General features: G+C 39.3%; 1 long non-coding RNA gene across 1 annotated transcript; it reads right to left on the bottom strand.

Moving 5' to 3' along the window:
• Window positions 1-40,146: 40,146 nt before the first annotated feature.
• On the bottom strand, window positions 40,147-60,136 carry LOC126484427 (uncharacterized). Its single transcript, XR_007587854.1, has 3 exons — window positions 59,540-60,136; window positions 48,256-48,475; window positions 40,147-40,336 (listed from the first exon to the last, which is right to left on the bottom strand). It is a non-coding gene; the product is annotated as an uncharacterized LOC126484427 (long non-coding RNA).
• Window positions 60,137-72,089: the final 11,953 nt, after the last annotated feature.

Raw genomic sequence — 72,089 nt, 5'->3', positions numbered from 1 at the left:
CTATTTTCAAAAATTCGTATGTATTCAAGGAAATCCAAAATGAAAAAACTTTATACCAATGAAAAGAGGAAGTTTCGAAGTTTTTGGTGGGCGGCGGCGGGCAGGCGGTGATGGTTTCAGAAGCGGCCGGTAGAGATCGCGCGGCAATAGGGCCGTCATTCCGTTTCACTGCCAGTTGTCACTTGTCGGTGAGATGGCGAGTGTGGAGCACAAGGATTTCTGCGTTCTTGAGTTCGAGAAAAGTGAGTCGCAAATTGCAGTGCAGCGGGCATTTCGTACCAAATCCGGTATTCAACCACCAACTCACAAAAGCATTAGCCGTTGGTTTAAGCAATTTAAACAGACTGGGAGTATGTGCAAAGGAAAAAAGCACAGGCCGACCGCGTGTGTCAGAGGATGATGTCCGATGGATTCAAGAAAGTTTGGAGCACAGTCCCAGTAAGTCTACCATCAGAGCCAGTCGAGAACTTGGAATACCCCAACCAACTGTATGGAAAGTTCTGAGACAGCGTTTGCTGCACAAGCCCTACCGATTACAACTTGTGCAGGCTTTCAACCACCAATGACAAAGAAAAGTGTCTTGCATTTTATGATTATATGCTTGCAAAGATAGAGGATGACGCATTTCTACAGCGTTTATTTTTTAGCGATGAAGTGACGTTCCACCTTAGTGGAAAAGTCAACAGACACAATGTTCGCATATGGGGTTTGGAAAATCCACATTCACCATTGCAACATGAAAGAGACTCACCAAAGATCAACGTCTTCTGTGCCGTATCCTGTACGAAGGGCTATGGAACATTTCTCTTTGTGGAAAGAACTGTAATGGGAATCGCGTACCTGGACATGTTGGAACAATGGCTGTTCTCTCAAGTTGTGGAAAATTCCCAGGACTTCATTTTCCAACAGGATGGAGCTCTGTCCCGTTGGCACTGTAATGTATGAGGCTTTTTGAATGACTCCCTTCCTCAGCACTGGATCAGTTGCAGGGAACTTGAGGACCTGGATCTGCACTTCTGGTCACCGAGATCTCCTGATCTCACACCCTGTGACTATTTCACATGGGTTTATGAGAAGGAAGCTGTTTATGTCCAGCCTCTACCAACCACTCTGAAAGACCTGCGGAACGGGATCACTGCTGCTGTGCACTCCGTAACAGCAGATACGCTGTCGCGTGTGTGGGATGAGTTTGGCTACTGTGTCGGTGTTTGTTGTGTAGCCAACGGTGGCCACATTGAACATTTATGATATTTATCACACTTCAAATTATTAAATACTAATTTATTACAAATTATTATATTTATTGAACTGACATCAAATATTATGAGAAAAACTTTGAAACTTTTTCTTTTCATAGGTATAAAGTTTCACTTTGGATTTTTACATGAATAGATACCATGTTTTGAAAATTAATCCACCATTTAGAACCTTGTATCTTGAAACGAGTTAAGAAACTAACGCTGGTCCATCACGGGATTCAAATACGAATCTCTCTACATTAGAAGGGATCAGCGATCCATAATACCACTATGTCGCTTCTGCTTTCGCAAGAGAACAAAATACGGGTGCAGGCTGCCAGCCCTGCGGGAGATAGGCGGGTGTTTCCCCTCACTCTCTCCTCGCGGAATCAAAGTTTTCATTTGTGCACATCGACTTCCAGGATATAGTTTCCGCCTAGTACCAACCAAGCCATTACCACGTATGAATGTGATGTAACTTGCAAGATATCACTTCGAAGTTATTTCGTGCGAAAAATCAAACTCCAATCCTACACCAACACTTTTAGCGCAGTAATGTGATGAAGTGCGCCCCTCCGCTATCACGTGGTTGGACGACGACTGGTGTTAATGCGTCCGGTGACAGATGGCTGGTGACCGACGGATGGTGGCCACTGCAGGGTAAGGAAATCCCAAGCATGAACTGTTGAGATCTTGATCCAGCAACGAGTCCTTTTGTAACCGTTTTGCTGTTGCTGATGTCTTAGAAACTGAAATAAATTACACTAACAACCATTTTGCATCTGGGAAGTGATATATCAATTAGCATGTATTTTGGTGCGTAGAATCCGAATCTACATTTCCAAAAGTTCTATAATGTAAGATTTTCGAGCCTTTAAGTGGTTTCAGTGTTTATTGTCCACATTTCGATGTTTACCATTCTTTTGTTTAGGTGTCCTTTTTTTACAGGAGTGATAAAAGATCCACATGTTGTAACTATTTTGCAGGTGTGATGAAGAAACGGCAAACAACAGAAGAGCGTCATTGCCACCTTTCTCGAATACCACAGATGATTAACATTGAAAATATATTGTGAGCCAATGCAGATCTTCTCTTCGTGTCATGTCCATATAGACATTTTAAATAGTATTGCGTTCCAAAGTTGTGAATATGCATTTCTTTTCTGTTTCAATTCTACCAGTGTCTGTAGTGTTTTTTTTCATACTATTGTGTATCTAGAAAACGTGACGTGGTAGAGAAAAACTGATTTTACCAGCGAATTCAGCACCCCAAAATTAGGTAACTCCACGCACTTACAAATCATACGCAGAAAAAAGTTAAAATTTGTTGACTACTGTTATCTTTGAGGATCCATCAGACTTGCACCTTTAGCAGGTAGCCGAAATCTAGTTAAAAAAATAAAAGAATGAGAGGACATGAACTCACTACTTTGTGTCTACACTGCACGACATCTACCACTAGCAGATACAGCACTGTACAGCTCGACAAGAAGACAACAGTTTCTCCAGACACATCCGCATCCTATAGTGTTGTCAGATCATGCAGACAGACAGACTTGGGATTCTGACAGGCAGCCAAGTTTGTTAGCCCCGTAAGTGGATGACTCGGGACTTAATCTCTGCAGCAAGCAGCTGGCGGCCAGTTTAAATGTCTAAGACTGCACATGGGTGGTTCAAACTCTTTTGCTAGTAAAGGCATAACAGAGCAGTTAGCAGCTCTGGGGAAGTTGAGAGTAAATCATTTCAAATTCCTTCTCATTTTTATGGAAGAGTATATAGGATGTGTCTTATTGAAAATACGCTAAAGCATTTCCAGAAATTTGACAAATGTTTTCAGAACTCATATTACAATGGCTTACTGACTACTTTATTTTCATTTAGATCATCAGAAAATAGCTTCGTTTTTTCGTTGCCGAATGGTATTTTCAGGTAATTAGAGATATGAGGCTGTACGATCTGAAACCATCAAAGTAAAGCAGAACTTTGTGCCCTAAAATGTGTAATTGTTTCAGAATATTGTGTATGCAAGTTGCTATTTTCTCTACTGAAACCGGCGAAGTTTTACTTGAAATGGTATTCGACTTTTACATTTACGTTAATATCAACAGTTGTAATAATATCATACTTTTCTAGTCTGCATAACAGATTTCAAAATTTGAATGGAAATAGTTTAGTTAGTTCAATAACTGGAGTTGTGTGTATTGAAACAATTAGAATATTTCGTTCCTCTAACTCTATACAGCAACTTCCGAACATGCTGTCTTCATACGTCAATGCAGTTTTTCTCAATTAAATTTGTGTTTTAGAATTACGAAGCTTCTTTCTACACTCTCTTAAAGTCTCAATGCTTCAATCTTCACAAATCAGCGATGCCCACCACTCTCCGCTTGTGCTTTTTAGTTGCTATTATTCCTCACTATATTTATCAAAATCAGATACAAAATGTAAGTGCACTTCTGGCTTGGGTCCACACTCTACAACTGCTTCCAAAAGGAGATGAAAGCCAACTAACTTTTCTCCTTCCATCTGCGACATACGAAAATGAGGCAGCAGCAGAGGTATAATTGTCCAATCGAGTAGCTAACTGATATGGAAAGAAGCATAAAAAAAAAGAAGCAAACGCTACGTCGCAACTGTGAAACTAAATAGGCTGTGTTGCATTGTAGGTAGTGGCGGTGTAAGATATTACAGTTGTCTCTTACCTTGTATCTCACAGAATTTTTAATAAATATGTATGAATCTCTGTTCATTTATTTATTCCTCCAAAATATACTGGCTACAATATAGTTTGTTCAAAATACTGTTGCTATCTTCTGTAAGGCAGTCTTCATTCAGGAAAAGCGCTGTAATATTCCTCCATTCTGATAGAAAAAATCAGTTTTTGCCTATATGCCTCTTGAATATTTTGGACTTCCTTTGCTTTCAGGTGTATCAAGAATGTTTTCGTGGTTGGGGGCCTTGTTCACAACGCTGAAGAGGCTACTCTGATACTCATTAAGGGAACAGGATACAAACAACTGCAGACAGCTGCATAAGTTCGGACAAACAACGCCCATTATGTGTGCCCCGAGATCGTACCTGGATCATTCCAGCAACTGACAGAGAAGGTTGACAATACCGGCCTTGCTCATGGAGTTTCAACGTAGCGAACAGTCTGCGGGAATGTGCTCAAAACTGTTCGTGGCTCCTAGGTTCTGAGTAGAGTGGAGGGAGGAAGCAAAGACTACGAAGGTTTTGTGACAAACTAGGCTGCCACTTACTAGAGTTGAATCACAGGGGCTCATTGTGTGAGGGGTGCGGGGTGCCTAAAATGGTTTTTTAGGATAGACGACTCTTCACCCAGATAACAACAGCTGTAGGAGACCCGAAAGTAACAGTGTAAAATTCGAAGAAATGCCCTCCCCCCTCCTCGCCCCACCCCCCCCCCCCCCCCCCCACCACCCTGAGTGAGAGTATTAAAATCCTAATGGTAACCGCCGAATGTTTCACAACAAAGTGCCAGAGTTTGAAGCATTTCTAGAAAGCGGTAATGCCCACACAATACTAGGCAAAGAAAGCTGGTTTAACCCTAAAAATTATAACACAGAGATTGTTACGTCAAAATAAAGAATAAGCTAATCAGAATTTGTCGTGATGTATTTGCAGATAAAGAAACGGAGAGGAGGTACCGCGGAACTGAAGCTGTGACGACTGGTCGTGAGTTGGTTTTGGATAGCTCAGCAGGCAGAGCACTTGCCTTTGAAAGACAAAGGCCCCGAGTTCGAGTATCGGTCCGGCACCCAGTTTTAATCTGCCAGCAAGTTTCATTAGATACTCAAATCCATCAAGAGAAAACTGAAGCTCCGTGCAAAATTGTTTGCGCAAGACTCAGTATCAAGGGTGTGAAAAAAAAATAAATGAATCATTCTATTGACCACCAAACTCAACCTCTGATGTAACCGAAAACTGCAGAGGAAATGTCATTTCGCTAGTACATAAGTTCCCCAATCGTACTGCAAACATTAGAGAAGACTTTAATCATCCTTCAATCGATCTGGGTAATTACAGTTTTGTTAGTGGTGGAGTGACGAGACACCCTCAATACATTACAAAATGCATTCTCTGAAATTTGTCTAGAACAGATAGTTCGGAACCCCACTGATGATGGGCCCATGTAAGGGGGGAGGGGAGGGGGAGGCGGGGCGAGGTTTATGGGGTACGAACACCCCGCTAACTTACACAAACAAAATATTAGTCGAATACCCACTTTTGAAACCATATGCCACAAAATAGTAGACACGCACAGCACTTGGTTGACATAGCAGCAAACAAGTGGAGGTATGATGCAACAAATGGTAGCTGTGCCCTGCACCCTCCTTAAGGGGATACGGAATCGGATTTTGGGTTAAAAAATCGAATTTTTTTTTATTGGCGTATTATATTCTGCCATGTTTCCTCTTTAAAATGACGTATCATACATAGCTCTACTACAATTATAACTATTTTATTTTTATATATTTGTGAGATCGGGTATTGCGCTTTAGTTATACACGTCTCTCGTGGCTGACCATGAACTTTTTGGCAGTACCTTTAAAGTGACATGAATTCAAATATCCCGGTTTCCAGCGACTATTTATACACTAGTTGCCCGAAAATGTTTCTCTCTGGTTTCCTCAAGTTACTCTTTGACTTTGTGGCGGGACTGTTTTGTAAACAGTGTGATATAAGAAAGTAGTTGTTGTTGAGTTATTTCGTATTTAGTGCTTCATTTTTTGCAGTGAAAATGCCTAGAGCTAAAGCAAAAGTATTTAAAAAGCGTGTGAACTGGCAAAAGAAAAGAAATAATGATTCATTAGCAAAGCAAAGCAGTTCATCATCATCACTGTTGGAAAATGTGAATCCACTTATTACTGATTTGCCGAACGAACTTACACCAAATGAAAACAGTGCTTCTCATAAAAAACTAAGAGATTTGGAAGAGAAATATAATTTACTTGATAGAGGGAATGAAGTTTTTGAACTCATTGATACGAATATATTGTGTGAAGCTCTTGAAAACAGTTTGTGCTGCAAAAAATGTCATGGAAACGTTTCTCTGAAAGTAGAATCCCATGTTGGCCTGGCTGCCCAGTTTAATTTAATATGCAGTGTTTGTAAATACAGCTGTAAGTTTCCAAGTTCGGTTTCAGTAACTGTAAATAATGGATACAAGAAAACTGAACTTTATAGTGTAAATATTAGGTTAGTTTATGGATTGCGAGCAATTGGTAAGGGCAAAGCAGCTGGTGATATGCTATGTGGTGTTCTAAATCTTCCAAGTGCACCTTCAAAGTTTGAAGCTTACAATTATGTACTAGGATCTGCAGTTGAAGATGTAGCACAGAAGTCAATGCAGGTTGCTGTGGAAGAAGCAGTGGAAGAAAATGACGGCAGTCGTGACCTCACAGTGGCGTTTGATGGCACGTGGCAGAAAAGGGGCCACACCTCCAACAATGGTGTTGTAACAGCAACTAGTGTTGATACTGGCAAGGTTATTGATGTTGCAATAATGTCTAAATACTGTAGGTGCACAGGCAGGCTGAAAAATGAACACAGTGATGACTGTATTGCTAATTATTATGGTAGTAGTGGTGGCATGGAGGTTGCTGGGGTGAAGAAAATTTTTCATCGCTCTTCACAGTGGTATAATGTTCGCTATGTCAAATATCTGGGAGATGGTGACTCTAAAGCATTCAAAGAAGTTTTGGAAAGCAAACCATATGGGAACAGTGTAAATATAAGCAAACTTGAATGTATAGGACATGTGCAGAAGAGAATGGGTGCCAGGCTGAGAAGGTTAAAATCAGTTATGAAAGGGAAAAAACTAGATGATGGGAAAACCTTGGATGGCAGAGGAAGATTGACTGATTCCATAATAGACCACATTCAGAACTGCTATGGCCTTGCAATCAGGCAAAATACAGGCAATCTTGAAGAAATGAGGAGAGCTATATGGGCTTTATATTTCCACACCGCATCCACGGGTGAGCATCCACAACATGGTTTGTGCCCCAAAGGTGAAAACAGCTGGTGTAAATACAATAGGGGACTAACAACAGGAGAGAAATACATTCACCACCACAGTCTACCATCAGCCATCATGGCAGAAATAAAGCCCATTTTCAGAGATCTGGCTGACAGAAGTCTTCTGATGAAATGTCTTCACGGAAAAACGCAGAACCCCAACGAGTGCTTGAATAGTGTGATATGGCATCGTCTCCCAAAAACAGTGTTTGTCGGAATTAATACACTACATTTTGGTGTGTATGATGCTGTGGCAACCTTCAATCTTGAAAATATAACTAAATGCCAGGTCCTTCAAAAGTTGGGTATGTGTGTTGGTTCCCGTACGGTACGTGCTATGTTCTTTTTAGATCAGCACAGACTAAGGCATGCTGATAATATAATCAAGACATTAGTGAAAAAAGCAAGACAGGTGCAGAGGGGTGCCAAAAGAAGACTTGAAGATGATTATGAAGACTGTGAAGGGGGTATTAGCTACGGATCAGGAATGTTTTAATCTTCTTTCTCCGTTTCCCGTAAGTTTACTTTTTACTTCATCTAGGAACATTATCTCAGGTACTGGTCAACCTAGAAGTCTGAAATTTTTATGACGTAGTGACATAGGTCCCTATTACATACTGAAACAACGATTTTTTAATTACTTGATTTACAAAAGACTTAGGGGTGATAGTCTAGTAAAAAGCGATGGAAAAAATTTACTTAAAAATAAATGTACAATATCTCTGTAAGAAAATACTTTGACAATAAACTGTTGTTTCAGTGTTGTTGTAACATATGAATGCACATACAGTAAAATTTTTACCTCTCTGTCTCCAGTAGTTTGTGAGAAAATGTTCCCTATAGTAGGCATATATTAACATTGCGGGGATAGGTGATTCCGTATCCCCTTAAGCGCCCAATGAAGCCAGTTGTCGGTTCACTTTGAGCAGTCAACAATTAACAACGAAAGATTCGGGCGTCGCGTCAAGCAAGCTTAAACTGCAAGTGTGTGTGGTTAACAGTTAATCAATAGCGTTTGAAAAAGCTATAATACGAACAAGTCAGGAATATATATTGTTTTTATACCCTAAAAAAAGAGAGACCGAATCATTTTAAACTTGTTTCGAAAGAGAATGGCATGACTCTGCGTGATCCAGAATCCTGGATGCGGGCTCTTTCAGTAAATTTGATGTAACAGTTTCGTTTGTTTTGTCTTTGTAGGTTGGTTGTGAAAAAAAGGCGATTTGCCTCTTACTGTCGGATTTTTGTATTAAAAATATGGACACTCGAGCTTGGGATTTAAATACTCACGAAGTAGCGGACCAACAGACCTATCGCAAAATGAGTTACACCAGTATTTCACTTATTTAATTCTGCGTTTAGCTATATGATGCAATTATATTTTAATGTTCAGTAACTATTTTTTATTTATGATTACAGCAAGAATTGTCCAGGTTTGTAGTGTCTATGCTAGAAACTGCTCAATGTAAAACTCCTGAAACATATTAGTCCGATATTAACGAAATTTTAATAGGTTACAGGCACATGTATTGGTACTGTAAACTTAAAGAACTTTTCAATCACTCCAAAAATAAGTTTTTATGACTTTTCTAAAGTAATGTCTTCTCAGCGCAGTACAAATGTATAACAGTGTAGGTTTGTTTCGAAGCTCTCTTTCATGGTAATCTGAGACTACAGACACTTAGACAGAGCAGGGTGATACGGATTTTGTATTAGTTGTTGTATGAAAGTTGGATCGTCCTGAAGTAGCTTCGTGTTTTCTGCACCAGAAGTGCTGCATCAATATGCTGACTGTCTATTGCCTGAAAAGTATCTTTGACAAAGTTACAGGCAAGTTTAGTTATTCCCTCAAACTCTTCTTGAGACACGAGTGATCATGGAAGGGGTAGCGTACACGAAGAATACCGAATACCGTGGCTGGTAGATGCGCAGATGGCAGGGCACACGTGGGGAGAACGGCAGCGGTGGGGGCCGTGGGCAGGCGCTGGATGGGAAATACCGAGTGCTGGAGGGGCAGTGCCATTCTAAACTGAAGCCTACACTCACATTTTTTGTAAATATTAAGTGAAGTCCCTCCACGCCCACACTTGCATGGTGACCATTCAATAAGATCTGTCATCTCTGCTTTGGTTAGTATCTAAAAAGAATTCAACCGAAAATGCAGCGATTTATTTTCGTCTAGCCTGTTAACCATTTGTAACTTTCAGAAAAGTGTCATGAGTGGCAAATTTTGAGCAAAACCTAGACATTTCTCTTTTTTTTACATGTTACAATTTGCTTCCTTTTCCAAAACACAGCGGAATTTACACAGTCACACCTCACCAACATCTTGTGCAGACACAATTATAAGAGAATTTTGAAACAGTGGTTTATTAAGCGAGGAACTGAGGAAAAATGAGGACAGTATCTTATGAAAATGCACATTCTCGGTACAAGATGTATGTCTAATATCTTCGTTTATGTTATTCCAAAACCCACAGCATTTTTCGTTTCACCAGCTATGGTTGGCCCTTAAAAATTACTTTCTTCTATCAAAAAGTCTGAAGTTAGTGGGATAACATGGTAGGTAATGAAGTCTTGCATAATAACCATATGGAAAAGTACTCTCCTCTTTGTGTGTTATCATTTGCCAAAATCTCATTTCTATAGCCAAACCTTTTATGAAATATGATGAATGTTGTGGATATTTCACCCTGGCTTTACTGTTGGCGCGGCGCGATCGCAAATGTGTTTGCTATGTCAGACCAATTTTCTCGAGACTGGCGACAGACAGAGACTTCCACCCAAGTTTAAAGAAAAATTCAATATGTTAGCTAAATTCCGTAAGCAGCGACATGTTACGTAATACGCACCAAATGCAAAATCGTAGCAACTCTTATTTTCGACTGCAAACTTTTTTGAATTTCGCGCAATGTCTTACTTCCACATAAGTATCACAATAACTATGATCATTAACGAAATGACTGGCACATCATAATGAACCTTCCATATAAAGCTACAGGTAAAGAAAAATGATTTTTTTTATCGAATAATTTCTGTAAAATCGTTTGACAAAGATTGCAGGATGTGCTCCTCGATCTGTCATCACCGACCGGCTGAAAGCTTGCAGACAGAACAAATTAACGAACTCGCCCAGCGGTCTGGACGAAAATTAAATTGGTCACTGCATATTAGCCACCGTACCCCACGCGGGCTGTAATAACTGGTTAGACTCATGGGCTCTAAAATTTTGTGGGGGGAGGAGGGGTAAAGATCTCGCTCAGTTCTAACATTTGCAGTTGGTGATATGTTCTGCCGTCTTGTGTGACAGAAATGACGCACGGAAATAACAAGGTTTGGTGACTGTGCATTACATCGGCATTGAGGTTCACACGTCGTACTTATTTCAATGACTATGAAATAAATTAAATTAAGGCCATAGTGCAAGGTCAAATAATAAGCAGTTCACTGCATAACATCTATTGCAGTGCCATTAAGAAGTATATACTGGCAGCAGTAGCACTTGTCACGAAAACTTCCACATTCCTCGACGAATTTCGGGGAATACTATTGGGCTAAAATGTCAAGAGAAGTTGGACTGATTATACGTTGGGCATATTGCCTGTAGATGACACTGCCGAATTTAACACTGCTTAGTCTTAATAGTCTTAAGCAATGTAGAAGAAATTCTGTGGATTTCCTATCGGTTCTCCAACCACGTTCTCTCTAAAACACATGTTTGGATGTATAGCAAACTTACCGCCTTGGTAGGACAAAGTTGCAAAAAATGAAGCATATTTTATGTAAGCAGTATAAAAGTTGAAGTTTCAATTGAATTCACGCTGTATGAAGGTCAGACATTAAAAAATTTTAAAGCCAATGTTACCACAATTTTAACCTTGCCCTTTCACAAAAATTGTGCCCAAGAAAGAAGGCAGACTTTGTGTTGAACAGGGCATTGTGGTGTGAGGTGGCAGATTTCAGCTCCTTACGTGAGATTGATTCAGAAAGTAAATGACAAATACCATGCGAACAGGTATCGCCGTTAGGCAGAATAATAATACTAAACACCAAAACCAAGGTTCATACTGGTACGTAATATTTTGATAACCTTGCATGTTATCATTGGGAGGTGGTTTGGACGGACACAGGAAAGAGCTGTTTCGAGCTGTAGAACAAACGAGGTGGCAGGCGGCTGGTCGGAGCTTCACAAGGCGGCTGCTTTGTTGGCAGTGTCACTCGCCAATGACCGCAGGGGGCACCGCGAGAGCCTGAGACCACACAGGTGGAAGGGAGAGAGGGGGGGAGGGAGAGAGAGAGAGAGAGAGAGAGAGAGAGAGAGAGAGAGAGAGAGAGAGAGAGAGAGAGGGGGGGAGGGAGGGAGAGAGAGAGAGAGAGAGAGAGAGAGAGAGAGAGAGAGAGAGAGAGCTTCTCGCCGCTGCGGCAGTACAATGGGAATGGTGAGAGGACCGCGCGAAATTTCAGAGTCCTGATCGGCCGAGAACCCGTAGTGATACCTGCGAGAGGAACTGGTTGGCGGCAACAAGAGGTAGGAGGACTCTGGTGGTGCTTGGCAGACACGGAGTGTCTCGTCTGTCAGTGGAGGCCTAGACATAGTTAGGTTTGGAGATAGTGCTGGCATTGCAACCAATGATCCCTCTCCAATTTTTCAGAGTTAGTGCATACATCTCCACAAAAGCAGAATCATCTATTGCTCTGAGAAAACAGATTTGTGCTCACTTGTGGCGTTCGAATGCAACATTATGTGTTCATTTGCTGCAGCGCACCCGAGTGTACCAACTACTACTGGCATTTGTGCAAGTAGACTGTGTATCGACTGGTGGCGGGCTCCGCAATTGAGCACTTTACGGTCAGGAGTTTTCGGATGGAAATCACGTCCACGCTTTTTGATAAAGACGAGATTTCGCAGGGGAAAGACTTCATCACGCCGGTGCCTGGGACAACCGTCGTGATCTTCCCACTGTATTACTGTGATATTAGCGCAAACAGCTGGCAAAATAGGGCACTGCAATTGTAAATGAGTACGTGTTCCACTAGCTCATTGCTTGAGCTCTCTGATTCTGTCTGTTTAGGTCAGGGCTTCACAACATACATGCTCGCAGAGCAAACTGTGAGCAGCAAGGCGCGAGCACAGAGCAGCGCGAGAACGCTACCCCCACTATCGGACCAGAGCGGAGAGTGGGGAGAGTCAAGTGGGGCACACAACAGCTGCCGCCAGTCAATGTAAATCCGCGGCCACCTGCAGGGATATCACTCACGAATTATTGCTGTGACAAATGAAACAAATAAAGGAGAATGTACACGTGCCACATAATTTTATTAGCTTAGTGTATGCCTCTACATTCGTATTAATTTGTGAACTGTTACACAATAAAAGGTGTCACTGAAGTGTGGGATTCTCTGTTGTCTTGTACTTTTTGCCCTTTACAATTGCGTCTATGTTCGGGGTAATTGTTCTTGTGCATCGTAGGCGCAGCGTGCAGTTCAAATTTCGATCAGACAATGCGTTTCTCAGGCGCGTCTTGTTACATTTCATTGCAGAGAACAGTTATTCACAAACATACATGGAACCGAACATTGATATTATTGTAGCCGCCAGTTTGTGCAAATGAGGAAATTGTGCAAATGAGGAAATCTATCCTGAGGGAAGTGTCTGTAAAATTCCTAAATGTTTTTCTTGTTCTGAAATTTGTCTCTGTATTCTCTGTCACACTGCAGGTCAATAATTTCTAGTTGCAGCTCAGGACGAATCTCTTCAATATTCGCTGAATATGGAGAGCAGAACAGATCAGAATCACTGTCTAGTGGCGTCAGATCTTGAAAGCGTTGATCAAATTCTTCCTTAAGGGCAACTAAACTATGTGAATAACGTTCACAGTCTTTGTGAACATCTTTCATGGATGATAATTTAGGAAAATGAGCTAGATTTCCTGTTTCCAGCTGACTCACCCAAAGTGTCAATTTCATTTTAAAAGCTCGTATTCGATCTATGAAATGAGTAATTAGCAGATCTTTACCTTGTAGTGAAATGTTCAAAGCATTCAGATGGCTGGTTAAATCTGCTAAGAACGCGAGATCACATTTTCATGAAGGCCCTTTCAATTCAGGAACACACATGTTACTTATTTCCATGAACATATTTATCTCATCCAATAGCAAAAATTCGATTTATTAATTCGCCACGACTAAGCCAGCGGACCTCGCTGTAATAAGGCAGGCTACCATACTGGCTTTCTACATCCTCAAGAAAGCTTTTAAATTGTCTGTGTTGTAGCCCATGCTTCCTTATATAATTGGTTGTACGAACAACACTCATCACATTTTTTAGAGTGATACTCTTTGCACATAAGTTTTCCTGGTGGAGCACACAGTGAGCGTCCCTTATTTCATTCGGCACGGCCAGTTTTTGCATTTTCTCCTTCAACAGCGCAACGAAACCTAATTTTTTTCCTGTCATCGCTGGTGCACCGTCTGTAGACACTGAAACTAAAGAATTCCACGACAGTCCTATATTTTCAACACTTTCTTCAACACTACTTAAAATATCACCTCCAGTTGTAGTGTTCTTCATGGCTACTAGATCGAGGAGCTCGTTCCTCACCTGAAGATCTCTATTAACACCTCTAATAAATATGGAAAGCTGCGCTGTTCCAGTGATATCAACACTTTCGTCCAGAGCTAGAGAATACAACATAAAATCTTTATAGATATTTGCAAGCTGGCTCTGGACGTCGTCTGCCATGTCCTGTATGCGACGCATAACGGTCATGTCAGATAATGGCACAATCCGAAACTGTTCAACTTGAGATGGACACAAATGTTCCGCTGCAACTACCAAACATCTTTTATTAAATCGCCATCAGTGAAGTGGCGCAGAGATTTTGCTAAAAACAAAGCAATTTTGTAGCTCACTCTGAGGGCTGCCTCAGTTGATTTTTCTTCGTCATCCAGATCTTCTTCGGATAGCTTCCTTTTAAGTTTAATAACTTCCTGTGCAAGATCTGGCCCATCACATTTTCCACTTCCGTAGTCTTTCGCGTGGTACGACATATAATGTCGCTGCAAATTAAATTTCCTAAAAGAATTCAGCGTTTTGTGACATACCAAACATTTTGCAACACTATCTTTTTCTGTAAACAGATACAATTCCACCCAATGGGGGTTGAACTGTGAAAGCATGGTTGGGGTTACACAACGGCGACTTGACATGATTCTTAACCAGCGAAGTGACTGTTAGAGCTGATCGTAGTACTTTTAACGTTACACAATCGGCGCGAATTCAATAGGGATGCTGCGGTCCTATTCATACGTGCGCGCACATTTCCCCTCCCTCCCTCCCTACTCCGCGACCTTGCGAGCACGTGCCTGAGCAGACGTGAGTACTCGCGCTCAAAACCGGCCAGTTGTTAAGCACTGGTCTAGGTGGAGCTTCAGTAGAACGACTTGCGTGACCAGTATCAAACAAACTAAGTTACGGAAAGGGGCGCGATAAGGAATAGAGTTTCCATTGTGCCAATGGTGGGGTAGTTAGCTTACGGAGTTAATTTGATTGTTGTTGTAATGTCTTAGGTTAGTAACAACGCTCATCCTGTTTTCAGTTAATAAATTTGTGATTTGATTACATACCATAATTAAATTTATTATAATTTCCGTGGGTAGCAAACCACTTATTGAGAATAAGAGTTTTTATTAACAGAAATTATTATTCAAAATTGATGCAAACGGTATTGGGGGTATTCTTCGCGCAGTTAGCAGTGCCAAAGTCGGATAGCACTAAGGAACTAAGGATGTTTTATAAACATTGTTCCCCCATAACAACTCGTAATATTCATGTAAACAAATTACTTTGATTCTTGTATAGAAAAATTAAAGTATATAAAGACGTCATATAATACATTTATTATAGTACCGCCCTCACTATTTCTTTCAAAAGAGCTATTTGTGTTATCAGTATGACTGTCACATTTACAGTTTGCCACAGGCAATATTTTTGACACGGCCCATCCTGTAACAGGTATTCACTACCCTTTGAAAGAGTCACATGTATTTGAGGAAGTGCTCACGGACATACCTGTGACAGAAAAATATCTGTGATAAAGTAGCAGGCTGTTATTCATCGGCCATCGCTATAGCTGACTGTACACCAACAAACATGGATGAATGCCGGCTGGCCGCTGTGGCCGAGTGGTTCTAGGCGCTTCAGTCCGGAACCGCGCGACTGCTACGGTCGCAGGTTCGAATCCTGTCTCGGGAATGGATGTGTATGATGTCCTTAGGTTAGTTAGGTTCCAGTAGTTCTAAGTTCTAGGGGATTGATGACCTCAGATGTTAAGTCCCATAGTGTTCAGAGCCATTTCAACCATTTTTGAGTGTTGTAGTGTTTAATTTTAATTCTTTTCTTTCTTTTATAGCCAGCGTGGATTTGTCTCTGAATACATTCATGGATTATGATGTTGGAAGATATGTCAGTCATCTTCCAATTAATGATGAAGAAGAGATGAGAGCTTCAAAAGAGTTTTGGAACCCAACACATACTTTCAAGTATCCAGTCACTGACAAGAAGAGGCTTTCTTTTCAACGTCATTGGGCTTCCAGACACAGCATGGCTTGTGTACCGAAATGTCAGGCAGGGAGCATTTTGCAAAGTACGCGTTTTACTTGGAAAACGCATCAAAAACTTGGAGCCTATGTTAGCAAAACATTTAAAAATGGAAGAAAGCTTTAAAGAGTTTTGATCATCACAGATACGAAATGTGATAAATTCCCTATCAAGCAGGGAACAAATTTTGTACAGGTCATGGAAGGTAAGGTACTTGTGGTGGTGAAGAGAACAGAAAAAGGTTTAAAGCTACCGTGGAAACAATTCTTCTGTGTGGAAGACAGGGAAATGTTCAAAGAAGAATCTAAACAAGGTGGAATAAGCGAACCCAGACACGATGATTGTAATTTTAGAGCACTACTTCGTTTTCGTGCTCAACCTGACGATGAAGCACTTACGAACCACTTACTTACACGAAACATCCAAAGCGGAGCCATGAATGCCTCTTTCAGTGATTCAAGCACAAGTACTTAAAAGGGCCAAAGAGGCAAGACCCCCCCACCTTTACTTTGAATAGCTTCTAATTTACAAGTGTCATTGTTTAATGAGTAGGAACATTAAGATTGTCAGTGAAAACTACTCGCTTCACGAGTAATATAAGAGGCACATAATATTTATCAGATGAAAAGTTTTTAATTTACAATGAAATATTTCAATAGTAAAGTGCCAAATGGTTAGTACTAATGAATTAAAATGTGATTGGTTAAGATCACTTGCTTCACAAGTGATGAAAGGGACAGAAAAATTTGAAACCTTTTGAATATTTGCTTTAATTTGAACTTACCAATCCAGACAAAAATATTGCTAGTGTATATTGTTTTCAAGCTTTAAGGGCTAAATGATCTTAAGTGGGGTTGTAGTTTAGTATTTATTATATTGCGAGTATTTTCTGTAAAGTGTGCTTATTTGCGGATAAAAGAGGGGTCAGTCTGCAGGATTCCACTATAATATTTAATAACAGAAAAAGTGAAACTGAAAGTAGGTTTCTGTTAATGAACTTGAAACATTAACAAAGTGGAATGCATATGAAATGTGAGTATTGTGAATTTCATTGCATTTGTGATATGGTTAAGTGTGTTAACCTAAATTGAACTGTGGTCGGATGCTATTTACTCTCATGTTAGTCTTTGAGAACATTCTTTGCGTTGAATTATTTAAAGACTGAAGTAGTGATTGTAGCCAGGAGGGATAAAGTCTCTGTTTCTGTGAATGCAAATCTATGCAATTGAGTGCTACTGTATTTACTGTGTAGTTTCATCTGGTTATTGTAGCTGTTCAATGCACTTTTCTGAGAAAGAATCTATGAAAGTTACTTTTGCAAGAGTACAAGCAGATCTATTCAGAATAAAGTTTTCACATTATTGTACCTAATTAGGCTGACGACTGTATTTTGTTTCATTTACAAGAATTGTTACTGTTATTTCTTACAAAATTTTAGGCTTTCTGGTATCTATCAACTACTACCATTAAAAAATTCATGTTCGATTCCCTCTGTCTATTAGGTAACACATGGTCAAATTCAAAATTCCTTCCAGAGGATAACACTATACAGTGCATTTTAAACCATAATTGTTATTTATTAGCCTGCAGTTGTGTTATACTCGGCTTCTTTGTGACAGGTCTGAAGTTCTGTTATTGGGAAACAGTGTAGCACAGGCGCTAGTTAGCCAGCATTAGTGTTATACGTTGACACACAATCAGCATAGATTTAGAAAAATGATGTGCTTGTGAAATACAATTAGCTCTTTACACACACAAAGTGTTGAGTGCTGTTGACAAGGGATTTCAAATTGATTCCGTATTTCTAGATTTCCAGAAGGCTTTTAACACTGCCACACAAGCGAATTGGAATGAAATTGCATGCTTATGGAATATCGTCTAAGTTACTTGACTGGATTCATGATTTTCTGCCAGAAAGGTCACAGTTCATAGTATCTGGGGCAAAGACATCAATTAAAACTGAAGTGATAGCTAGTTTTACCCAACAAAGTGCAAAAGGTCCTCTGCTATTTCTACTGTACGTGATCGGAGCAGCACTTGTTTGCAGATGATGCTGTCATTTACTGTCTAGTAAAGTCTTCATAAGATCACAACCAATTGCAAAATGATTTATACAAGATATCTGTATGATGCAAAAAATGGCAATTGACCCTAATTTAATTAAAAGTATGGGGTGATTCATATCACCAATAGAAGGAATCAATTAACTTTCAGTTGCATGATAAATCACACAAATCTAAAGGCCACCAATTCAACTAAATTCCTAGGACTTACAATTAAAAGCAGCTTAAATTGCAACAATCACATAGATAATGTTATGCGGAGGGCAAACTGAGGACTGTGTTTTACTGGCAGAAAACTCAGAAGATACAACAGCTTCACTAAACAGACTGCCTACCTTACATTTGTCTATCTTCAACTAGAGTATTGCTGTGTGGTATGGGATACTTACCAGGTAGGATTGCTGGGGACATCAAAAGGTTTGAAGAAAGGTGACTAATTTTGTATTATCACAAAAGTGGGAAAGAATGTCATGGATATCATAACCGAGTTGTTGCAGCAGTCATTAAAACAAAGGTATTTCTAGTTTCGGCGAGATCTTTTCATGAAAATTTGCAACTTTCTCCTCCAAATGCTAAATTATTTTTTTCATACCCATCTACATAGGGAGAAATAATCATTGCAATAAAATAAGAGAAATCAAAGCTTGCACAAAAAGATTTAAGTGTTCATTTTTCGCACTTGTTGTTCGGGAGTGGAGCGGTAGAGAAATGGAGTGAAAATGGGCCGATAAATCCTTTCCCAGGCACTTAAGTATGAATTACAGAGTAGTAGTAGTAGTTGTTGTTGTTGTGGTCTTCAGTCCTGAGACTGGTTTGATGCAGCTCTCCATGCTATTCTATTCTGTGCAAGCTTCTTCATCTCCCAGTACCTACTGCAACCTACATCCTTCTGAATCTGCTTAGTGTATTCATCTCTTGGTCTCCCCCTACGATTTTTACCCTCCACGCTGCCCTCCAATACTAAATTGGTGATCCCTTGATGCCTCAGAACATGTCCTACCAACCGATCCCTTCTTCTGGTCAAGTTGGGCCACAAACTCCTCTTCTCCCCAATCCTATTCAGTACCTCCTCATTAGTTATGTGATCTACCCATCTAATCTTCAGCATTCTTCTGTAGCACCACATTTCGAAAGCTTCTATTCTCTTCTTGTCCAAACTATTTACCGTCCATGTTTCACTTCCATACATGGCTACACTCCATACAAATACTTTCAGAAATGACTTCTTCACACTTAAATCTATACTCGATGTTAACAAATTTCTCTTCTTCAGAAACACTTTCCTTGCCATTGCCAGTCTACATTTTATATCCTCTCTACTTCGACCATCATCAGTTATTTTGCTCCCCAAATAGCAAAACTCCTTTACTACTTTAAGTGTCTGATTTCCTAATCTAATACCCTCAACATCACCCGACTTAATTCGACTACATTCCATTATCCTCGTTTTGCCTTTGTTGATGTTCATCTTATATCCTCCCTTCAAGACACCATCCATTCCGTTCAACTGCTCTTCCAAGTCCTTTGCTGTCTCTGACAGAATTACAATGTCATCGGCGAACCTCAAAGTTTTTATTTCTTCTCCATTGATTTTAATACCTACTCCGAATTTTTCTTTTGTTTCCTTCACTGCTTGCTCAATATACAGATTGAATAACATCGGGGAGAGGCTACAACCCTGTCTTACTCCCTTCCCAACCACTGCTTCCCTTTCATGTCCCTCGACTCTTATAACTGCCATCTGGTTTCTGTACAAATTGTAAATAGCCTTTCGCTCCCTGTATTTTACCCCTGCCACCTTTAGAATTTGAAAGAGAGTATTCCAGTCAACATTGTCAAAAGCTTTCTCTAAGTCTACAAATGCTAGAAATGTAGGTTTGCCTTTCCTTAATCTTTCTTCTAAGATAAGTCGTAAGGTCAGTATCGCCTCATGTGTTCCAGTATTTCTACGGAATCCAAACTGATCTTCCCCGAGGTCGGCTTCTACTAGTTTTTCCATTAATTACAGAGTAGTCGTTTGAATGTAGATGGAATAATAATTTCTTGATGGGGAGGACAAAACATGTTATCTTGAATGGAGAGAGCTTAATAGATACAGATGTAAGTTGTGGTGTACTCCAGGAAGGTGTGTCAAGAGCCCTTGTTATTCATGTTGTGTATTAATAACCTTGCAGAAAATATTAATACTAACCTAAGACTTTTGTGGCTGTTTCAGTTATCTATAATTAAGCAATGTGTGAAGCCAGCTGCACAAATATTCAGTCAGATCTTGATAAGATTTCAAAATGGTGCCAAGATGGCAACTTACTTTAAATGTTAGTGCAGTTTAATTTGGTATTTTGATAACTATTCCTGTGCATTTTTTCTTCCTATTACATTACATGAGACTTTTTTTTTTTTTTACTGAATACAAAAGTCACACACTGAACAATTTACAAAAGTTTGGGAGAACTATTTTGGCTGAGTGAATGGTTTTTGGACTGTACTGAGTCAATCTTCAGGATTATTAAATACTGACAATACAATAAATTAAAAGTAGTAAGCCTTCTGAAAATACTGACATATTCTTTATGATGGCAGCTTTTACATCTTTACAGGTTAACATTTAAGCAAGATATCAAAAATATCTGCAGCTGGTTTGGCATATTAAACGAAGATCACAGCCATATAGCTCACCTTCCAACAAACAGTTGATTAGGCAGTACTCCAGAAGTACGAGATCTAATGCTTCTTAAGAAGGTAAATGAAATCTACATGTTCATGTTATTAAACTATTATGGAACTCTGCAACATGTATAAACTTCTCATAAACAGAATTGGTCACCTGCACTATTCGGCAGGCATATTGAAAACAAAAACAATCAAAAACACATATTTTATTATATGCTTGAAAAATTAAGTTGCGAATATTAGAACATAGTTTTGCTTCATCTCCAAGTCAGTGGTACAATACTACCTGAGAAAAAGTACATCTTTATCTTCTTAATTACCTAATAGTACTAATTCTTCAAGCAGCTTCCTCTTTTGGTGCCTGGAGAAAGGTCTGGATCGAAAATCTAGTGTTTAATTTAGAAAGTAATTTTTTTAATTAATATTTTGTCAAATACGCCCAGTCCAGTAAATCAAAAAATATAACAAAAAAGGGGATATAGTATATACATATAAAAATGTCTTTCACCAACTATATGAAGGCTGCAAGATACCTTGAATACAAAACACTAGCATTTTATGGTTCTATCAGCTTTAGCTTGTGTGTCTTAATCTACTTGTGGGTGATGAATAGCACTTTTTCTACCTTAATGTTTACAAACTAGGCTGTAAGTGCTGTAAGCAGTTACAGAATTCCTGAAATGCTAAATTCATTAATTCTTTCTAAATGCTTGCTAGGACACAAGACCACGAACTTACTTAAGTATAATAGGAAGTTCTCCAAATTCTTTATAAATGTTTGCTAGAACACAAGATCACGAACTTACCTAAGTATAATAGGAAGTTCTCCAGAATACAGATGATTTATGTGACATTTCAGTCTCAAATATTTTGTATTATCATCATGAGATGCCAACCAATCTACCTTGTTGCATAAGATCGAGGTCTGCAAAGCAGATGGTTTTGCTCATTCCCATTTGCTCAAGCACACTTCACTCAAATATGGCACGCTCAATGCAAATACTTGGAGAGTGCAGACTGTGTTCGAATGAGGCACTGTCGGAGGGGATATTTTGTTTGTTGTTGCTTTAGGGTACAAAACAGCTGAGGGTCATAAGTGCATATGTCATAACTTAAAATGGTCAATTACCGAATGAATTTGAAGTTGATAATACTCAGAGCCTAATTGACTTGTGTAGAAGGAGAGCTAAAAACGATCAGTTCCCCTTTGAGGTGGTTTCTTCAAACAGCTGAAAATTACATTTCCTTCGCCATATTACTACAACGAATAAAAAGTAAAACACGATCTGCAGCTCGTGCTGTATCAACTAAAATATCTAATAATTCAGATGGCAAACATACACTAAAACATAAACAGTTATAAAATCATCATTGGGTCAGAAAATGGCCACTGTCAATAGGTGGCTGCAGTAAGTGCGGCGTGGTGCGGGGTCTCCACTTAACACATGACATTGACAAACGACAGTGCCCAAAACGCAGCCTACCTAAAAGTACCTCCTTGAGATGAGAGGAATTCGTTCAAGTCACTGGGTTGTGTTTAACTTCCTGGACTTTGTTCCCTTATGGAGGAGACCAGTGTTCATGCCAGAGTGACACAACATTCCTATGCGTGGCAACACAGATATCACCGGATGGGACAGAGCAGCTAAAAGGCCTGGGTAGTCAGACTGCAGCATCAGCAACTTCATTCCCCAACCTCTGATGTGACCTGGGCTCCTCCATCAGCAGGCGAGTGGAGGCATTCTCGGATTCTTGTATAGCACACAGAGTGTCTGGAGGGCACTAAGTGAATTGAAACGTAACACACCACTGAGAATCCTGTGTCGTTGAATGTAATGGATAGCCTGATAGAGAGTGGAAAGTTCTACAGTAAAAATCAAGCTGGTAAAATGCCTGTCACCAATGATAAAGATGCTTCCAATACTACAGTCATAGCCATCAATGTAGGTGAAAATTCTGCCTCCAAGTTAGGTGCAAAGTTCAAGAAACTTACAGCAATGTATCGAATCTAGAGTAGTGTCCTTGAGAAATTAACTATGTCCAAGACGAATGCGGACCTCTGCAAGAAGCCATGTCAGTGAAATGCTCTCACCCATTGGCAACGTGGCAGATAACATAAGCTTCCGAAGCAGTACACAAAAGCCAGCTCCAGGAGGCAACAAAGAAGTTGTGCTTACCCCCTACTGGTTGTCAAGGGAGTCATAAGATGGGTGGTTTGGCATAGAGGGCAGACGGCATGCGTATCTGCTGAGGAGAACATCATGCCGGTATGACAGCGGTAGTATGGCATTTCCGCATAGACTCATAACTGGACTAGTGTAGGACGCTGTCACGGCCAAACGTATGCCCTGATGGTGGATTGTGTTGGCATAAAATAGACGGCCATGCAGATAAATAAACAAGACACCTGTAGCCCAGTTTTGATCAGACAAGGGATTGGTATAAGTGGGGGAGGACTTTTCAATCCACTCCCCATGAAGTTCCATTTAAAATACGAAGGATATTTAGAGATCAGGTACTGGTGCTGATAGACAAGATATGTGGGACGACCAACAGAGTTTCCTATTGAGCATGAGCCCCAAGAATTTCGTGGTTTTGACAGAGCAACAGGACTGAGATGCGAGGGCAGTGGAAGAAACTCCTTATGCCACCGGCAGTTCAGGCAGTTTTTCAGCCATTTTCTATGCTCCACGAGTAAAGATGGTCTAGACATCACTGCAATCATCACTCAGGTAAACAGGTGCATTGAGAGCTGGAGTAGATGGGAAAGTCATCAACAAACAGAGAGCCTGACATGCCTGGCAAGAAACAGTCCATGATGGGATTAATGCCTATGGCAAATAGGGCTACACTCAGCCCTGAGGCACCCTGTTCTCCTGAATAAAATTGTTCAACAAAGCTGAACCCACATGTATGTTGAAAACCCACTATTTTAAAAACTAATAAAATGGGGCAGGTAGCCTCAGCAGCCCCACTTGTGCATTGTACAGAGGATAACCGTCCTCCAGCAGGTATCATAAGCCTTCTCTAAGTTAAAAAAAAAAAGACAGCCAGTCTGGCATTTCTGCAGAAAATTGTTCAGAATATGAGTTGACAGGGTGACAACTGCAGAGTGATGCTTATGAAATCCACATTCTGCATTTGCTAGCAAATTTCGAGACTCAAGCCATCATACCAGCTGACCATTAATCATGTGTTCCATAACCTTGCAGACACTGCTAGTGAGGGAAACTGGGCAGCAGCTGGATGGAAGATGTTTGTACTTACCAGTCATTGGTATGGAGATTACAGTGGCTTCACACCAACATATGGGAAATGCGCTTTCCATCCAGATGCAATTATATGTACAAAGGAAAAAGTGCTTGCCATCAAGAGAGAGGTGCTGCAACATCTGTATGTGAATATCATGTGGTCATGGAGCGAAGGATCATAATGACGTGAAATCATGTTCAAGCTCTTTCATAGTAAGCACAGCATCGTAGCATTCGCAATTGTGACAGGGAAAGAGATTTCCTGAGCCTTATCCACTCATTACTGAGGTAGGAAGGTGGGATGGTAATTGGTGGAGCTTGAGATCTCTGCAAAGTCTTGACCCAAGGTGTTGGAAATATCGATGGGGTCCACAATGACATCATTCACTACAGTCAGGCCTGGAATTGGGAGATGTACCTTGTTACCAGAAATCCAACATAGGTTAACACAGGAATCAGAAAAGGGAGTAAAATGGTTAAAAGAATTAGTAAAAGAGATCCAACTAGCTTTTTTTCTGTCTCTGATAATACGATGACACTTTGCATACAAGTGTTTACAATGAATAGTTTTCCTTTTTGGGATGGTGTTCAGTGACACAGAGAGCACATCTCCATGCATGAACTGCATTGCGGCATTCCTCATACAACTGCTGATATTTTTAAAAATATCTGGAATCCGATATATTAATATTTAAAAACTTATCATTATCAGCCCTCGGTATATAGACAAAAAGTATCGATATATTGATGGAAAAAATAACTGGCCTATAAAAACATTGCCTGCACATTGTAAATACACTATATATTTAAATATCGATTTATTATTAGATATTCTATACAACAACAAGGAAGCAGTGTGCTAACCCCCTTAGAGCAAGAATTGAAAGAAAAATGATGCATGTTCAAACTTGGCAATAACCACTTTACTATTATTGATAACTGCATGTAAGTGGCACAATAAAAGATGTCCAGTGGATCTGTCATTCGATTTCATCTCGTATTCAATTTTTCCGGAACACTTCACGTTAACTTCCCTATTTTTTCATTTCTGCAAACACCAATAACCTAGCAGTTGCAGTGTCAAAATTACGCGAAGTTAAACGCTGCAGTTTCTGTTTGTAACATCAATTACATCAGCATTTACCCTCACAAGGCTCCGTCCACCCCAAAACCCAATCTAGAACACCTTTAACCCACGCTGACATAGATTCAGATTCATTTATTATACGATGATTCCTGGTCCTGAGAACGAAAGGCATGGTTGACAGGTAATATGATTTACCCATCTCTCTATTGTAGACCTCTGAGATGTGAAATGTCTGATAAGCGATGACATCCCATCTGTTAAAACTTTCTAGCCCTGGAACTTTATCAACTTTAGCTCCCCAAATGAGGGCTACGGTCACCCTGCCGTTACCATGCTGCAAGGTATCACTGTTGGTAAGGGTAAAGTTAAGAACACAATTTCCTCACATCTTGTTATTCCATTCACACTGACACTCCTCAGTGCAATCAGACTTTTTCTTTCTGCCACTGATACTTGCTACACACAGTCAAAGAGGAAGACTGGACATGATATAAGCTCAAAAAGTTGTCAGACTCCTTCACACAGTGAAAGTAAAATTATGTTCTTCTACAGTTTCAGGAGAACAATTTCAAATATTCACTGAAAATTGCAAAAAAATATAATATAAAATAAAAATACTGGCACTCAATATTGACATTTTGATATCATTATATCGGAAAACGATATTGTGGATAAATATCAACATTTTTAGGAAAAAATCTCTGTATTTTATCAACAGCCCTAATTCCTCAGTCCACCAGGTTAGTGGGACACATTACATTAGGTAAGAGGTTTGGTAATGCAACATTCTGCAGCGCTAAGGACAACATTCATAAGGTCATGCTAATGTATGGGAAATGCACCGTCCATCCAGAAATCATTATATGTACATAGGAAAATGTGTTTGCCATCAAGAGATAGATGCTACAACATCTAAATGTGAATATCGACTGGTCCTGGACCGAAGGTTCGTGATGAGGTGAGAGTATGTTCAAGCTCTCTCATAATAAGAAGGTTGCCAGTGAAGAGTAGAGCCTCCACTCAGCTTTAGGAAAGCTGTCCGTTGGTTGTGCATACGGATGGTACATGAGTTAGCAGACGAATTACACGTGGGAAATGGTCGCTCAAGTATGTGCCTGAGGACGAACCACTCTAGGTGGTGGGCATGCTGTGCATTACAGAATGAGAGATTCAGATGTGAGAAAGTGAGTGTGAAATCTGAAAGAAATTTGGGTTCACCAGTGTTGAAAGAAATGAGAATAAGCTGGCTGAGAATATCTCCCAGGAGAGAGCCTCTCGGGCAGGTTCTTAGAGAGCACCAAATGGGATGGTGGGCATTGAAGTTACCAAGTAGCAAAAAGGGTTGAGGGAACTGAGCAGTAAGCTGCAGTATGTCTGTCCTGGTCAGATCAGATGATACGGGTATACAGGGTGTTACATAAAGGTACGGCCAAACTCTCAGGAAACATTCCTCACACACAAACAAAGAAAATATGTTATGTGGACATGTGTCCGGAAACGCTTACTTTCCATGTTAGAGCTCATTTTATTACTTCTCTTCAAATCACATTAATCATGGAATGGAAACACACAGCAACAGAACGTACCAGTGTGACTTCAAGCACTTTGTTACAGGAAATGTTCAAAATGTCCTCTGTTAGCAAGGATACATGCATCCACCCTCCGTCGCATAGAATCCCTGATGCACCCCTGGAGAATGGCGTATTGTATCACAGCCGTCCACAATAAGAGCACAAAGAGTCTCTACATTTGGTGCCGGGGTTGCGTAGACAAGAGCTTTCAAATGCCCCCATAAATGAAAGTCAGGAGGGTTGAGGTCGGGAGAGCGTGGAGGTCATGGAATTGGTCCGCCTCTACCAATCCATCGGTCACCGAATCTGTTGTTGAGAAGCGTACGAACACTTCGACTGGAATGTGCAGGAACTCCATCGTGCATGAACCACATGTTGTGTCGTGCTTGTAAAGGCACATGTTCTAGCAGCACAGGTAGAGTATCTCGTATGAAATCATGATAATGTGCTCCATTGAGCGTAGGGGGAAGAACGAAACTAAAATGAGCTCTAACATGGAAATTAAGCATTTCTGGACACATGTCCACATAACATCTTTTCTTTATTTGTGTGTGAGGAATGTTTCCTGAAAGTTTGGTCGTACCTTTTTGTAACACCCTGTATAGCTACGGGATGGTACAAATCAAAGTGGCCTAAGGTACAAAGAAACACAGCAGAGAAAAGGAAATACAATACCAACCTGACTACAACAGATGTTGAAAGTGACAACCATTCATCTCTTGGTAGTTTTGGATCCTGTCAGCAAGTTGCTGAAGGCAGATCGAAGTTGGACTGCTGCAATCTTATCGGAAATGTCCTGCTGCAGTTCTTGAAGACTATGTGAGTTGTTGTGATACACATTAGACTTCAGGGCTCTCCACACAAAGTAATTGCACACTGACAGATGAAGTGACCTGGATGGCCGGCTACGGCCATGACCAGACTGAGCTCTGCTAACAACTCTGTCAGGCATGAAGAATATGCAAATGTGATACAAGGTTTAGCCTGCTCCATCCTGTTGATATAACCACAAGTGGTGTGGTTATATGCATACATTCACATCCAATGGTATACACTTGTGTCGCGACTTTTACTTGACCTGTATTAAAAAGAGACAAGCTGTAACTGGGGAGGGAAAGGCAGACAGCAACAGCTTTCAGATGGGTGTCCAAATGAAATTGTTTGGCTATGGATGTCATCCTGAACGACTCCCCCTTGAGATAGAGTTCCTTCCTAGGAAGGAAAGTCGAAATGTAATGCAGTGAAGTGTATGAGGTCACAGCGATCTTGAGGGCATAATTTCGTTTATCTGAGGGCATAATTTCGTTTCCTGGAGGTATAAAACAACTGGACACTGTGAGTGCAATAGAATCTGCAAGTCTGCCCTGTGTGATCTGATGCCATGAATGTTCCTTTGAAGAACAGCCATATTAAATGGTAGGATATATTTCTCGTAAAAGGGGGCAATTACTTTGGTGGTTGCCGAGTGCCAGATATCAGCTGTGCACTACTACTCAAGGATTTAAGTTCGGAGGATCCTATTCCATTGTTTCTTCAGAGGTACCAATAACCTCCCTGGATTGGTCAGCTGACTCCAGGGTAGAGAACTGGTTGGCGAGTCACACTGGTGAAATGGAGGTCAGCTGGATAGAGGTATCGCACAGTGTCAATGTTGTATAGGATGTCCGAGTTGTAGAAAGGGAAGGAGGTTTGTCTTTTTTCGACTTCCCAGTACCTCTGCATTTGTCAGAAGGGGCTGCAGATGCTTGTTGGCTTGAGGTACACAAAAAATCATCTTGGGAGTATTCCTTTTTAAATTTCCGTTCTTCTGGTTATGTCACAGGTGGCTGCACCGGTGTGGTCGAAGGTTTTTCAGTGTGTTGAGCAGCTGTAGTTGGTAGAGGTGAGGACATCACCTTAACATTAGGCAATTTCACAACTGTACCAGTGAACTGGAGGTCACAGGTCTGCAAAGCCATATCTTTTGTGGGTCACAATGGCAACAAAAGTACTGTAAGTGCCGGATAGTGGTATGCAAGGCTTTTGGCTAGATAACATTTTGTGAGGAGCACTGAGGGGCACCTTTTCATTCACCTGGATCTCCTGACCGGCTCTCTGATCGAGGTACACAGGGCACTCGCGGGATTCAGCAGCATTGTTACTGTTGCAGTTGATGTAGTGTGGAGGAGGAGATGTACAATCTCCCCCACGAACATCCTTGCTACAAGTTACACATTCTGTCACATTTTTGCAGGACATGTGAGTATTGCTATAGTACTGACACCGGTAGCAAGATGAGTTTGGTATGTAGGGTTTGACGGTAACTACATAGCTCGCCTTTATCTTCTACGGGAGCTCCACTCAATCAAATGTTACAAAAAGGGTGTGAGTAGGTACTAATTCTGTCTTCATCAAACCTCTTCATAACGCGATTGACTGTGGTTATGCCCTGTTCAGAGAGATACACAACATTATCTCCCTCAGTCATACCAGCAAACAGTATATCTGTGGAGGAGTGTGGCTTTAAGCAGTTTTTGGGCTTGGAAGGCAGCCTGTCTCTTGAAGCAAAGTTCCGTAGCATAAGTGAGTGCAAGACTTCAGTGGGCCTGCAGTGGTATTCACACCTTTCTGAATGATGAAAGGGTTCATTACAGAAAAATTCTGACCACCTCCTTTGCATGACACCACAAGATAAAGAGCAACTGCAAGATCTGTCGTGTCTTTGGCTGTATTCCCTTTCAATTTATTAGATGGAGGTTGCATTTATGGAGTTAATGTGCTCATCTTGGGTGAATCCCCCATGATTGCCAATGTCTCCAATGGCGGCATTCCTTCCTTCTGGGGGACCCCACAGAGGGGAGCACACCCACCTTAGGTGATCGTTCACACCTCATGTCACACCTCACAGATTCTAGTTAAAGGAACTGATCGGCAGCTGGGAAGGTAACAGCTCAGGCTATCACCCCTCCCTGGTCCTGGCCTTTACCATGGTAGTATGCGCGAGCTCTACCCTTTGACTCAGGGTTCAGAGTTAACTCATTATCCCTCCTTCGGGCAGGTTGGAAGAGAGACAAAAAAAGGTGAATCAAATGCTGAAGAGAAGAAAGGGCAGGAGAAGTTATAACAACAAAGGAGAAAAGACAAAAATGAAATCCACGTCAGTTTTTCGATACTTTCACAAGTTTGTTTCCTGAGTGTACACAAGACATGGTCCCAAATAGAGGGGAGAAAGAACAGGGGAACTCAGTTTAGTTGTATTGTAAATGCATATTCATGCATAGTAGTGTCTAATTGTGATATTATAATCTGTAAGAGAGAAAAAGCTGGCTTTAAACTGCAACAAAAATTTGGGAACAAAAAATTTTACAAAAACTTAGGTAACTACTAACTATTGTACGTAATGATAGTTGATCTCAGAACAAAAACTCAAATTTGTTGTTTTTTATAACACCTGTGCTTTATTTATTCAAATTTACAAATGCGAATATTGTGGCATAAGAAATACAAAAACTGCTTCATCTATCCAAGGAGGTTTCCTGCTGCACTAAAACTGAGGCTGGAATGCAAAACACTCTTCACTGAACAGATAGCTTGGGAAAAACACTACTGTTATGCTTCTGCCATTCAAGTGGACCATTGTCACTCCTACCATCCATTCAGAGTTAAATACTAGTCAATAGGCTATTTTCCTCTGTTAAAAATATGGTTCAGATTGTTGTTGTTCTCATTGATTAAAACATTTAAATGCCATTTACAGACAATATTCTCATAAAGTATCTGTTATTGCTATGTGATTAAAGCTTAAAAAATCATTGAATATCAAGGTATGGTCACATGATAGAAAATGCTCTGTTACTGGCTGATTGTCTGGTGACGTCACAGATTGGCAGTATGACGAAGCTTGTAGTGACTCGAGAATTTCAGTGTAAATTCTAGAGACACTCTGCCTTCCACCATTTCGAACACCCGATATTTTAAATATAAGTAAGAGAGCGGAAACGTATCTACTGCGCCACCAGTTTCTGTGTGCAGGTTGGAAGTTTGTAATAAGAAGACGATAAGTGGGGCAATTGAATAACGCTGACAAGTGTTTGCAGCAAGCATCACAGACGCTGTGTGCGAGGACACGGAGTAATTAAATGCTATTCTTTGCTGTGTCAATATATGTGGTTGTTGTAAAAAAAAAAAAAAAAAAAAAAAAAAAAAAAAAAAAAAAAAAAAAAAAAAAAAAAAGGAAAAATGAACAATTGATCATAGACTTTTACTTACTTCATGTCTTAACTCTGAACGAAGCAAAACACATGGGACATCTATAAATTTTTTAGTTGTTAAAACCAGGCCATTGTGATTATATTTAATTGTATCTAATGGGTATCAGTGTAGTTGACTTGCAAGAGTTTGTATGCTTATATGGAACTTGTGGAAATGAAAATACACCTGAGCTGAACTGAAAATATGAGAGTACCGAGTTATTTCAAGTGAGAGAGAGAGAGTAATTTTTTCATTCCTCTAACCAGCATTATTTCTTCGGAGAAGAAGTTATGGAGATTAACGCAGCCACATATCCAGAGAAGAGGATTGGCTAAATGTTTCAAGTAAGTCAACTGTAGTAAGAGAAGTGCGTAGTTCGAAATCCAGTTTTGTACCACTTCTCTTGTCGCCGAAACCGTTAGAACGTGGAACCTGACGTGATCAGGACCCAAAGAGAGAGGCATTTTCAAATGAAATCAAGATAAAAACATCTTGAGAGTTGCCATAGCAACCAGTAGTAACAAGGCAGGGAAATTGTTTCGCAGAGCTGGATTCTGCATAAACAGTAAAAAGGGGTGAAAATTAATAAATACCATACAAGAAAAGATGCAAGGAAAATCTCAACAGTTAAGACTAAGAAGAGTTACGATGAGATCTATTCGATGACAAAGTTCCAGTGTGGAGAGTAAGCAGCCCTTGCACACATCGCGGGGGTGTGGACCCCGTAACCAGCAACCGACGCCTACGACACCAGCTGCGGCTCACCGGTGCTGAAAACAACCTTTGACGCTGCAAGTGCCCGTGCTGTTCACCAGTGCTGGTTCCACACATGCTCACCAATGCAGCCTAAAACTCTACGTCGGGTGAGCGAAAGACAATTAATTGAGTGTGAAGTTAAGGACACTGTTCAATAATGGAGTGTTAGTATAGTTATTATACTCAGAGGTGAATTTTTTTTAATAATAATTTGATCTAAAAGAAAAATATGGACAATACTAAAAAAACTGGGGAAACATCAGAACTAGTCATGGTCATGACAGTGACAAAAGAAATGCCAGACTGGACTGAGGTAGCAAATATAATGAAAGCACTCAATCTTAAATTAGACTCAGTGAATACTCAACTAAATGCTAGATTAGAAGACCAAAGTGCAGCTGCAAATGCTCGAATTGCAACTTTAAGTGAAAAATTAAGATGCACAGAGTGCAAATTCAACTACTTTAAGACAAGAACTAAGTCTTAAGTTAGATTCAGTAAATACTCAGTTAAATGGTAGATTAGATGAACAGAAGGCGGATTTAACTGCTATAAGAAAGGAATTAAGTGCTACTTTAAGTGAAAAACTAGAAGCACAGGGTGAGGTTTTAAATGCTAAGTTCAATGCCTTAAATGATAAAGTGGAGAGTTTGCAATTAGATTTAAAGAATGAATTAAGTAATTCCCTGACTATCCATGTCAACCAACTGTTCACTGACTTTAGTCAGACCCAAAGTAACCAATTTCAGGACTTAGCTAAAAAACTAGAATTTGATATTGAAGATAAATGTAATAATGTAGAATCTGAATTTAATGAAAAATTAGGATCATTTCAAAGTATATGTAATGTTACATTTGATGCAGTAAAGCAGAGATTACACACTTTCCTTTAAAGTGTTGAGAAACAGGACAAGCTAATTCCTGTAGTTCAATTGCAAATTGCAGGTGATAACACTCGAGATGATAACATGGAAAGGAATTTTAAAGAGAAACTAGCAACATAAGACACAATAAATGTAAGCAGTTTGGAGGAACAAGTAGAAGAGATGATAGACAGAAAAGTTGCCGTGAGAGTATCTTCCCACAATGTGCATCCTATTTTTACCTTCTGAACTTAGTAATACCAAGACAAATGTAGATGAACTGTGGAAAGAATTCAAACTCATGCAGGGCACAGTAGATGAGAGTGACTTCTCCCAACATAGTATTAACTAGTGAAGTAACGACAGATTTACAATGGGGGGGGGGGGGGGGGGGGGGCAAATTCAGGGTTATCGAGACAGTTCCCTAAGTTTATGCCATATGGGGAAGTACATCCTACTCATTTTTTGGAAAGGTTCAGTCAAGACTTGGGAAGATTCAAAAAAGATTGAATTTGTGGTGGGGTACCTTTTAGGAGAAGCTTCAGAGTGGGGCACAGTGAACATAGAATTTTCAGTAAAAGTTTAAGGAGCAGTATTGGTCAGCAAGCGCCCAGGAATAACTAATATTTGACTTGTGGAACCTAAAGTATTACAACAGTTCGTAAGGTACGATGCAAAAGTATTTCGACTGGCATTTAACGAGAGCGAAGTACTTAGATAAGCCCATGGAGGAAGAAGGGTTGGTGCGAATTTTAATAAGACGTTTACCCATTTACGCAAGGAAGGATATATTACGTAGCGGGTGGAAAACCGTAGAAGAATTATTATCCTTTGTAGACGTACTTGATGCCTTAAACAAAGACCACAATGAGAATGTACATCAAAATGAAAATCAGAATTTCAGAAGAGGTAGCAATAACAGTAATAGCAATTTAAAGAGACATGAGGCCAAGTTAGCTAGAGTACAATTTTGTAGTATATGTACCGCCGAAGCGAGTACAGCTAGAGTACACCAGGGTAATCGGAATAAGGGTAACGAAGATTATCAGAAGTAGCATTCACCTTCAGATTTAGATCCAGTTACTTTGCTTGAATTTGTACCAAGTAGTAATAGAGTACAAAATGGTAACGTAATAGCCCGATTTGATAACCAACCAGTGATCACCAATAATGTGGAAAATTAAGTGTGAACTGAACCCAGGGTTGGAGCCCAGGTCATGGAAATACATTAGGAGGCCTGGTTTATAATGGGTATGTTAATTCCGTGCATAAAATACCAACCAAAGAATGGTTGCTCCTGGAAGAACTGAGCTTAACTACCATTAATCCACAACCAATAATAACAGGAAAAGTGGAGGATTTTGAAGGTAACATATTTATAGATTACAGGAGTGAAGTGTCACTTATTTCTAGCATTTTCTTTAACACATTATGAACATAATATCACTTACTGATATTACCAGTAACGGGATTGTACATAGTCGGTATTACTGGAACAAAGAACAAAGTTGTAAAACACGAGACCCAGGTGAAATTCAACATTTGAAATATCCCATTTCGTCAAACAGTTTTAGTAGTAGAAAGTATCAATAGGGACGTGTTATTTGGCGTAGATTGGCTATCAGAATTTAATGTCATATAGAATTTTGAGGAGAATTTTCTTTATTTTGGGAAAGATGAATACAAATATTGTGTAAAGTTTATGATGGACAGCTATATTGGTAAACAAACAACTGAGAGTCGATGTCTGAGATTAACGGCTACAGCAAGATTGTCACCAGCATCTGATAATCTAAGTCATGGATCACACCACGCTGACATACAAAACAAAGTAAATGAATCTCCAGTATTAACCAATGACCAAAAATTAGATTTTTCTAAAATTCTATTGGAATATGAAATGGTATTTTCTGATCATGTGGGTAGTATTAGTGACTATGTATGTAAATTTAAAATCAAAGAGAGTACTCCATTTTTCTGTAAGCCTTATCCAATACCAGTAAGTTTAAAAGAAGCAGTTAAGGAGGAACTAATTGTGATAATTATTCAGGAATGTCAGTGGAACATTTGTTCTGGTGTTTTGTAGAATAGTGGGACAAGTATAGCAGAAGTAAAGGTATGATGTATTGAATAGTGTATATAAATGTGGTGTCTACAGGAAGTATAGTGGAAGAGTAGTGAAAGACTCTAGGGGATTAACTGAAGTATTAGGAAGTGAGAGTTAAGTATGAAATAGATTTTATTTTCTGGAGGATATTTAATTATAGTGTACATAAAGATGTATGCTTGGGAAATGATAGGCAAACCTAAGAAAGGCTGACCTATACTGTGCGGATAGGGGCACCAAGGAGGAGATTGACCTATACCATAGGAAAATAAGAATTAAGAGGGATGTACCTGCTGAAACAGGAGGAGGAAGTGCACTCATAGGGTCAACCTGTATGTAAGGTATAGGTACTGTTCCTGAAGAGAAAAGGACAGTATTGTGACAGAAGTCATACATTTGCTAGGAATTCTTCTGGTAAATTTGAATTCTATATTCCATTAGCATTATTATGTCAACCCCAAATTAATATTGCTGGATGTTAATAAAACAGAATATGACATTAATGTCACATTTTAATTCAATTGTACCTTACCTGGAATTCATTTTTCAACACAAATTTGACGTACAGCATTTAACACCTCAGCTCTATCAGTAATGGGCATCATTTATAATAGTCAGAAGGGCAGCCACGAAAAGATGTTAGTCTGTGCAGTCTCCAAATTGTGACTTTCTTCTCCACAAGAAAGAGACAACACAATATCCGCTCACAGTATCTACAGATAACAGACTTTAATATGACAGTTGTAGTGTACTGTTGAATACTGGTAACAGTGAAATTGATGTTTTGTAGCTAAGTAAATCTGCACTTGCTGGTCACACATGTATTTTTTTTAAAAAACTGCTTCTGCAGTACCTCCGTACTCTCGGGCCCAGAGTTGCTACGACAAAGGAAACTGAACTGTAGTTTACTACTCGGTTATCAGCATTTCTGTTGCACCTGTGAATGTCTCTAAAAATTTAATGAGTTCTTTTGTAGAGTTGTTGTCGTAACCACGAAGTTTTTCAGAGACACCCTACTCTGTAGGTATTTATATGATTTTATCATGCTGCCTAATGATAGACTGTAGCATCTGAAACAAGATGTTCCTTATAGCTCTCATTCCTTGCTTGAAGCTAGTCCATAACAAATTCACATCATAGTTCCTTCACCAAACAGTGTGTTTCTTTGGCAGCGTAAGTCATCAAATAAATCACGGGAACCTCACTTCTCAAATAATCATCATCAAAAATATGTTTCAGGACATGTTCAAAACATAAAATGTGTAATGCATGCATAATACTGAAAGGATTGCAATATCTTGCATACTTTACAGCATTGGTCAGTAACAAATGAAGTCTTACTGATATGCTGGAGATTTACTCCTAAATTAAATAACATTTCCGCAATTCCCCAGACTTTTTCTTCTCAGGAAAGTGAGTTGCTCCCAATACCATATTCTGCAGTGTCCACTTCTGAGTGACACAGCATGCAGTAATAGACAGACAATACCTTTCCTAATACGGATCACTTCACATATCCATTGTACATGCATTCACATCTACAGCCTTGTCTATCCTGGGCATCACACTCGCCCATGTTTCATTGACTTGTCTTTCAGTGTTTTGTGTCATTGTCATATGATGGGGCATAATGTTGGAGACATCCACCTTTCCAAATTCTGAACTGACAAAATGCAAAATTCTCCACCTGATACAAGGGTGTTTTGAAAAGTTCTCGGAACGGAATAGAAAAAAAGTACTTACATCACTGAAAATATCTTTATTTTTCAATGTAGTCTCCTTGTAGATTAATGCACTTGGGCCAGCAATGTTCCAGTGCCTTGATCCCATCTCGAAAATGATTCCCTCCAGACCTGCAAAATAGTTGTCAACTCCGGCTATCAATTCTTCGTTTGAAATGAATCTCCGTCAACCAAGAAAAATTTTCAGTTTTGGGAAGAGATGAAAGTCTGATGGAGCAATACCAGGTGAATAAGGTGGGTGTGGCAACAATTCATACCTTAGTTCGTGTAATTTTGCCATGGTGACGGCACGTGTGGGGGTGCGCATTGTCTTGATGGAAGACGACTTTCTTACTTGCTAAACCTGGCCTTTTTTGTGTATCTTTCGTTGCAATTTGTCCAGGAGGTCAGCATAGTATTCTCCAGTAATTGTTTAACCAGTGGGGAGACAATCTACATACCAGAACACTGATGCCATGACCTTTCCTGCCAAAGGAATTGTCTTTGCTTTCTTTGCTGGCGGAAAAACAGCGTGTTTCCACAGGTTTGACTGTTGTTTTGTCTCTGGGGTATAGTAGTGCACCCAAGTTTCATCTATGGTCACAAACTGGCATAAAAAAATCTTGTTCGTTTCTCCTAAAACGGACAAAAAATTGTTCCAATATGTTCATTCTCATGAGTTTTATATCCAGCATCAAGAGTTGCGGCACCCATCTTGCAGATAATTTTTTTTCTAATTCTTCAGTTAAAATGTGATATACCCTTTCAGAAGACATCTGGCAAGTGTGAGCAAGTCCACGCATTTTCAATCGGCGATCCTCCGTGACCATTTTGTGCACTTTTGCAATGATTTCTTGAGTAGGGACATATCATGGCCGACCACTGCGCAGATCATCATCTAAGCTCTCCTGACAAAATTTAAATTTATTTGTCCACTTGGCAACACCTGAATATGAAGAAGCAGAGTCCCCCAGTGTATTTTTGGAAATCAGCAAGAATGTCCTTTGTTTTTATACCTTTCTTTATGAAGTACTTAATCACTGCTCGAATTTGATTTTTTCCATCTTTGCATATCACTACATGGGAACAACAGAGCCACGTCACTGCCACAGCTCTCTTCCAAAAGCACTGAAATGGCAGGTATTTACAGGCAACAGTCCAATTAGTATCACATGAACAACTCATCGCGCTAGCGCTAACCTCTCATGGTGATTCCCGAGAACTCTCCAAACCATCCTCGTATTAATGTAAACGGGCAAAGATCCCTAGCACAGACTTCCACCCTCATTTTAGTTACCATGTGTTTCAGAAAAGCTGGTAATGGTTCAGAATGTAAATTCTAGATCTACATCTACACTCTGCAAACCACCTTGAGGTGCACAGGAGACAGTACGTCCCATTGTCCCAGTTATTACTGTTTCTTCCTGTTCCATTCATATATGAAGTGTAAGAAGAATGACTGTTTGAATACCTCTGTGTGTGCAGTAATTATTCTGATCTTATCTTCACGATCCCTATGTAAGTGATACATAGGGGATTATAGTATATTTCTAGAGTCATCATTTAAAGCTGGTTTTTGAAACTTCATTAATAGACTTTCTTGGGACAGTTTACGTCTGTCTTCAAGCATTCCAGCTCATTTCCTTTAGTGTCTGTGTGACACTCTCCCATGGATTAAACAAACCTGTGACCATTCGTGGTGCCCTTCTCTGTATATGTTCAACATCTGTTAGCCTTATTTGGTACGAGTTAGACACAGTTGAGCAATACTTTAGAACTGGTTGCAGGGGCAATTTGTAAACAATCTCCTTTGTAGACTGCTTTTACAAATAAACTGAAATCTACCACCTGCTTTACCCACAGCACAACCTATGTGCTCATTCCATTTCATATCACATATCACTTTGGCGTGTTTTGCAGACACATGCCTTCAGCTGCAACATAGTGGAACTGAAAGACAGGAGATCAGAGCTAATAATCAACATGATTTCTATCCTTACCAGTCACTACTAAAAATCTCTCCCAAATTCTGCTACAATCATCATTTTTCACACTCAGGATACATTATTCTGACACTACATTTGCTAACTACTACCTCCTTAGTCTCACAGTCACCTGCTATGTGATCCTGCAATGGGTGACGGACTGGCAGTCAGCTAATTAAAGTAGGTTCACAAACTAGATGAAGGAAATCTGATACACTTGCTCCCTGGGTCCAAAGCATCTGCACTGACACACGCCGGACTTCACGGAACTACATCCATCGAGCAGTTCAACTGAGCATTAATGCCACATGCATACCTCTTAGCAGAAGTACATTCCACTGGAGTGCTTACAAAACAATTTGGCTGGTTGCATATTCCAGGAATTACGATATGAACAAAAACTGGGAATACTAAGAACCAACAGGAAAAGTTCTCAAAATAAGTACTAGAATACAAACCTCACAAGTCTGGTCACACCTCTCTCGAGTTATACGCTGAAGTTATGTTAACACTACTTTCTAGTTTCCAAAACTTGCTTCTACTGACAATCCAAATGACATCTATATCCGCTCTCTTTGGATACAGACATAAATCTTGAGACTACTGATCTAAAAGTAACGCAATGAGTATTTGTAGAGCGTGAAATCTATTTTTTATGACATAAATCAAAGTGGCATGGAACATTACTTAATTTAATGGTCATTATTTTTATAGGACCAATTTTCACAGATACCAGTGTTTAGTAATCGTTTCTGCTAGTTACTATAGTCCAATTAAAATTATTTGATACTTAACTTCTATCATTTACCGATACATTGGAAGCGGCTGTCGCAAGGTATGACAGAAATATAACACAGCTGATTTAAGTGACCAATGGCTGAATTTCAGCATATGGAGCACTTTGTAGACCTGAATTTAAACGCATGTCCTAACCTAGCCACAACCTTGTGACATGCAATGTATCCATAAAAACAATGATCAAATATCTGCAGCATAACTAAAATTGTGATCACTTTGCTCATGGCAACTAAAGCTAATCTTTATGAGCAAACCCAAGACAAAAAAATTGACATTTCAATGCTGAAAGCAAACTATAATTTATTGCTGTCATTGGTTACCTAAAACTATCCTCACACGGGATACACAAGCTGCTGTTTTACCAACTGATGAACAGTCCCGGTTGACATTTGCTTACAGTTATAGGCAACACTGCCACACTCCAAATGAATAAAGAATGATAGGAAGATAAGTAAGAGAAAGTAAAAAAGTCAATATGATGATGGAAATGAAATGGCAACTTATTAGAAATAAAAAAAAAAAAATATTGAAATACATTGACTGAATAGAAATAATAATCAAAGTCTTTGGGTTAGATTTAGAAATAAAAAAGATTTTGTGGCATTTAACGAGATTTGAAGCTATGACCTTCTATACGTACTGTTTATACACTACCTAGTGTTCTACACCACTATATTGCCTTAGAGTCCTATACTTATGACTGATGACTGAGCTGCAACATTGAATTGCAGCCTTCAAACAATTCAGCTTCATTCAATGTGAAGCTTATCCAACACAAGTTGATCTCTGTGCTTATACAGCTTGTGCGGAAGTATCCAACAGTTTTGGTTAGTGATGTGTATGAAATCTATGCATTTCATTAACATTGTTTTGTGTGTGTGTTTTTTGTTTTTGGTGTGGTTAACAAGAGAGATCAAATACAAAATAAAAGTGCCAGACTCATGCTTCGGGATCCGAACACATCAAGTAAGAATGCCAGACAAGGAATTGAAAGTAAACTGACCAACTGCTGAAGCAGTTCAGCAACGCGAATGGTTCAGGTGTGACTTAGAGCTGGTTTCCTCCACTCACAGCGCTCAAACACATGAAGTGTCAGAAGTAATTCTAATCAGACTACACCTACTCTAAGATCGTGAAAGAGATGCAAAATGAAAGAAAACATGATGTTAATATTTTTTTAAATATTTTACTTTCAAAGGTTAGTGACTAATAAACAGTTCCAAACAAGAGACCACCCTTCCAAACTGGAAATGACAGCATGACAAAACTGAAATCTTATGTACACCACCATATGCTACAAAATATATTTATAGTTCTTGCTAACTAAGATGCTTCAGTCACCAGATTCCCCAGTACCTGTAACAAGAATTATTTTTGCACTTTAGTTACTCCAGTAATCCTTTTGTCATCAACTTTATACATAAGAAAAAAAAGCGCATATCATCATGCAGTAAAATACTTAACGTTATGAATGTGGAAGACTACAATAAAAATTAGAAAAGAAAATAAAAATATTAAAATGTATTTTTTTAGAAAATAAGAACAGCACAATTATTCTCACAATCAAAAACAACTACTGCCCCTTAACACTACACAGTTTCATTTATTTTAATTCTTTATTAATTTTTCATTCACTACATTTTATACTGCCAAAAATATAAATAAGAACAAAGCATGGGTAAGAATAACCATGAAAGTCTTTTAACGCCTGTCTACTCCAAGGTTTTATAATAACCTTAGTACTCCATCCACTACCTTTACTTCAATCCTGAGTGTTTTCCCTTTTCCTATCTTATGGAAACAATAGCCTTTGACCTGATTATTATTGATCCCAGAAACCAAATAGTGTGTCACATATCTATACTGCACTAGAATGAGCACTATAAACTCTATGCATTAACAGTTTTAAAATACAATAACAAGCAGGATAAAGTGACTGTTGCAGGACAAGCCGCAATGGAAACTGTCTAAAAACAGTATATTTTGTCAGTTTGTACATCAGTGATGGCATTCATATGCCCATTTGTGAGCAGCATTTCTTCATCCACATACATAACTCTGCAGTCCACTAAGCATGTTAGAGGGTACTTTGCTTGACACCACATATTACAATCTCTTCCCATTCCAAGTGCATATAAAGTATGGGAATAATGACCACCTAAGTACCTTAGTGTATGCTGTAATTAGCCTAATCTTGTGTTCATGGTCCGTATGGGAGTGAAATGTAAGGGAATGAATTTGTCTACAGTCTTCACTTAATAATGGTTCTTGAAACACTTTATGTAGGCTTCTGCATGTTAACATTTTTGTTTAATACTGTTATTAAAAAATCTGCTTTTTTTAGTTTTAGTTTGTTTGTGTGTTTTCCATGATTTAAAGCTTAAGTTCAGCGAACATCTGTGCATTGTTTACATTCTCGTGTTTTTATGTCTGCCTGCTGTCAGAAGTTGGCTGCACAACTCAATGAAAGATAGGTTTTCACTAGTTATTACTTTATTACAATAAAAAGTGTGTGATAGGGCTTTTTAGTTTAGTGTGAAAGAAGTGTCATGTGTGAAGAAAGTAGATGTTGCCGTAGGTTGGTTAGTTTTGTCAGGACCTTGGGTTGATGTTTTACCAAAGTGACTGTAGTGGAGAAGGCAGTAAACTATCAGATGAGGCTCTCCCATGGAGTCGTATATGCAGTTGAGACACAAAAATCATAGAACAGGGGGAAAAGGCAGAATTAGAAGTAGCATTTTTTGAATGAGATAGGTTGACAGAGGAAAGAGACAGTGGGAGCTCACACGAGGTGACAAGAAATAGGCAAAAGGAGAAAACCTCGGAAACCACATTCCAAATTCTGGTTAGCAATCAGTCTGACCTTTTACCTGAAAGAGGAGAAGAGCCTCAACCAGTTTTGAGCAGCAGATACTTATGAACAACTTTATGGTTAGGTTGGTAGAAAAGTCAAGTAGAAAGAAAGGAGTCCTGCCGCTATGTAACAGTCATGGAAGGGGTGTAGGCTAAATGCTTCAGGAAAAGCTAGATGTAGAATACCAGGTTACAAGCATAGTGAAACCTAGTGCCCAGCATAGCCAGGTGACAGAGAAAATGGTAGCCTTGTGCACAGATTTTGATGCAGAGGATCAGGTACTTATAGTAGGAGGAGCATGAAACAGCCTAGCTAGCAACTCCTAATATACTACAAAAGGTCACCTGGAAGAAATAGAAGCACCAACAGCACACACTCGTGTTGGGTTTGTGGTGGTTTTACAGTGCCATGATGTCACATCGCTGTTGGCCATGTAAACAAAGAGCTGAGTTGGGTTTTAAGCAAGTCTCCTATCCATGCTGTGCCTGTTGCTGCAATTGGGAGATTGGGATATACAAATTGTGGCCTGCAGCTGAATACGAGGGGGAAGGACAGATTATCTGATCATCTTGGAGGAAGTGTAAGAGGAGAGGGGTCATATACACACAAGACAAAATCCCTGTGGTTAGCGAAGTCAGAGGAGTGCATTTTTTTTATGTTAAGAGTCAGATTACTGACAGAAATTAGAGCAGAACAGGACCATAATATACGAGGATGTGCTGGAAAGTACTGCCTCCAAATTATTTATGTGAAAACTCTTCAGCTTTTTAAATAAAACAAATGTTATTAACATTCAACATCCTTATTCTTTATGTCTACATATTTATTTCTCTACGGAGTCACCCTGGTGGCAAACTCATTTCTCTCAATGCAAGACCAGTATGCTGGTACCATCACTGTATAATGTTTGACTTTGTTGACAGAGACACAACCTTATACCTGTTCGCACTGCTTCATCACTATCACTGTAAAGTCATCAAAGGAGTTCTTTAAGTTTTGGAACAGATGAAAATTGAATGGAGCCAAGTCGGGACTGTGTTTAGGATGATCACTGACAGTCAACACAAGGTGTGAGAGTGTTGGAGACATTGCAATGCTTGTGTGGGGTCTGGCATTGTCATGCTTAAGGATGTGTTCCATGTGTGGACAGACTCTTTGAATTTGAAACTCGTTCACAGCATGCTGTTCCTTACACACCACCGTATTACCTGCTACAATTCAGAGCTCTCTAGGGCAGAGGTATGCAAATTTGTAGACATGAAGAATAAAGACGTAGAATTAGTAACATTTGTGTTATTTAATAAGCTGTAAGAGGTTTCACATTAAAAACTCAGAGACATTACTTTTCAGCATGCCCTCATATGCAACAGTTTCCCAAAAAATAAAATTAGTTTCGTTGGAATGCGAGAGGTTTGAAAAATAAGATATATGAGCTTCTTGTATGCCTAGATGTAGAAAATTCTTCAAGTGATATGTGTTCTGTACCTCTCTGAATGCCATGTAACCTCAGGGATGAGAAGTTAAATATCAGGGTTTACAGATTAGCATAAATTTTTGTATAACATAGAAGAAGGAGTTGCAACAAATGGAGAAGTTGGGCACAAGTGCAAAAATATTCAAACACATAGTTTTTGCATAGATCAGAACCTAGGAGCATGTGCTTGTGAGTTGTTACTGCAGAATACTTCTCTGGTAAATGTAACAGTCTACAGATCCCCCTCTGGGAAACTTTCAGTTATTAGAAGAGATCTAGATGTGTTGTTTAGCTACCTGTTAGACATGATGAAACAGTTAGCAGTTTGTGAAGATTTCAATGTAGGTTTCTTAACGGATACTGACAGGAAAATGGAATCATTATCTGGATGTTTCAATCTAATTTCAGTAGTCATTTTTCCACCTTGTGTGCAGCACGACAGTATGACACTGATTGGTAGCATTTTCATTTTCATTTTCATAGACACTGCTAAGGCTGAAACAGTTAATGGGTACCCCATCATTGATGGACTATCTGGTCATGATGAACAATTAATGGACATAAACAATATACCACCTTGCAGCCCTGAGGCAGATTCACTCAAAGCAGTAAGGCTTATTTATGAGAACCTGATACAGTGTTCTAGGATTAAGTTAAGAGAGATGTAGGAGTTGAGGTCTGTATAGAAAGATTTGCTAATTTCAAATTCAATTTATTCTATAGCAAATTAGTGTCACATCTGAATGCTACTACTATAAAAAATACTGTAATATTTCAAGGAAAGCCATTAAAATGTCAAGAAGTATGTACATCTAGACAGAAATTAATAATGCAGCTAATAAGATTAAAATTATATGGAATATTGTTAAATAGAAGACAGGACAGTCAGTCAGCATAGAAGAAACCGTAACTATTAAACTAAATGACAATGTTGTGACAGATATTCACAAGCTATTAGTAATTTTAACAATCACTTTCTAAATGTGGCAGCAAAAGTAGGATTAAACAGTTCAGTTGAAGAAGTGAGAGAATATATTAAAAATGACATTTCACAAAACTTTAAGCAACCAGATGTATCACCAATGTCCTTGGCTGAAATTAATAGAACTATAAAAATTCCAAAAATGAAAAGCTCATTTGGTGCTGATGGAATTTCAAACAGAGTTATAAAAAGTTATTTCAACTTAGTAAGTAATTTCATTAGTGATGTATGGTAAAACATCACTGGCACAGAGAATTTTTCCAGACAGATTAAAATATGCAATTGTTAAACCTCTTCATAAGAAAAATGACAAGATAGACAACCAATTACCATGCAATATCGTCCAATTTCCTAACTGACATCGTTTTCCAGAACATTCAAAAAATTGACACTCTCAAGAGTAGAGTCATGTTGAAGCAGAAACAACCTACTTAGTATAACACAGTTTGGATTCCAGAATGTTAGCTCAATTGAGAATGCTATTTTTGTATTCACTCATCAAATATTACAAGTCTTAAACAATAAAATATCAAAGGATATTTGTTGCAATCTTTTCAAAGCATTTGACTGTGTAGATTATGTTACATTCTTGGAAAAACATAAGTTTTATGGAATCGATAGCTTTGAACAAACCTGATTTCAGTAATACTTAAGAAATTGGATGCAAAAGGTTGTGCTGAATAATTCAAACAATGTTCCAAGGATAAAAAATTGTATGGAATGGAGAGAAATCACAAGGTGTTCAATTGCAAGTCCACTCCTGTTCTTTATACACGTGAATGACCTTCCACTCAACATTAAACACACAGAATTGGTACTTTTTGCAGACAATACTAGCTTTAAAAAATAAATCCCATTAGCAAGAAAGCCACAGAGGAGACAAATAATTATTGAGTGGTTCTCTGAAAATGAACTCTACTCAATTTTGAGAAAACATGTTATATTCAGTTCTGTGCAACAAATAGGGTCATACCAGCAACTGATGTAGCACTTGGGCAGGAGTCAGTAAATATGGTAGAATGGTCCAAGTTTTTTGGTGTACATACTGATGAAAACTTGAACTGGAAGAAGCATATTATTGAACTACTCTGATAATTAATTTCAGCTACTTCTGCACTTCATGTACTTTCTATCTTGGAGGAAAAAAAAGAAAAAAAAGCCACTAAGTAATGACTTACAGAATAATTCTATGGAGTAACTCACCACTCAGAAAGAAATAACTGAATGCACAAAAGCGAGCAGCAAGAATAATATGTGATCGCCATGTAGGTTGGTTGGCTGGCTGACTGCAAGTTTTTCAACATTCCAACGATATTTTCCCCAAGACCAACAAATCTTAAAACATTCATGCCACCCTACAATGTCTCATGTTAGTGCTATTTATGTGGACCCCACACACCTGAACTATTTTCTAAGGTGGAACGCTCAAGTGATTTGTAAGCAATCTCCTTCATAGACTGCATTTTCCCAGTATCCTGCCAGTGAACTAAAGTCTGCCACTTGACTTACCTGCAGTCGTCTATGTGGTTATTCTATTGCAACAAAAACAAACAATTATTGACAAAATTATTTAATTGGATAGATAAAAAATCTACTCACCATGCACTGGCAAACACACACATAAAAGACAATTGTAATTGGCAAGCTTCGGAGCCAGTGGCTCCTTCTTCAGGCAGAAGGGTTGAAGGGAAAGGAAGAAGGGTGAAGGAAATCTACCTTTTTTCCTACACCTCTCCAGTCCTTTTCCTTCACCCTTGTTCCTCCCCCTTCAGCCCTTCTGCCTGAAGAAAAAGCCACTGACTCCGAAAGGTTGTCAATTACAACCATCTTTTGTGTGTGTTCTCCTGCCGCTTGGTGAGTACATTTTTTATTTATGTTGTTATTCTATTTCATACCCCCACCAAGTGTTACACACAGATATTTGTATGAGCTGACCAATTCCAATTGAGACTTGTGGATAAAAAAGTATACAATACTACTTTTTGTTTTGTGAAGTGCACAAGTTGCAATCTTGGCACCACTTTGAAATCTTATCAAGATCTGACTGAATATTTTTTGTAGCTTTTTTAAACAGTACTTCATCACAGATAACTGCATCATCTGTAGACTGTCTGATGTTGCTATCAACAGTGTCTGCCATGTTATGGGTATGCATTATGAACAACAATGGTCCCTACACACTTCCCTGGGGCATGCCTGAAATAACTTACTTATATCAGTGAATCTCCATTTGCAATAACATGCAGAGTTCTTCCTACCAAGAATCCAATCCAGCCACAAATATCACTTGATACTTACTAAGCTCATACTTTTGATAGTTAGAAAAAGTCTGATACCAAGTCAAATGCTTCTTGGCAGTCAAGAAAAACTGCATCAGTCTGACTGCCTTGATCCTTGATTTTCAGAACCTCATATGAGGAAAGTGCAAGTTGGGTTTCACACTGTTAATTTTTGGAATTCATGCAAGTTGAACAGAGGCGATAATTCTGTTCAAGACATCTCATTTCATCTGAGCTCAAGATATGTTCCACAATTCTACAACAGATAGATGTCAATGGTCTTGGTCAGCAGTTTTGTGGATCACTTCTCTTACTCTAATTGTAGAGCAATGTGACTTGTTCTTTCTCCCACCTACTGAGCAAAGTTTTTTGTTTGAGGGATTTGCAGCATATTACGCTTAAAAGAGTATCTAAGTTGCGATTTCCGAATAGAATCTGATATGAACTCCAACAAGCTGTGTAGCTTTGTTCAATTTTAATGATTCAGTTGTTTCTGAATGAAATTGACACTAATATCTATATACTTATTTTTGCAGTGGTTTGAGGATTAAATAATGGCAAACCAAATCACAAGCAGAAATAAACATTCATACAAGGAACATAAAACTTAATTATGTACACAAACACATCTTTATTTTTGTTCTAAATCCTACCTGAACAGAGGTTAACTGAAAAGTTAATTTCTGTACAGATATACAACTACATGTTTTCACCTATGGTGCCCTGTTATACTCAAAGATGATGGGTTTCATAATCATGAACTATTAAATTTTTTTAATGAAAAGATAGACATTTTCATGTAAAAATTATAATGTGTCATGATGACAAATACATGGTTTCTGAAAGAAACTGATGGAGATCTTAACATTCTCTGATGCATATTAAATATGTTCCAGAAAGACCTGTCCTTATATGAAACACAATATGCAACACTCAGTCCTTTCATCTTGCAGCACATGAATGACACCTTACTGTGCTATCTGTTAAGTTGCTGGCCATCATAGCCTTCATGACATCTTGTGAAAAATCATTTTAATAGTTTATTTTCTGTCACAACCACATGTAATTTCAATAGGAAATTACAAGTTTTGACTGTCAGTGAGCAACTTCAGATCATACGAAGGAAGCAGTTCCCTACCAAAAACTGAGAAATCTACAGTGTCAACGGATATATGTAAGGAGTGTCATCCCGCCAGGGAATTAGCCCTTATTTGCACGACACTGTTGACTCATATCCATTGACAATGTGGATTTCTCCGAGTTCTTAGTAAAGTACTACTACTTCTTCTCATTATCTTAAGATGGGCAGTGAAAGACAGAACTGGTAATTTACTGTTAAAATTATGAGTGATTTTCCTAGAAAATATAACATTTCAAAAAGTAATTCAACAATTACTAATGGCTTTAGCATGATTGAAATGTTGCTTCTTACATATCTTTATGCTAGGCCGATGTCTGTACTATTAAAATTAGGATTATACTTTTATACTTCATGCACATTATATGCTCAACAACTTCCTTCTTGCAGTACCAAGAATTTGTGTTCATAATCTGTAATACTCCCATTCCAAAAACTATTCTAATATGACCTGAAAGGGATGTTATATCTTTGTTTCATTTATTTTCATGCTTCATTTTCTAATTTTGCATAATGTGTTGATTTATACTGTGAAAACTATGAACTACCTTCAGGAGTTAGCAACTGTTCCTTTGCGAATAAGAAGTCTGCCATTTCCTCTGCTTCTTTCATATTTCTTCTTCTCTTTTTAGGTAAATACAAAAATTTATAGCCAATAACTCCACCTATTGTCAGTGCAAATCCAAGAATTACTGGATACAGAGGTCTGTTCCTAAGTCGCTGCAAAAATGTCCCTTGTTTATCCATAGTTTTGCACATAATGAAATCCTGAAACATGAAACAAAATATTTGAGCAATATGTTGTGAACATTTAAAAAATCATAATATAATAACAGATAATGTAAAACTTACATATACATGTTTTGAACATTTATACCAGAAAATTTTAATGGAAGCACTGAATAAAACCTGTGTTCATCAAAGGGCCAATGTATGTGACTTCCTGCAACTTCTCACTACAGACAGCTACTCTCCTTTGTTTCATGAACATCAAAGATGCTTGTTAATACAGCAAGTTGGACTGTTGGGATTTATTGTTCAGTTTTTGTAGAAACAAACAATGCATACAAAAGTGAATTATGTGCTGTAATTTATAATAATTTTAACTGAAAATTGTGAAATAAACATCCAGGAAGAGGTCCTATTAAATACTGCTGAGGATGATTAATAAAGTCTACACTCAGTCCTCAACCACCACAAGGGTAAGGGAAATAAGCAGTTCCTGAATCTTCCCTGAAGATTACAACTGTATGTTGGATAGACACTGGACCCTTACATTTCATTTCACAAGCAGTGCTCTCACCAAAAACACTAGCCAGATACGACACGCGAACTATCTCTACAGCTTCATTTCTTCCAGGACCGCTGTGCTGCTTTTCTAGCACTACAGAAACTAATATTTTGTTGGTCTAATGATCCTGATAGGAAGATTCTTATAGTGAAGTAAGCACCCACAGATCTAGACATACACTTCTGTAGATTGACACTTACCAGTTATCTTTCCAGAATGTACATCCTGCCACATGTCAATATTAACTATTTACACAAATTTTATGCCAAACACGGAAAGAAAAGCAGAAAATATGAGTTTCATGGAATACTGTGGAGCTACATTCTTGGATGAGACAACGAACACACTTCGTGACTGAGCTGTTTCCACTCCCTTTTTTAATCATAAAAAAGTTGTTCAGATGTCTACGGAAGATAAACCATAGCCAAAAATCTAGTGACTTCCAGAATGGGCAATAACACTAAAAAATCTGTAACAAATCACATTTGATCTTAACAGAACAACTGATTAACTGTAGCAACTGACTGTAGTGTTCTGTAATTATTGTCAAAGTATTTTATCTCCATGTGCTCCAGGTATGGTTCAATTCTGAAGGGGGATTCCCAAATTGTTATCTCTCCCTCATCAAATATAACTCTCTCTCTCTCTCTCGCTCTGTGTGTGTGTGTGTGTGTGTGTGTGTGTGTGTCACTCTGGCCTTACTGCTTTATTTTTCCTTCAAAAACTTTTACAGTACACAAGACAGTAATACAAAAAACCCATCAACAATCAAGCCAGTGGAAAATTATTGTCCATGCAGTCTCAGCTGACACTCAACCCAGTGTGGTGCCATAGAGTGTGATCGTAAATGGGAAATGTCTTTATAAGCACACCCATCAGCCACCACACCATGTGCCAACTTAGTTTGCTCTGACAGTACTCAGTCACCACAACCGAAGGAAGCCAAAGAAATAAGAACAAATATCAAAAGAGTGTTGGTTTGTTTCCTTGACCTAATGAGAATAGTCCACTATGAATTAGTTCCAAGACATTACAGTTAACCAGCACTACCTACTTTTTAGGTCCTAAAGTACTTTGTGAAACAATGCAGACAAAATTGCCTGCATTGTGGTGCTCATGGAATTTTCTCCAGGTTCAGATTCGTGGTTCAGTTCTTAAGGACTCCCAAACTTTTATTGTCTCTACTTCACCCAGTATAACTCGCTGTCACTCCCACTTTTAACATGTCTCAGATTTTAATAATATTAACATTCAAATAGGTTTTAATATAGTAATAATTATTTGTTTACATCAGACATTAGTATCTCACTTTAGCACAGCTCCCAAACATTGCAGTTCAGAGAAATGCAAAGCAATTGATTTCAGAATTGTAATAGAACAAACTCTCAATAGTTTGGCAGTTTCATAGTTTACAAAATATAAAACTGAAGTGTGCTCTCAACGCTATCAGGATTTCACTCAGTATTACAACTGTGAACACAGATCTGCAGACTATGGCTATGCAACTGTGAAATTTGGAGGGGGGGGGGGGGGGGAGGAGGAGGAGGGGTATTGGAGTACTGTTTCTTTCAGCCATTTCTGCTTATGTTTGCAAAGTCAGCCTATCTGTTCTTTTTTTCTTTGTGCAGAGTCTTTCTGTTTCTGTTTGGCCTTACTCAGCTTCCTGTGGTTTGCCAGGTCTCCCTGTGGAATCACAAACTATGTCAGATTTGTTGTTGACAACAGGAGTGGTCAGCTTGCGAATGGGTGCAGGTGCCCTCACATGGTTGGAATGTTTTACAGCAGCCAGTCAGGCTACATTTCCATTCACATGGCCAACCAACTGAAAAGTATCCTGTGATAAACATACAGTAGCTAGAAATTTTTAGGCTTCCTTGTCATTTTTGAGAATATTAACTGTCATGTTACTTTTTCTCTGAAAGTTACCCGAGAAATTTATAATTTGACGTACAATATTTTATGGACTATAGGACACTAAGACTATAAGGTTCACCTTAATTTTTAATCAATTTTTTTCTAAAATAATATTTTTTCAATTTTTATTATTAGATTGCAAAGTCAGACCAAAACAAAATTCTTGGTTTATAAGAACAAACTGACCTTTAAAATCCCTAAAAATCGTCATCTGAACTTTCTTCTTCTTCATCTTCATTGTTGTCCTCTTCATATATATAAGATGATCTTCACGGCCATTGAGAGCATTACTTACACTGTCATTCTTGAAAGAGTAAAGAATAACATCTTCTGTCATTCTAGGCCAAGACTGTTTTATCCACTGACATACTTGTTTGATTGTAGGTCGTTTTAAAGCTCTCTTTGGCATGGATTCATGTTGGGTTTCATCCATTAACCATTTGTTCAACTCCTTTCTCAAGTACACTTTAAATCGTTTATTTATCATGACGACAAGAGGTTGCAATTGTGAAATAAGTCCTCCTGGAATAACAGGAAGCTCCGTATTTCCCTGTCTCAATTTCTCTTGCACATAATTTTTCAAACGGCTACTAAACTGATCTAGCACAAGAGAACTCTTCAATAAAGCAGCTTTCCTTCTCTCCCACCCTCAGTTAATCCATAATTTCATAATACCAGCATCTCTCCACCTTTGTCATGTATGTGAATAACAACATCTGGTGGTATTTGAAAAGACTTTGGCACTGTTTTGCACTTGAAAATGATCACTGGATTACATTTAGGACAGGCACCTTGACAAGAAAGGACAACAGTGTAGCACATTTTTTCATGTCTACTTGTTTTTATAGTTATAGTTTTAGCACCTTTTACGCCAACAGTTCTGTTACTCGGCACATCAAATGTCAGAGGAGTTAAGTCCATATTTGCTATTTGGCTTAATTCCACACTGGTTTTCTTTCAGTGTTGAATAATAAAGCGATGGAAAGATATGTCTTCACACTCTTGTGGCATTTCCGGAGATATTCTGGTTTTGGTTACCATCCCAAGTCCATGATGATTCATGAACCTGTAGCACCAACCAACTCCACCCTTCTGTTAAGTTGCACTGTAGTGCTAGCTTACGATCATGCATTTGAATCATTTTTGTATTAATTCTGATGTCATTTTGACGGTGTCCTTCAATCCAATACGTTGTATTCTAGTTTTGGCCACTTTGCATTCAGTCCTCTATTTGCCCATTTAGTCTTCCTTATTTTTCTCAGTTCTTCTTTACTATCCCCCAAGCCATGACGGTTTTTTTCTGTTGGTTGAGTGCCAAAATGCCACTTAGCTGCTTTTCTTCCATGTTCTTCTGCATATGCATATTTATAGCACACATCATACAAATACCTTTTATTTTTTTTCCATTGCGAAACTAGATACCAACAAAAAATTTTGTACCATTACCGATACCACAAGTCACTCTCAATTCAAGTTCACTGGCACCATACACTGCAGTGACGCATCATAACCTACATACAGTGTTCTAAGTTTGTGATGTCAGTGTGGGAGAGAGACAGTGTTAGCAAGCTTGTGAATCCCCACAACTCATGTTCATCACATCGGTGCACTGCTACTGCCAGTTGAATCCAGTGTTGCCAGCTAGAGATAGGTTCCCTGTGGCATCAGATATATGGCCATTCTTAAGACTGGCAGGAATTTTAAATCAAACACTGGACATTTAATATATATTAATTTCGAGTTTAGACACAACTGAATTTTGAAGGCAATTTTTTAAAGAAGTAAGTGAGTCTTATAGCCCATACAATAAAATATGTAAAAATATACATTTTTTTACCAATATGTTCCTAGGGGGGGAGGGGGGGCAGAGGGAGGAATGGGGGATGAGAATCATGAATCCCTCCTCCCATGACCAACTCCTTGGATTCTCACCTGACTGGCTGCTTCACCACTACTCCTCTTGCAGTCCAAACACACTCAGAGTCAAATAACTGCTGGGGTCAATTTAACGACATAGCTTTAAGTGATTTTAAAAACAGATCATTGGGACAACTGCTTTACGTATGGTGGATAACTTTCCAAGATAATCAAATTTTGTAAACATAAATGTGTTGTTGAATAAGTATCTTCATTTTTGCCCTGCATCTCTGAAATGGTGGAAGAAGAAGGGGGGGGGGGGGGGGGGGGGGGAGAGAGAGAGAGAGAGAGAGAGGTCAGTTGAAGAGTAGGAAGAGGGTGAATTACCTAAGTTAATGATTCAGTTTAGAAATGTAGTCACTATACAACCATTGTTGCTAGTGGGGTCGGAAAAAAGAAGCCTTAGGACAGTGCAGTCCTTTTGCTAATAAAGCAGCTGGAGTTGTTTCACACGCAATGTTTTGTAATGTTGTTCGAACCTTGAAAACACCATTACCTCAGCATGTATGGGTGTTTTGACATTCAGCAACTATTTAACTATGCAGTACAATAATTACCACAAAGGCACAGTGACACAGCAACTAGATGTGGCTGCTTTAATTTAATACAAAATATTTTCCTCAAATTTTGCTTTTTCTACAATGGATATGACACTGAATCTCAAAACTGTTTGTACTAGCAGTCCTTCGGATGTTCACAACATTGCACATTCTGACTTTCTTCTAGTTGTACAAAAAGAACAGAATTAGAGTTTTGTGTCTCATCAATATCTATTTAATTAGAGACTGTGCACCACTGCCATTATGGGAAGATATGGAAAAAAAAAAGTTGAATAGACCATCACAAAACCTGCCTACCATGATTTAAGAAAACAATGAAAAATCTAAACTAGGATTGTTAGAAGGGAACCGTGTGTGAGATACCCCTTACTTGGGGACAGCATTTTACTTTCTGAATTTTACATTTTATTGGGACACTGCAGCTAGCAGAAGTAATTTGCTCTCTCAAACAGCACTGGAGAATACAGCATCAGCAGATGAGAAGCTGCTTCTCACACAGAAATTGGTAACGGAGGGACTGTATGCCGCAGTAGTGAGTCATTCACGTGAGGAGATGTAAGCAAGCCATGACAAAGACTCTTTGGCAATCTATATACAGAGAAACCACATACATTCAGATGATGCAAAACAGAATTTTCTTTAATAAGTATTAATATCAGAGGACATTAGGCTAGTGAAAGCTAGGAGCAGCCTAATTATCATTAAAACTTTAATACTACAATACCACTATGCAGTAAACCAGTTAAATCTGAAAAAAAATGAAAATTATTCACCTACAGACTACATTCAAAAGCTATGAAGTTGTAAGAGCTACACACAAGATTTCTGCCGCACGCCCGTCTCATCAGTCCGCCATAGAGTGTAATCTGAGGCTGTTCTCTGTACTAGTTGTCTTAACCATGCTCTTTGTCTTTAGTAACATATGTGCTGATCTGTTTCAACTATTTAACTGCAAACTATTTTACAGTGTTTGCTAATAAATACACTATATCGGCACCCCAGGACTTATTTGAAATAGACTAGCTACCTGCATGACCAGCTGTACCAGATGTTACCTAATATATCGCTTTCTATAGACTCACGGCTAAACCGAAAACTGTTCTGGAGATTAGGTACCACGAGGGGATCTTCCAATAAGGCATCCACTGTGTGGGCCTTTAAGAAACTGATGTTATGGATAGTGTAGGCAATGCACAATGTGGTATTACTATGCTTGAGAAATGTTTTTAAAGCTTTTGTTGAGAACAGGTGGTGCAATTCAACATGAGTGCACTGGTGAGAGAGGCAGGAAATGAAGGTTGAATTAAAAGTGACAAATCTGTGGCTTGCAGGTAACAAGAAAGAGCTAGAGGTCTGCATATTGCTGGGTGCAAAAAGTGTGTCACGTAATGTAATAAGTTCATGTCCTGGAAATTTAAACCACATCCAAGAAATAAAAATATTTCACGAGAAAAACATAACAAGGAAGAAGACATGAGACAGCAGCAGCAGCAGATGTGATGAGACGAGCCATGTAAACTGAGGAGAGTTGCTGAACACAGGTAGCGCATAGGAAGCAGTCCGAATTGCAGCAGCAGCGGCACTGGGTGGGCTAGGGCACACATGCAGAGGTCTGGAGTTCGAAATATCAGTGCAGCATTGGCACATTCTTCAACCAGCTACATTGTTCAGAGGACACAGAAACTTAAATCTAATAAGTTGGGCTTCATGTTAGCTGTTTTAGAGCCTATCAGTAATTAGATATTGTGGTGTATATTCCTTTTGAGGTAGTAAAGAAGAGCAAAGAAGGCGAGTGTAAATTATTTGAGACAAATGAAAGAGCAGAAAGTGTCAGCATATGTTTGGAAAAGGTGTAAGGAAATTTTGAATTTAATGAATCAAGGAGAGAGAAAGTGAGGTTTAAGATACAAAATAATAGCAGGAAATTTGATGAAGTAAAATATGGAATTAAATTTTCCTTGATACACATGAGTGTTAACTTTATCTATGATAAAGTCTCAACTTTAGCTATGATACTGATAGAGCCTGAAGAAATGAATTAAAATTTGTGCCATGGCCAGGACTTGTACCCAGGTCTCCTGCTTACTAGGTAGATATGCTAGCCATAACATCACCATAATAGTACAGGTAACACAGCTGCATGACGACATTAGTCCAGTGCCCTCTCTAATACAAACTTCAATTCACGCCTTCAGCCTATTTTCCCCTTCTTAAAGTGTCAATACCACCTATGCCAGAGCCTTGGCAATACTGACAATTTAAGAAGGGAAAAACAGGCTGGAGACGAGAACTGAAGTTTGTTTTAGGGAGGGCATTGGACTAGGGCAGTCCATGCAGCTGTGTTAGCTATACTGATATGATGATGTAATGGCTAGCACATCTGCCTAGTACGCAGGAGACCTGCGTTCAAGTCTTGGCTGTGGTACAAATTTTGTACCATGTATGGGACAGGTCTTGCATCTAGGTCTATCACAGGGGTAGGAGTCATGAGGTAAGGGGTCGGGAGCAAGTATTGTGTAGGGATGGACGAGTATATTGTGTAGGTTTGGAGGACGGTGGAATACAGATATGGGAGGGTTGGGAAGAACAGCGGGCAGGACATTTCCCCTTTCAAAGCACGACGAGAAGTAGTTGAAACTGCTGTTCCAGTGCTGGGTGGTACTGAGTTATGAGGGGAATGCTCCTCTGTGGCCAGGAAGTGGGGCTTTCATATATGGTGGGAGACTGTAAAGATAAGGCACAGAGATTTTATAATAAAAAGTATGATATTATATTGCATCAACAGACATTTGTGACTGGCATGGGGATCTTGTGGTATGGAAGTCACAGCATGTCATCTTGGTTGGAGAGTCATTTACAGATGTAGAAGTAACTTTGGGTGTGCCATAGGAAAGTGTGTTAGGATCCTTCCTATTTATGAACTATATTAATGACCTTGCTGAAAATATTAATAATAACCTCCGTTACTTTGTGTTATAGGATTTTAGAAGTGGTGCAAAGCTTGGCAGCTTGGTTAAATGTTCGTAAATGTAAAACTGTGTGCTTCACAAAATGAAATGTTCTGATAAAAAAAATTGTAGACTATGACTATTATATCAATGAGTCACAGATGAAATTGGTGAACTCTTACAAATACCTGAATGCAACAATCTGTACGGATATGAAGTGGTATGATCACACAGGTTCAGTTGTAGGTAAAGCAGGTGGCAGGCAGGCCGTGGTTCACTGGTAGAATACTAGGAAAGTGCAACCAGACTACATAAGAGACTACATACAAAACACTCATACAACTCATCCTGCAATATTACAGAAGTTTGTGGAACCTTCACCAACTAGAACCAACAGAGGATATGAATGGATACAAAGTAGGACAACACAAACTGTCACAGGATCATTCAACTGATGAGATTCATACATTTCACTTGACCTATATGGCCCACAAGAAGCCCTTGATACCAAAAAATCAAACATACAACTGCAATACACAGTATTGCAACGTTCCCTTCACCTATACACCTCAAATGACACCCTCAACATAAAAAATCCAACACATGCAAATTCAAAATGCAGTGTTGTAACATTACCTTGACCTATATAGTTCAAATGATGCCAATGATACCAAAGTACCTCACACAACTCAAAAACTAAGAACCCCCCAGAGCCACTTAACCAGTAAAACACAAATAAAAAAACTATACACAGAATCAAATGAAAAAACTGTAAATAATGCATTAAAGACAAAATAAAACAAAGAAATACACACACACATAAACTAAACAAAATCCTTCAAAAAATCCCAACCTCCCAACCCCCACCACCCTTTAACCAATCAAAACCCACTTCTAAACACAATATCCACAAAGAAATATAACAAAGACTAAAATCATTCTCACATTCCTTTAAAAAGAATAAGTCCTCAAAAAAAAAAGAAAACACAATAACTCCTCAAAGATGTAATGATTAACGGTAACAAAAATAATATGCAATTAAAACAATTTCCCTGATAGCAAAACTACATCTCTCAAACCAGTGACTCCCTTCGATAGATTGCCAAATACTGTCCTGGGGACACGGCCATATATGGCGGTCCTTGTCGAGTCTCAAGCCAGTTTCAGACACACACACACACACACACACACACACACACACACACACACACACACACACCACCTCATGTAGTATGCAATTGAGCCGAACGACTATAAAAACCTTATTTTAGTCATTATATCATCAGCCAGCACATCTCTTGAGTTAACAACTATTAAACTATTCTGTCATATCCATCTCTAACAAAAAATAACAAAAACACTATTACATTTCAAGGTCCATAAAACATACACAACACTAATCATACCCAAAGCAAACTCAAATGCACGAAACAATAAGTCGACATAACTCACTAACAACACATTACACTCTTCCAAAAACTTCACAGAATGACTGCACAAAGTTAAATGAGGGAATATCAAACATAACACAAACACATTCAAACATGTACATCCACCACAGGTGTTCACTACCAAATACAACATGCCTTTTACAAACAAGACTTGATTAAAAAAACACAACACCACAATGACATCGCATGACACAACACACTTATGACCCAGGTCAAGGCAGACAAATGGAATCGCACAGTTTCCTTGACCTTCATTCCTCTCAATTCCATGTTCTGAGTAAATTTCTCATACCTTTCAGCGACTGCCTTTGGTAGAGCAGAAGGAGACAATTGATTTTACTCATAGAACCATTCATTTCCTCGAAATACAAGTCCTGCAGTCAGAATAAAACCCTTTACCCTTCCTCCTGTATAGAAACCATTATTTCTACAATTTATCTGCAAACATATGCGGGATAAACACATGCTAGATGTTAAATTGTGAGAAACATACCTTTCTTGGATACTGCTTAAAATCACCTTTACGTAAATCTGCAAAGAGGAATAAAATAAAAGACAGTCATCTTGTCTGCCCTTATTTTTCTTATTTTCACTGATAGCCACTTGGTTCTCCTGTATTATGCCTCCATTACATAACTCTTCCATGCTTTGTACACTCTCCCAGTGGTCACTTGGTTATCCCACCATCACTCTTTTCTCAGCCTGAGCAGCAACTTATAAATAATCAGAAGTGTCACAAACATGGGTGGATGAGTTAGCATGCCTGTGGGGTCGTCAATCAGCTGTAGGCAAGTTAGGTGAATGGCTGCCATTCACCATTTTATTTTACTATATTAAATACAGACATGAATAAAAAGTAGATTAAGTGCTAGATTACTCATTCCTTAATGTGACAACAGAGAAAAATACGTTGAAGGAAATAGGCTACTGAAGATCAAATATGAATGTCATGCAGGGGCCTGAACCAAAGAAACAAGCAAGACAGCTCCACAGAAAAAAAACAGTAGACGATAATATCTAAAAGAGAGGAAGGGAGCAGCCAGTTTGATCACTAATGTGACAATGGGAACAGAAGTAGATTAATAAAGAAGAACTGAGAGAAATAAAAGAAGTATCAAGTTGTTGCAAACCCTGCACCTCAAGTCTACAATAATAGTCTACATACGCAAGGAGATAGTTCTACTCCATCCGTTATTCATATTTTGATCTATTGAAACAATGGGTAGAATACCCATCAATATTAGATACTGCTCAATAATATGCAGTCTACTGACATGAATAGCAAACTGCTTCTACAGCATTTATTTAGATGAAATTAATCTTCGGTTAGCGACAACGTTTATAAGTTCATAAAACAAGTTATAAGAAGAAACCATAACTCATAAGTGCACTTTCTACCAGATATTTTGTTGCGGGACGTTTGATTAAAATTTAAAACAGAGTTTCTATGTGTGTGTGTGCGCCCACTGAATTATTTATAGGATTCAATACAAATGGCTATCAGCCTTCAAAAATATAAACAATTTACCTTCTGATTTTCCATACCCAGTGTGTAAAGTATAAACAGAAAAATGTACATTGTTACGATTACGTTTCGCGTAGTATCACACAAGAAAACACAGGTATTACTGCAAGAAAGCATTTTACACTCCCAGATATCGATGACAGGGAGACGTTACTGTGAGAAGTAAGCAACTTAAACAACTTTACCCACTACTGTCGGTATATCTGAACAACATACTGGCACTTACGTATTTTCACTTGTCTGGGACTTCCACAGGTACGCCCTCTTTCCTAAAAACAGTTCTCTGTAGTACTGGTTTCCAGATATAAATGCCTCCAAGGATGCCTATAAAAGAGACAATAATGATTTGTGCATTTGTAATTCCTCTTGGTCTTCTGACTCTCATAACTAGCCGAGTATCTACAACTCAAAATGTTCTCATCACTAGCTGTTGTACAGCTGGCAACTGTCCAATTCCGGCAACTTGCACCTGATAAAAAAGTTTCACAATATTTACTATACACAGAAGTAATCTACTTAAATTTGTCCATCCACACGATCATATACTCTTGTAATCAACTCTCTTTCTTATTGTTCTGGGCGTTTTTTCCACCTTCGGGTGCATAGACCGGCTTCATGTAATACAGAGTCCCGTGATAAATCAAAACAGCTGCTGCCAGCAAAGGCAACACTTTTTTCATTCTATCTCCAAACTGCATACTCTTGAACTAAATATAATTTAAGAATTTGGCTGATCAAATGTCATAACCACGAGACTGTTGTTTTAATAAAAATCACCTCCCGACCACATATGTTTGCTAACTATTGCAGTAAATAAATATAGTCTATCGACTTAGGTCTTATTCGAAATTCGATGTACGTATCGATATGATCTTCTTTGCGCTTGGTCACGACCGTGACAGGGTGCCAAAGCAGAACTACAGCCACTGTATTTTGTTCGAAGAACACATCCATATAATTCATATATGTATTTTACAGCCAATAAGGCCATCAACTAACACAAGTCTGTGATCTTTGTTTACTGCTAAAATTCCAGGTTTTATCCAGTAAGGCAAAATATTCAAAATTTCTGGGTGTGTGCATTGACGAGAAATTGAACAGGAAGAAACACATTGATGATCTGTTGAAGTAGTTCGGTTCATCTACTTACACTATTAGGGTTACTGCAAATGTTGGCGATAAACGTACCAGTAAATTAGCTCACTACGCCTATTTTCATTCGCTGCTTTCATATGGCATCATATTTTAGAGCAATTCTTCATTAAGACAAAAAGTATTCATTGCACAAAAGCGTGAAATCAGAATGATAGCTGGAGCCCACCCAATATCACCTTGCAGACATTTATTTAAGGAATTCGGGATATTCACAGTGCCTTTGTGATACATATATTCCCTTACGAAATTTGATATTAATATCCCATCCCAATTCAAAAATAATAGCGAAGTGCGCAGGATGATCTTCACTATTCTGGGTTAAATCTGATTTTGGCACTGTAAAGGGTGAATTATGCTGGCACAAAAATCATTGCTCGTTTGCCAAATAACATTAAAAGTCTGACAGATAGCCAACCAACATTTAAAAAGAAATTAAAAGAATTTCCAGATGACAACTCTTTCTATTGAATAGATGAATTTTTAGATATGAAGTAGTAACCTTAAAAAAATTATTATATTGGGTATAGAAAACTTATGTTAAACTGACACGTTCCACATCACTACGAAATGTCGTATTTGTGATCTATGGAACAAGTATTAATGTAATGTAATGTACAACAGCAAGCAGTCAGTATCAGGTACACACAGCTGAAGAAATAGATAACTAAGTTCTTCGTGAACCGTACCGTGCTTCTTTAGGTTTATTTATTACGAGTGACTAAAATTCGGAAGTGCATGCGGCGTTCGGCTGAACTCGGAGAGTAGTCATGTGACGTCTGCGTTCATTACTTTTGAGCTATCATAATGGGTTATCATATTTCGGTTGTTTCCGTATTATAACTTAGGAAAAGATACAATGAAGATTTATCACTCTATGTTCTGTTTGTTACAATTAAATATCAGTTACTGATAAATTGTCTGTCAAAATTCTAAGAAAATTTACTATGAACAGTTTTAAAGCAGTATCCCATCTACGGTCCATGTGGTCTTGTAATTAGAGACGTGTTCCCAAATGGGAATACCTGGAGGGAAGACAATGTTCTTCTCAAGGAACGCTGTGAAGTAAGTGCGAATCAAGATACTTGTAATTGATTTTATCATTTTCGCGTTTGTAACACATTCTGGGAGTTCCTTAGTCGTGGAACACAAATATGTCATGCAATATTCAATGTTATTTATCTGGGGACACCGGGGCAAAGAACATAGCTGACCAACTCAGCCCAGTGAAGGTGTGGAGCCTCTGCATTTTGGCAGGTCGGTCATGGTGGCTTTCTCTATTGTGCAGTTACAAATAAATGTTTAAATCTGTAATACTCGTGTTTGCGCGTTATTGGTGTATTCATTTCCACTACACAAAGGTTCACACCTACTTTGGTGATCCTGACTACAGTAGATAACGAGTTATTCGCCAAATACTGTCTTGTGTCGCTTTATTGTGCATTAACAATTGCCACGAAATTTACATCGTTTGTAGTTTCTTGCAGCTCAACTGTTCCAAATCCATCGACATCGGCTTTCGTAAACAAGCTGTGTGGAATACAGAACAAGAACTTGCAGAAATGCCATACTACAAGACACAGTTACTGTGACTCAACAGCGGCCGCCGTCGGAACTTAACATACCGACCCCACGCTGACTAGCTTTGAGGACAATTCGCATTCGGTTTTCGTGCAAACGGATATAGCGCCAACAGTGTCTTCCGCATTTACTGTACCACAGTCGCTGATATTCGATGCAATCACTTCATTCGCAGAACTGTTATGCAACACTGACGCCATATTCCCAGCTCCCAATGCGCTGCGAACCACTGTTGCAACACCGGTCATGCCTTCCTATTCAGCTCAGCAGTACAGCCATTATTGGGCTTCACAGGACAGTGCAGAGCTGCACCACATCCTATACGCCCACCTTTCTGAACTGGTCAAGTGACATTAACGTTTGCGATGGTCGAGTGGCTGTTTGCTTCATTAGCCATTATAGATGACAACTCAAAATTTGTAATGTTGATCTGCCATCTTGTGTGGGACTAATCAATGATATTATCCTACCCCCATCAGCATACAATAATTACGACACAGCAAAAGCAGCATTTCTAAAATGAATTGCTCATATACCTGATCAACAATTGGTCTATGAAGAGCAGCTTACTGAGGGATCTCTTTTCCAATTATAGCACTGTTTACATTCGCTAGTGGACCCCAAGTTAATGTTAGGCCCCACTCTCTAGACATTATGGATTGTCAGATTTCTGCCTCAGCTACAGCACACAATGACTGCACACAAGGTGGAACCTTTAGATAAAAGACTTTCCCTAGCAGACAGATCGTATTCAGTGGTATAGCACAGGCACACCAGCACACAGCACACCAATTTGGGCATCTCTACCTTCATCATTCGGTTGGCTGGTATAAAATCCAAACAATCTTGATGCCACTTGATCTCATGCAAAGCTGACGTCTTACTCCCCTTGTGAAGCACTAATTCGCAGATTGTACATGGCACCACATCACCTGCATCAAACGTCATGTCAACTGATCTTGTCTCCCTTTGGCTACAAAACTGTTGGTATCACATGCAGTATGGCGCAGCCGTCTGTAATTGGTGGCAGCCTTGCTTGTACCCAAATGACTACAGCAGACCACAATAGGTGCACTGGCTCACACTACAATACCAAGCCACCTCTCTTCTGCCACAGCTACTTCTCATGAAAGGCAGCTATAGATCTGGGATAAATCCATGGACATATGTTTCCTTATCGACAAAGGGAGATTGAGTACACCATGCCTCCTCTAATGTTTGAACCACATAGAATTTGGACTGTAACTACACTTGACTAACAATGTCAGCATTCGAATGCACAGCTCTGTGCATCTAGTCATACAACTTATGAACAGCTACGCTGTATTTGGACCTTTTACACAGGTGACGTCTCTGAGTCCATGATAGCGGTGACTTCCTTCATAAATTCAGCCTTCCGAAAGACCTCAACCAGGGTGCTTTATTGCGCCATGTCACTCAGCAGTCCATCCTGGATCTTATTGCCCCAACATTGCTATGGGAAATGAACCAATACTTACTACCTCTTCGATCTATGTTATGGCCCTGCCTGACTGCTGTCCACTCCTGCACAAGTGTGTTGCGACCATACAAACCATCAACATGATCCAAGAAGAACTCCTTGAGACTTACATCGATTTGCAGCCACTATTCTGTGCCAATGATGGTCTGCATCAAAGAATACTTGTCCCTGCAGTCACGGACAAGAGGCGATATCACAGGGTAAGTTGTGGCTTCGGATCGACTGAAGCCTCTTGCCCACCTGTGCCGCCAGCTGCAGCGCATTGTGCAACAATAAGGTGTGGCTTGGTCATATAGTTTTAACTGCAATTCCATTGCCTGCTTAGCTGAGTGGGAATGTGCTTGCCTACCATGCAGCGAGCCCTGGGTTTGATTCCTGGTTGGGTTGGAGATTTTCTCCGCTCATGGGCCAGATGTTGTGTGGTCCTTGTCATCATCTCATCTTCACTGATGTGCAGGTCGCCCAATGTGGCCTCACCTGAAATAAGAATTGCACCTGGCAGTCAAACTTCCCCAGACGAGGCCTCCCAGCCAACAGTGCCACATGATGATTTCATTTTTCTTTTTGCAGTACCACCCCAGCATACACTTCCCACTTAGAAAATCCACTTTACCCAATCCGAGACAGATATGTTGCTGACCGTACACCTCGATTTCCTCACACAAAATGTAGTTTTCGTCCTTTTATACGAGTTAATTTCGAAGAAAGAAGAAATCAGGGCCTACATACGTTTTCACATCGCTGCAGTATCACTAAATGTTGTGAAAATGCTGTAACAGCATGGCATAGGCTATATTTCCTCTAAGTGTTCTCTCATCAGATAAAAAGTTCTGTTCTAATCATCTTAATATCTGTTATGTCATCCATCACTGGACTAGAATATTAAACTCATTTTTGGCTCATGATGGAGGATGTTTCCTCCCTTTCGAACTCTCTTAAAGTAATCAAATGCTTCGTCACATACAAAGTTAAGATAACAGCACAGAGAAGTTGTAAATATCAGGTTTATACCACACATCATTTTATAAATTTGGTAATATAGTTGATTTTATTACGATGGTCATCTCTCCCTATGCAGGAGGGAGATTGAAATTTCGTTCAAAGATCTCACTGCAACGAAAAAACGCCTGATTATCGATAGAACTCCCAAATCATATACGTGATACTTTACCACTTACTTACACCCGCCATCAGTATGTCATTGATATCTAACTTATAAGCCAATTAATTACACTAATCATGAGAGTTACTTTGCACAGTGAGTAATATTTTTCCAGCAGTCGGATTACACAAGTCAGTTAACCCAAATGGGAATACCTGGAGGGAAGACAATGTTCTTCTCAAGGAACGCTGTTGAAAACCGACACTTGAAGCTGACAACAGAAGGATTCTACAGCCACCAACATACATTTTGCATAAGGACCACGAAGATAACCTACGAGGAATTAGCACTCATAAGGAAGCACGTAGGCAGTCTTTTCCCTCCCTCTGTTTGTGATTGGAATAGGAAAGGGAATACTTAGTAGTGGTACAGGGTACCCTCCACCACACGCTATAAGATGGCTTGCGAATCAACTGTATATGTATAAATGTAAGTGTAGTCTGTTAATGTGTCACTCCATCCATTTATAGGCATACAAAACTCACGGAAGGGTGTTGTCTCTTATTTATTGAGAAAACAAGAGGCAGAACGTCTGCTGCTGATCGTCTCTCCATAAAAATCTTCTTATTAGATCCTGATTTTCTCATTGCAGTCACATTGCGAGACTTATATGAGAGGTTGTGATATGTATGCCCACAGTACTTAGAAGATGTGGTATACAGCTCACCTCTCAACTTCCCTTTCGCCAGAGTATTGCTTACCTGCCGTATACTGACGACTCTCCTTGTCTTCGATATACAGCATTTGACTTCTCATGATTTCCACGAGTAAGCAATGTTTTCTGCCAAGTCACAGACCCCTGCTAATTCTCTCGAAATCCCATCAGGTTCCGGCATCACTGTTCCATTTGTTAGAAGGTTGTCTAGTCCTCGACCCATCACTGACTATGTAGAGAGCTATCACCACGAGAGAAATAGCACACTAATGTACAGGAGGAAGTTCACAACCACGCAGAGTACATGCAGACTGCAGAAAGAAATTCAGAAGCATAGCACCTACGGTTCGTCGATACCAAATGACTGTCTATAAATATCACCCTGTACATGTCCTGATCTCATTTATCATATTCCTATGTTTACTATGTTAGAACTATGACAGTGTAATGGTGTCAAGGACTTCATTCATGGCACAGACTCTCTCCCTCCTCGTTATTTTTATAACACCCAACAGAGTGAAACTACAAACTATAAAAACTGATCATCTGGTAGAGCATTCGATAAGATATTACCACGTCCTTCTCTACCGATATATCGAAAACAAATATCATTTGCATGTTGACATCGAGCATATGTGGTGATCCTATTAAATATCCACGTATTGGTCCATTGAAGCAGATGGCCAGTGAACCAAGTCACTCACTGTGTAAAGTCTTGTCGCCCATACTGTAGCAGGACCATATCCCACAGACTATCAATCACAAGAGACGGTTCCTGTATTATTCTTTTGTAAGCAGCTTTATACATTGTTTTTCTGCTGTAACACATCCAAGCAGTGTACGACTACAGTTTTGTACACAGCCATACATTTTTTTTCCACCACGGCTTTGAGGTCTGTGCCATTTTCTAAACTGGCATTAACACAATACAATTCATCAGCTCTCACAGGAAACTGGACATCGCATGGTGTAACGTAAGCTGTTCCCATAACACACAGAATGTTTGAAACAAAAGATAGAGGTGGTGGCTATTATTGAAGAAAAGTGCGAAACATCGCAACATATGGACAGGAAGAGTTTGAAGTATTGTAGAGCATCTCCAAACAATTCGCCTCTACATTTAAGCTCCTATTCTGCAGTGACAGGGTAGCAGATGTCTCAGTGTTCCATTTTCGATGAGACCAAGAGCATTGATTTCCCTTATTGGTAGGGTATATCGCACTCAGATATATGATAACCATTTCGGAGTCCTAGGTGGTGGCCACCATGACAGCCAAATTTTTGTACACTATGTCTTTAATTTTTATGGCGTATAGTGCATAGCTGCATGTGGAACAAAGTGGTATTCTGTGGGACTTAAACCCATAGAGTGTGAATATTATGGATGTCAGTCACACTGTTGGAGGAATTGAACGATTTTCATACACCCAGGTGAGCATGTAAGTGCCCCCATTCATTCACATTTTCGTCGTGTTTACATCAGTTTTAACTATTTTACATCAATATTCGTAATTTTACCACGTTTCCCATAACTTAAACGCGTTTTACCCAATTACTCAAGTTCGAAGCCACCACCCTCAACGACCTGCCACCCCAACAAAAGGTCTCATCGCATTGATCTCATGATTCTATCAGCCAATGACATTGCAGCACGATTCTCTATTTCTGTATCATTACTAAATCAACCCTCGCCCCCCCCCCCCCCAATTTCCCCTACATTACACTGTGAGGTCTATATACATGTGAGCATGTCATGTACCCTGTTACACTGCCTACACCACATAACTCAAATACTGTTCCTTAGTATAGAAAATAGCCATCAGCAGAGAAGTGGCTTAAAAACTGCGTTTCTTAGCCAAAACACTTTATAAATTTGTAAGAGTTTATTACAATAGGCCATCTCTCCCGACTGGTAATCTCTCCCTATGTGTATGGGACTCGCAAAGTATTCTTGCATTCATACATCCTGAGCAAAACTCTAGATGGTCTCTCTATGCAATTGTCTTTAACCAACCCTCCGCAACATTATCTCTGATTTAATGTGGAACTGACTCAAAGTAAGTGCGCACTATACCCGCTACATTCAATGTCTCATTAAGGGACAGAACGAGCTGAGTTCTACATAATCAATGAATGTCAATATTTTGCTTTTGGGAAGAGCATAATACATGTTCCAAACTTGCATACGCCTGTGATATAGACCAGTATTCTCATTCCAATACTGTAACTACCGTCCTGCAAAGACTGTTCTGTACCAATCACACATCACACATGATTTCTCTAGATGCATGCACGCTGAGGAGATAAACATCCATTCTTGGTGTACAGCAGATACAGATACGAGTTGATACATCTGAGAGTGTTGTGGTGATATAACAGACGACTAAGAAAAAGGAGACAGTTACGATTTATACGTGATAGCACTCCAGACAGAAGGAGTTGGAAACATTTTATATAAATCACTTGTGCTACCAATTCTGTAGTACTGTTGTAGTGTTCGGATTCCATGCCAAGAGCGTACTGGAAAGAGAAAAGAGACTGTAGAACGTAAACACACATTTCTTAGGCTACATGGTTCTGCACTTACATATGTTATAATGTTAAAGCAGTGTGGTTTCCAATATAATAGTCACATGGAATGCAACGCTGTTCATACACCAATGCAGAACATATATTTTCAACACCTGACATACATTCACCCTGCAAATTATCTATACCACTCACTAAGGCGAAAAACTTTAAGATGATAAAACTACTACCTTTTACACCAAAAGAAAAGAAAAATGATGGATTGTTTGTGATATATGCACTATAAAGCTTTCTGGGAGTGTACATGACTCACTGTACAATCCAATTGTGGTTAGCAAATCATGCTATGCTCGCAGCAGTCCTATAAAATAATGGTCAGCAATGGGAAATGCATGAAACATCATCTTAGGAGGAAACAGACAAATTCATAGCAATGTTGTTTGTCAGTGAAATTGCACTCCATGCAGCACTAACTCTGTGCACAGGAAACAGTCTCTTCCCACATGACACCAGTCTAGCAATTATATAAATAGGGATTGCAGTACCTCGCAAACTTCTGTAACTGATTTCGAATACCTGCAGTTATGAAACCGATGACTCGATTTATGTCCAAGACGTGGCAGTAAAATGGAGTACTTCACATACATTTTCGTTCGTCTAGAGGAGGGTGCCAAAATACGTTTTCCCTCGGTTGGGTGGACTTGATTCATCGCACAGGCGCAGGAAAACCTCTGCTGACAGTAGAATGGAGAGGTTTGCTGTTAACGATTGTCGGTAGATAGTGCTCTAAATCACACAAAGAAAAAGCAGTTGTGCACCCCGAGAGAACAACGGAAAAATATAGATAAATATATGATAAATGACCTGACACAACGTCTCCCTCCTCCTAGAATGCATCAGTCTACCATTGAATCATACCTCATTACAAAACCTTTCAACCAATTACTCCAACTACTTTCTATCGTCCTTTAACGCAGATCCATGCCAATTTAGAGGCAGGTGGTTCTCTTTTCCAGAAAAGTGTCAAAGACAGCGGTCAATTTGTATGTATCCCTATTACCTCAATAGACATACAGCAGAATGTTGTTAAAAATGTAGCAAAGTTCTGCAAGGTATTTGTTAGCAGACACTGTGTAGTTGTGATTGGTAGAGGGTACAGAGACACACATTGTAAACACTGCTTGTTACAGTTTAAAAATATGAACAGTCTCACAGCATCAGACATGTGATCCATTCTGTAGTTGTATATTATAGTCCCATAGTCCCACAGCTGGTGATACAACGCTCTTTAACTAAGGAAGCTTTATAAAAATCTATAAGGTGGTTGCCGATAACTTTTGGGTCACACCTGGGCTTGTGATTCGACACGTATAAATTCATTACTTTATATTTGGCAGTCGTGCACGTTAACACATTCTATTCCAACCGTCTTATCACTGTCGACGAAAAATGACTGTTTCCCTCGTTTCCGGTGCCACCATGTCAACTTTTGTCACATTGTTATTACTGCCAATTACTTGTTCACATGTTCAAGAATTTTCCGGTACCAAGCAGAAAACATGCAAGTATTCCCTCAATTTCCCCAGCATTTTGGCGTATTTTCCATCAATTTATACGTATTTTCCGTCGTTTTTCGTAATTTTATCGATTTTATGTTACTTCTGCTCATGTGATCATGAAATCACTTCTTGCCATGTATTCTAAGATCACTTGTAAATGTAGTGTAGTTGTCAACATCTAGTGTAAATGCGCTATTTTTCTGTTCTGTGTGTGTGCCTATATCAAATGAAGCAAGTACAGTGTGCTGCTACTTTGGGTCAGTTCCAAATTAAATTGGAGACAATGTTGCAGGAAGGGTCGGTTGAAGTCAGATGTACAGAGAGACCCTCTAGAGTTTTGCTCATAATACAAGAATGCAAGAACACTTTGTGATTCCCATTCACATAGGGGAGACGGCCAGTCAGGGGAGATGGCCGATAGTAATAAAATCTTATCGAATTTATAAAGTGTTTCGGCTAAGGAACGCAGTTTTTACACCAGTTCTCTTCTTATGGCAAGGGAAAAGGACTGCCTATATGCTTCCTTATGAGCCCTAATTTTCAACATTTGAGTATCACATGCAAACATTCTGCAAATCTAGTAATTAAATTTCCACCAAAATTAGATTGTAGCACTAAATATATGTGAGGTCTTGTACGCACCAATGTTTGATAGCACGAACACCCCATCCACCACAATATTTCCACTAAACATATGATATGCACGCCATCCACATACTACAGGGTAGCCCTGTCCGCACCAGCCGGGAGAGAGACCCACACCCGTGTAGGCCACACCTGCCCATACTGAACGCATGCATGCTCGCAGTACAACCATCAGAAACAATAAATTGATCAACTGGGACTCTGACGTTGCAATTGGGTTTTTAAAGCACTATAGAATTCCTAAATTGGTCCGGTCCGCTACATTCTGAAGGAGGAGCGAGGGTCTACCACATGATGGGATAGTGACAACAACAAACAGATCCGCAAGAGAGTCAATGCGATGTACTGAGAACACAACACACATAAACCGCGAGCCAGTCCGTAGACTAAGTTGTCATGGCTACATGTCAGAGATAGCTATCAATCGGGACTGTGGCGTCGCGACTGGGTTTTTAAAGCACTATGGAATTCCTAAAATGGTTTTCTCCACTACATTCAGGAGAAGGAACGGTCTACTGCGTGACAGGATAGAGACGATATCAAATACCACTGCAAGACAGAGCCCACTGCAGTGAACTGAGAAGCACTAAACACGACACATTTAAACCACCATACAGTCCGTAGCAGTAGTTGTCATGGCTAGATGTCGGAGATCGCTGAAACACTCGCACATCCCACGCATTCATATCCCGATGTCCTCACCCAGCGTGCTTCCGGCGCTAATGCTCAGAGGTCGGCCCAAAAAACCGCTACGTCCCCAGCGACAGTCGTGGACGCCCATGTGTGCCACAGTGCACCACTCCCAGCCATGGAGGGTATCCAGGGATTGGAGTGGTAGGAATTCGGATGTTATCAGTACGTCCAGTGCAAACACCCATCATTTTGAGTCTTCTCTCACGCAACACACATTTCTGCTTCTATCCCCACTCATCCAGCATACTAGTCACTCTGCTAGCCTCCGTTGCCGTGGGCAAAATCAGACAGGTCAGCGTATTCTTTGTACATAACCACCTGTCACAGGCTGAGCTAATCTCAAACTTCCAGTCCATGAAGCCTAGTGATCACTTCTGCCGACACCGCGGTGCACAGCGCAACAAACGACGCCAGCCGCTATGCACTGCGAAACAAACAGCTTTGGCTTGGATGTATAGAGTAGTTGTAACCAATTCCACCTCAGTATAGACTACAGTTTATAAAATCCACTTTACCCAATCCGAGATAGGGATGTTGTTGGCCATATCCACCGAATTCCTTGCGAGAAATGTAGAGTTCTCCTTTTTATATGTGTAAGTTTCGAGGACAAGAAATCAGGATATACACGCTTTTTCACATCGCTAAAGTATCGTTACTTGTAAAAATCCTGTAACAGTATGGCATAGGCTACTGTTGTGGGTTGGCAGGAGAGCCAACACCGTATTATTAGAGGAAGCCGAAAGGCACGCGTTTTAGCTGACGCAGGCTGGCGTGAGGTCTGGAACAGGACAAGGAAATTAGACTTTAGAAAAACGGATGTAGCTGGTGGAATACTTCTTTAATCCATTAATGATGAGCGTCGCTCTTGACGGTACATGATTACAGTATCAATAGTAACTGGTAATGGCGCCTTGTTAGGTCGTAGCAAATGACGTAGCTGAAGGCTATGCTAATTATCGTCTCGGCAACTGAGAGCGTATTTTGTCAGTGAACCATCGCTAGCAAAGTCGGTTGTACAACTGGGGCGAGTGCTAGGAAGTCTCTCTAGACCTGCCGTGTGGCGGCGCTCGGTCTGCAATCACTGATAGTGGCGACACGCGGGTCCGACGTATACTAACGGACCGCGGCCGATTTAAAGGCTACCACCTAGCAAGTGTGGTGTCTGGCGGTGACACCACAGCTACATTATCTCCAAGTATTCTCTCATCAGGTAGAAAAATCTGTTATTATCAGCTTAATATCTGCTACTTCATGCATCACAGGACTAGAATATTAAACTCATTTTTGGCTCATGACGAA

The sequence above is a fragment of the Schistocerca serialis genome, chromosome 6 (genome assembly GCF_023864345.2).
Source record: "Schistocerca serialis cubense isolate TAMUIC-IGC-003099 chromosome 6, iqSchSeri2.2, whole genome shotgun sequence".
In the NCBI taxonomy this organism is placed as follows: domain Eukaryota; kingdom Metazoa; phylum Arthropoda; class Insecta; order Orthoptera; family Acrididae; genus Schistocerca; species Schistocerca serialis.
The sequence above is the reverse complement of the archived record's forward strand: the minus strand, read 5'-3'. Positions and strand labels throughout refer to the sequence as shown.